This window comes from Oryza sativa, chromosome 12, assembly GCF_034140825.1.
Source record: "Oryza sativa Japonica Group chromosome 12, ASM3414082v1".
NCBI classification, from domain to species: Eukaryota; Viridiplantae; Streptophyta; class Magnoliopsida; order Poales; family Poaceae; genus Oryza; species Oryza sativa.
In genome coordinates this window covers 15,739,056-15,811,144 of record NC_089046.1, presented here as the reverse complement: position 1 = coordinate 15,811,144, position 72,089 = coordinate 15,739,056, and the positions used below count along the sequence as shown (strand labels likewise).

The 72,089-nt window shown below is 40.2% G+C and overlaps 1 protein-coding gene and 1 long non-coding RNA gene across 3 annotated transcripts; both read left to right on the top strand.

Moving 5' to 3' along the window:
- Positions 1–11,293: 11,293 nt before the first annotated feature.
- LOC107279730 (uncharacterized) lies at positions 11,294–19,401 on the top strand. The gene is made up of 4 exons (XR_001542036.3): positions 11,294–11,450; positions 11,585–11,671; positions 12,255–12,307; positions 19,163–19,401. It is a non-coding gene; the product is annotated as an uncharacterized lncRNA (long non-coding RNA).
- A 21,914-nt stretch (positions 19,402–41,315) lies between these two features.
- On the top strand, positions 41,316–51,684 carry LOC4352160 (alpha-dioxygenase PIOX-like). Of its 2 annotated transcripts, XM_015764900.3 has the most exons (11): positions 41,319–41,454; positions 45,088–45,179; positions 45,986–46,249; positions 47,006–47,155; positions 47,598–47,731; positions 47,908–48,121; positions 48,322–48,467; positions 48,639–48,866; positions 49,904–50,106; positions 50,594–50,837; positions 51,144–51,684. In XM_015764900.3, the coding sequence occupies exons 2-11, from the start codon at positions 45,090–45,092 to the stop codon at positions 51,325–51,327; spliced, it is 1,857 nt and encodes a 618-aa protein (XP_015620386.1). In that variant the 5' UTR covers positions 41,319–41,454; positions 45,088–45,089; the 3' UTR covers positions 51,328–51,684. The 2 variants fall into 2 exon arrangements, with proteins under 2 accessions (XP_015620387.1, XP_015620386.1); XM_015764901.3 differs by lacking the exon at positions 45,088–45,179 and having other exon boundaries at positions 41,316–41,454.
- Positions 51,685–72,089: the final 20,405 nt, after the last annotated feature.

Genomic DNA, 72,089 nt, shown 5'->3' with positions numbered 1-72,089 from the left:
TCAGTAGGAAGTGGTGTAGCTGATTCACTATGACCGTGACCACTTTGGTTCTATAATAGGGTATAGAAAATGAGTTACAATAGTGATGACTAGGTTTGTATATCGTGAATATCCATTTAAGAGTTTGCAAATAGGTTGTGATGCTATTAATTAATTATAACGTACGCTATTGTGTGAAAAAAATGTAAACCAACAATACCAAATGCTATATTGCATTGTAAGGAACCAAAGTGCAACAGTCACAGAGGTTTTAAATTATAAACCTCTAAAATATTCTTTACGAAGAGATATAGTGAGCTTGTAGATAAAAAAAAGGGAAATAGGACTCAATTACCAATATGACACATTTTGATGGTCTTTTACACCAGTATGGATGGTTCAAAGCTCATTCTATATATAGAGGATTGACAAATAATGGACCGCTATATATGGAATATAAAAATTCCCCTCAAGATAAAGGTTCCAAATGTTACCGGAGAACTCCTAACAAAAGATAATTTAGCAAAAGGACAGTATAGACTTATAGTTCAAAATGTTGCATTTGTAATTATAACGAAAGAATACAACACATCTGTTCTGTATCATACTTTTGCTAAATGTTATTTGGCGTGCAATTCAAATACAAATAGCTATTGGTCTTCCAACATATGATAGTACTTCTACAATGTTGGCAAACTACAAGATAATTGTGCTATCGCCACCAATTTATTACAACGAAAAATAATTCATGGCAATATATTGTACTATCGCAATGATAATTTTTCTTGTGGCAAATATATTTTGTTGCAACGATTTACAATCGTTGTTTTATTTGGTATTTTTGTTGCAATAGAAAATGAGCTATCGCCACAAAAAAAAACTTTACTATTGCAAAAAAACATGTTCTATCGCTACAATTTTAATTTATGTGGCAATTTGCATAGTACATGGTACTTTTCACTATTTTCTATTGCCGCGATCAATAAATTCGTTGCAATAAAAAATTTATGATTTCATAATTTGACTTATTCTTTTTATATGGACACGGATTAGGATAAATTTTGTATGAAATTTAGAGCTCTACAACTTAACTTTTTCATTTGAAATCTTTTAAATACTCAAATTCACGATTTAAATCTCAGATAGGTACGCTCAAATGAAATGATATGCATTTTTTTTAAAAAAAATGATGCCTAGGTGAGTTGGTAATAAAGAGCGCGCGTGAGGGAAAGATCTTGGGTTCAAATCCTAACCATGACAAGATATAAAAAAAATAGTTAAGATGATAAATTAATATTAAAACATTTAATTTGGTACATAGAACTAATGCCACACATGGAGTGGTGGCAATAGTTATTTATTTTAACGATGTGAAGTGTTGCAATATATTTTTTTTGCCACATCCATTTTATGGCAATATCAAAATTTGTTACAACTAAATAAAAGTCGTTACAACAACCTATTACCATGCTATTTATTACCACGGCTAGCAACGATTTTAAGATTGTGACAACATGTACCTATTGCCACAATTTTAGCATTAATGCTACGATTTTTTTCGTGGCAATAAATTGTTTTTCTAATAGTAGCTATATGGGGTAAACAAAAAGCTAAGGTTGTGTTTAGATGCAGGGGTGAAAAGTTTTGACGTGTCATATCGGATATAAGGATACACATTTGAAGTATTAAACGTAGATTAATAACAAAACAAATTACAGATTCCGCCTGTAAACTGCGAGATTAATTTATTAAGCCTAATTAATCTATCATTAGCAAATGTTTACTGTAGAACTACATATTGTCAATCTATGTAATTAGTTTTTCTATTTGTCTATATTTAGTACTCCATGCATGTGTCCAAACATTCGATGTGACAGGGCGGAAAGTTTTTGAGTGGGAACTAAACATGGCCTAAATAAAGAATCAAATTTTGGTTTTGATAAGCGCTCAATTTTGAGTTATACGGCTAAGTCACAATAACATCTTTTTCGACAACACAAAACTGTAGCCAATATTAATGGTAATCTTCAGAGGCACCATGCGCACTGGATTAGTATGAGGCTTTGTTGCAAAAAGAGGAGGATGGGGCCATGTAAGAACAACATATTCTCTTTTTAGTCTACTTTGATAGAAAATAAACGCCAAGCATGCATGGATAGAAATTTACTAATAGAATATCTGCTTGATTTCTTTATTTCACATAGATTTGTTTCTTTTTGAACGACTCGCACAAGACGGTGCGAACTTCTATTGATAGAGCATGAAAAAACTATAAGATTACAACCCTGGAGGGTCGTAACCAGGAAAAAAGGAAAAAAATATACCACCACCCACACACCGACAGCGCCAACACACTGGTCCAGGAGAAGGCTAGAATTGGACCGGCCGCCGCTAGGCCAACAATGGAACATAGACGAGATCGCCTAAAAAACGCCCTTACAATCAACACAAAGCCCAACTCTATCCACGTCTTCCAGATTTAGGGAGAGAGGGTGAGAGAGAAGATGGAACACCTCTCCCCCTATGCCCTCCAATATGGCCAACTTGTAGAAACTAGGACGCTGCCACAAGAGGATGAGAATCTAGAGCGTGCTTGCACCAATTGCTCGTGTGGTTTTGGCAAGAGGATGCCTAATGTAACATACCCGAAATTCTAGGACTCAAAAAATATTCTTGTCAAAATAATTAGAGGTTAACTTCTCCAATTTTAAGACCCAAAAATTTCCGTTTTAACTTAGGTGATGACCAACTTAAACCATTGCATGATTAAAATTTGATAACAAAATAAAACCTTTTCATTCCCAACATTAGACTAGAAATGTCACCGAGCATATGAGCAGACATGTGCATAATGCATGCCTAGGCTCGAGTCCCTTATGCATTTGGATTTTGGTCTCGTATTTCATAAAAGGTTCCATGAGCATAACCTAAAGAGGTTAAAATTTACTAAACAGACTTATAGTGGATCTTGGGCGATAAAATATGGACTTAATATTAAACTCAAATATCATCTTCTCAGCCCAAAAGAAATTTAATGTAATCCCTGTAATAATATTAGGTGCAATTACAAAGTGGGAACACATATACAAAGAAAGGTCATTCTAATTCTCTAAAATAATCTAGATAAAATCATGGAAAAATTTATGTAAACTATGTTTAGCATAAGTAATTCACTGTAATATTGGTATAAATTAATAACTAAGTTTGACACCTCAAATTAATCAGTAAAAACAGACAACTAAAAGAAATCAAATTAAATTTTAATCGGCTAACGCCATACTTCATTCAAAAGTACATTTAACTGCTCATAAGTGAACATGGGAAATAATCTATTCAAATACTAGATTATTTATCATGAATAAATATAATTTTTCTAGAATTTTTATCTTCTGTTTAGGTCTCTTAAAAATTTGATCTAACTTTTAAATAGCCCATTTTTATCTAATTTATGTGAGCAGTCTACCCATTATTTTTTAGTCCAACTAAAGAAAATGGAATCTAGATATAAACATCTACCACCAGTAAAATCTGCACTAATTCTTCCGGTCCACATATTAAGATATTGAGTTGCAAAGTTAGGGAGAAGAAATAATTCCGAAAATTGTCCAAAAACTAAGTCTACCCAAACTCCTACCCATACCTCTCTCCCAAGCCTAGCTTCCATCGACTTGGCCCCACCTGGCAGCCTCTCCAGCTCGCCCTTCCTCTGTCCCTCACCCTCAGCCGACCAAGAAAAACTGAGAGGGAGAGAACGAGCGCCGGCCGGCTCTGGAGAACACATCTTTTCTTCCCCGGCGCCGATCTAGAATCGCCTCCGCCGTCATCATCGATTACCGCTGCCCCGGTGAGCCATTGTTCGATTCCTCGCGCAGACACCATCTCCTTGACCTCACCACCCTTGTGCATGCCTGCTTGTAGCAGCTCGTCGTCCCGTTCGAGCCGTCATCGTTCACCCGAGGAGGAGCGCCGTCGCCGAGCCATTCCGCAAGTCATCGCTTCTGCCAAGACCTCGACAACCTTAGCTTGACCCACGGTGAGCATCCTGAAGGCTAGAAGACCACATGCATGCATCCCTTTCGTTCGGGATCGACTTCCATGCACACATGCACCGTCACCCCGAGAACCACCGCCGCTCACACCACTGTCACCATCGATTCCGGTCACCTCCGACCATGAAACCACTACGAATAGATGCGCAAGAAGCTTAGGAATGTTTTCTCTTTTGGTCGCACCGCGAGAACGGCTGCCGTTCATCGCCGGCGCCGGCGAGAAACTCGCCGAGTCGCCGCTGCTCTGCTGCTGCCCTTGCTCTCTTGCTGAGACACTGACCAGCAGACCCCACGTCATTAGGCGCTGAAGATTCCGCTTAGAGAGAGCTTAAAACTTGCAAGGTCTAAATTATAAAATATGTTAGAATGACATGTGGGACCAAGGATCTATTAGTAAAAGCTGCAAAACTCAAGAATCTAAAGTAACGAAAGGAATAACCTTTCTTGAAACCTCATTTAGCCACATCATCAATTAAATATGAGCCGTAGGATGTAAAAGGGGTCCAATATCTGACGTTGGATGTAGAATGGTAAAAGAGGCTAGCCCAAGTCTTCAAGAACCTTCTAGAGACTATCACAAAATTAACATAGAGAGAGGGGGGAGACATAGCCAAGACCAATAGAAAGGAAACCCCTTTGTCAGTGGGCATGCGGCATGCCTAACCTTGTGGGCCCCACCTGGTTGATTTGCATTAAACCTCTAAGTAAGTATTAAACTGTAAAACAGTCCTAAAAATATTACAATGTTATCTATGTGGTTAGTAGTATATTTCAGATTAGGTGTAATATTATAAATTAGCATCTTAAACCCAATTAGCACTGGAAATATATAAATATCTAAACTAGACGTCCATATACATTTCTCAAAGACATTTAAATTTACATGATTCAAGGTTATTGTTTTCATACATTCAAAATAGTTCATTTTAATTAAGTTCTACTACAAGTTTAATTCATTTACAAGACGAAAATAATTCACCTAATTAAGTTCTAAAATCTTAAGAGCCAAAAGGCCAAATTTATAAGAACAAAAAGATTGTAAAATAAATTCTATTTTGGGAAAATGTAATTAAATTAGCAATATGTGAAGAAAATTGTATAAAATCATGGAGTAAAACATACCTCCATCCAAAATCCAACCAATCAATATTATGCAAATAAATTAATTCAAAATGGTTATATAAAAAGCTAGGGTTTTTTTCACTTGGCTTTGACTTATCTATGTATTATATACTAAAAGTCCATTAAACTTCCTATAAACGCTTCTACAAACGCTTCTAAGCCGCCACGTAGCACTGTCGAATCCGACCGTCGATTTTCACTTAAATCGGTGGACCCAATATTTTAAATCATTAGATTAGATATATTTTATTTTAAGAAACTAATTCATTAATCTCTATATGTATATGCGGGAGAACTATGATTGCAAGTACTCCAAACGTGCGTACAACTGAAAAAAACAATCAAGTACAGACGTACAGAAAAACTAAACCTACACATTGAAAAAAATTGATGATCTTTAATTCTATTATTTAAAGATAAAACATACTATTCTATAAATTTACGTAAATATCATTCATTAAACTTTCTATAAACGATCTCACCGTCAATTTTTATTTAATTAGTGGATATGTTATTTTAGACCATTAGATTAGATCTATATCTATAGTTAATTTTTATTTAAATTGGTGGACCAGTTACTTTAGAATCATTAGGTGTATATATTAATACCTCCCCTTATAAAAGGGAAAATATGTATCGTCGGCATAAACGAAAAATTGTAACTACAGTACATATGATTTGGAAGCTTAGGTTCCGTTCGTCGGAAGAAAAAGAATGCCTGTGTGATAAAGTCAAAAAAAAAGTACATAGTATAATTGGGAGAAAAATATAAACTATAATTTTCTACCATATAAGATAAAGAGAAAAACCATATGTACGTAGTACTATCTATCTATTATATACTAAAAGTCCATTAAACATCTACAAACACTCCCAAACCATCACATGGCACCATATAAATACTCTCAAGTCATCATGTAGCACCCTAATAAAATTGAGAAATCTAACCGTCAATTTTCATTTAAATTGGTGGACTATTATTCTAGATCGTTAGATCTATACTAGAAAACCAAAACATCCCACATCCCCGTACAGTGCACCACGCATAGAGTGATCAATTTGTAGGCTCCCTATCACAATTAAATTAAAATTATCTTTATAGAAAATAATCTCAAAAATAGGTGTTAAAGTCCATTAAACATCTTATAAATATTTCTAAATCATTGTATGACATTCTTAAAGTCCATTAAACATCTTATAAACATCTTATTAATCCATCCATTGGTTTCCACTTAAATCAATTCACACATTATTTTACATCGTTATTGTATCTAATTATTTAATAAAAAAACATCCCAAACCATCTTCCATTCCTCTCCATCCCTATGGATGTTTTGCTAAGTTGCTATTTATCCCACTTAAATTAGAAAAAAACCTAATAAATCTGAGAAAAAAATAACATCCAACCAACGGTTTTTTACTTAAACATCGACACATTATTTTAGGTCGTCGGATCAATCAATTTTTTTTCTTAAAAAAAATAAGTATCACAACCCTTCCTCCATCCCCGTTCCCATGCGGTGTGTGGAATTACATTTCTTTGTTTTTAATATCTCTATGATAATTAAAATTAAAATTATTTTTATGGGCAAAGAAAAGACCACAAACGAATCTCCACCTTTTAGGTCTAACCAGCTATTATTCTTTAAGAGAAAACAATAACTTAATGTCCATATTGACTATATTTAACTGCTAACAAAAAAATAACATTATGGACCCAGCCTCTACTCAATAAAGATAAAATTTGCTACAGGGCATCCAAAAAAAGTATAATTAGCTAAGAGACACTGCAAGAACGTATATCTGCTATGGACACCGCAAAAAAACTGGTAAATGAGCTGCTGGATACCCGTGGCATTATTTTGTTGTATCCAAAGGAAAAGGGGAGAGAAACAATCGCGAAAGTATGATTTTGCCTCTTCCTGTCATGTGTGGCTCGCATATCGCTCTGACGCCGTGGTAGTCATGACATGGGCGGTGGAGGTATGGCAGCGTGGCATGGCATGGCTGTGAGACCGACAACAATAGCCTGTGCTCTGCGGCGCCCTCCTCGTTAGGAATCTGGAGATGGTCCACGTTGTGCTCATCCCAAGCGCAGTGTGTGGCAGAGCATCAGTGCTGGCATGGCCCTCACGCTGCAGCGCGACGAGTGCGGGAATGACATGGAGCCAAAGGCCCAGGCGCACAGGCCCTCCTTGACCCCCCCCCCCTCTAGAGAGCCACCTCATCGGCGGCTAGTGCGGTTGCAGCGTCGAAGGTGTATGTGAGCCAGACTTGGTAGGAAGGGGAAAAGTCATACTTTTGTTATTCTTTCTCTCTGCATTTCCTTTGGATATTATAAATTAATGTCACGGGCCTCTAATAACTAATTACCAGTTTTTTTGTGTCCCACAACAGATACGCGTTCTTGCGGTGTCCTCCGGCCGATTACACCTTTTTTAATGTCCTATAGCAAATTTTACCCTAAATAAAAGAAAATACTAAAATTGTTCACTAAAAATCAAAATGTCCCAGCTTATTTTTTTTATAAAACTGGTAGACCCATTACTTATATATCCCGTTAGACATCTAACGTCTTTCTATCAACTTTTTTTCAGCTTGTATATAGGAGCTATTACCCATACATTTTGGTATTGATGCTTTTATCAATAAATTATCATTTTAGGAGATATATAAATAATCTTAAGATGATCATAGCATCTAAATTATATATATGATCTACGAAGTCACGTGGCCAGTTGAACAACATACTTATTGTCCTGAGCACGTTGGTTGCACCGAGGAATCTTAAGAGTAAAACAATCGTGATGTAGCCTCAGCAATATATAAGCCTAAAGATAGGAATTAAAAGACCATATCCTTTTTTTTTGGTAAAACTTGCTACAGGAACATCATGAATTTGTGACATATAGCATAGAACAATCTAGAAACATGTAATTATTACATGACGCTCCAGTTTAGTACTAATTTGCTAAGAAAATACTAAGGCAGCTATTTTAATTTTTCTTACTTAATTGGAGCGAGATAATTTAGAAATAATGCCTTTACCCCATGCCAGGTTGTAGGATCAACCCACTTATATTTTCATCCCGACTTACAGCGATCAAAGCATTTCAAAGATGCTTTATAAAGTGGATTTATCATAATATTATATATTGTAAGTAACCAACGTTCAAAGCACTTTAAGTAAGTTCAATTTTAGTTTATGATAAAGTGAAAGAATATTTTTGATAGAAAACCATCCACACAAGGACATTCGTAATAAAATTTTACGCACATGCCCGCGCATATGCGCGGGCTACCTTCCTAGTTATCATATTAACGATGCATGCATACATACATACATACATAGATACATATACATACATACGTATACATACATATATACATATATATGATTTCAAGACAGGCATCTAAAGTCGTGCAAAGCGTGACTACATGGCTACTAGTTCTTAATGAATTTGATAGTATACATGTATAAGGACTGCGGGTTCTATTTTTGAGAACTCTAGGGGCCTCTCTGCATATTTACAGCCAATGACATGTGGACCCCATCTTTTAAAGTCTGGAAAATAACTAAGGAAATGCACAAACAAATATATGTTTAGCAGAAAAATGCACAAACTTGTAAAATCCATATGAAATCAAATATAGCTTATTTTGAGGTGATTCCAGTTTCTAAAGATTCAAAAAGTTATGAACTTTATTCCAGGAATAGAAAACTTGACACTCACTGTACAAATATTGTCTCTAAAATTTATCTAAGATAGGTCATACATAAAGCATATACAAACTTATAAAATGCATAGAAAATTCAATTTAACTTATTTTGATACAAACTCAAATTCTACAGATTCATCATCATGCACTCTCTCTCTGATTAAGTGAAATAAAAGTAATTACTTACTTTGCATCAAATGCCTCAAACTATTATCTTTAAAATGACTAGTTATAAATGAGTTAAAGTTTAGAAATTCATATAAAATTCAACTTAGCTTCAATTTGAGTAAACTTAAGTTCTGTAGAATCACCAAAATGTGTATTCCCAGGTTATGAAATAAAATTTTATATTTACTGTGTAGTAAAAGCCTCTAAATAAATGTAAGGATTTACTAACTTATAGCAGACTTTAAATTGTAAAATTTGTAGAAAATTCATTTTTAGCCTAAATGAAATGAACCAAGTTTCTATAGAACCAGAAAATAGTGAGCTTCAACATAGTAAAATAAGATATGACACCTTTTATACAAATTATAGCTTTAATCTTTAAATAGATGACCTAGGAGTTAATTACCTAGTGATGGTTAAGCAAAATATAGGTGTAGAACTATTTATAATGCACTCTAGCTATGAATAAACCTAAATAAAACTTATAGACCAGTAGAACCATAATTCCATCCCTATCCACCAAAACATAGAAGAACTTGGCTCATATTGTAATTTCTAAGTTAATATAAGGTATTGCTAGTCTTAGACTAGAGCATCCCTAGTTTATAAAGTATGAACCATGGTAGTAAAAACTATAAACATGTGAACTAAAAATATTTTAGTTAACCAAATTACTTATTTTTTCAACTTAAACATGATGTAGCATGTTCTGAACCTACGACTTAAGAGTCATGCACATATAGAACACTATATGCCTAGAATAAGTTGTAACTTGTAAAATCTATAAGAAAATCATTACAACTCCAAAAATTGTGAAACCAAATGCGATAGTCTTACAAAACACATCTCTATGCCCCTGTATAGTCAAATCTAATAAAAACCACTTTGCAATAATATTTTGTAGCACTACCTAAGACTATACTACTATAAACCGATAAAACTTCTAAAATTCATAACTCCCAAATGGAATAAGATAAAATAGAAATTCTTTCACCTAAATTCATTTTAGACCAGTACCTAATCACTGTGTATAAATCATGCATTTTAGAGCATTTTGGATTTTCAGCTCTTTCGGTGTTTAATTGCATAACGTGTCCTTTATTTAGATAATTGCATATTCGGTGAAGGAGTGGATTAGGTGCTAACATTTCTCTGATCAAGGCAAGTTTTTCTCCTCCCATCCTTTGAACACATCGAATCCCATGATTTGAGGAATGAAAAATGTTTGTTTGCAAACTTGCATGTGAACTTAGACTATATCGGTATTTGAAACTGGGTTAAGGTAGTTATGACCTATTTGCTGCATTCCCTACCTTGCATAATTGTGATCCTTGATGTTTGACACAGAACGGATAGCAGAACTATGACAACACATGCTGGTAGCTCAAAGTAGGCAAAAGAGCGACGCCGATGTCAGAAGACGGGAATTGGAGTTTAAAGTGGGCGATCAAGTACTTCTAAAGGTTTCTCCTACCAAAGGCGTTGTGAGATTTGGAACGAAAGGTAAACTCAGCCCTAGGTATATTGTTCCATTCTCGATAGTGGAAAGAGTTGGAATCCTAGCCTATCACATCTAGTTACCAGAGTCCATGAAAGGTGTACACGATGTATTTCATATTTCCATGTTGAGAAAAATTTGAGAGACCCTGATCATCGTATTATCGTAGAGCCGGTGGCCATTGAGCAAGATTTGACATTTGAGTCCCGCCCTGTACGAATATTGGAGGAATCTTAGAGGGAACTGAGGCATAGAACTATCAAGTACGTCAAGATTCTCTGAACGCACCAGACAGAGCGAGAAGTAACCTAGGAACTTGAGTCACAAATGAGGGAGAAGTACCCGGAGTTGTTCACACCAAGTGAGTTATACAAGTCCTACCTATGAGTTCCTTTCTGTAGTTATTCGAGGTATAATTGGACAAATTCGAGGGTGAATTCGATTGAAGGAGGGAGGAATGTAATACCCCATGTTCTAGAGTATGGTTGGATGAATTCGAGGGCGAATTCGATTGAAGGGGGGAAGAATGTAATGCCCCGAATTTCGAATTAGTAAACACGTAAAAGTTCAACTTTTAAACCGTTATTCGAATAGGCGATCAAGAATCGTGGATGCGTAGAGCTCGCCGAGTTGTGCAAAATAGACTATAAATTTATAGTAATCGGAGTCCGAACGAAGTCCCGGGGATCGAATCGATATGGGCCGTTAGATCTCCTATTGTCTCTTTATATAACAAAAAAAAAAGAAAAAAGGGATCGCCAGCAAAACCCTAGCCGCCGCCGCTCATGCCGTCCTGCGCCCTTGCCGTCGCCGCGGTCGTTCTGGTTGCCCACGTCGCCTCTGCGCCGCCGCCGCTGCTTCGGCCGTCGTCGTCCATCAGGGCCACTTGATTCCTCCTGCTCGGCTCGTTCTTGGTGAGCTCCTGCCGCCGATCTTTGTGCTGCTGTCGTCTCCTTATTTGGTTGCTGGCTGCTGATTCATGCGATTGCTTGCTCCTGCTGCTGCTGCGGATGCATGCGATTGCTGCTGCCGCTGATCGCTGCTGCAGCCTGCAGGCTGCTGCTGCGTGGCCAGGGAGGAGGATAATAGGAGGAAGAAGGAATTTTGGAGATTTCGGTGATTTCGCGGCTTGCGGGTTTGTTCTCAAATTCTAGTATCCACGCTGCAACGGTACTTTTGGTTACCCCTTAGAAGTATAAGATTCAAATAGAAATTTATTCGATAGCCCTTTGTGCAATTTTTGAGGTTATTGATTATAGGCTGAAACCGTATTTTTAAATCTAGTAATAAACCGTCGGGATTCAGGTTAGTTGACCTAAATAAAGTTTGTAGTCATCGTCGATATCTTTCAAACGGCGCTGGTTTCACTCAATTCCGATAAACGGTTTGGGAGAAACAACAGAAACAGTACTGCTGACTGGGTCCGGAAATCAGGACAGCAATTTGTTTTCCTTAATCTGGGATTTGCAGAGGCATAATCGGAATTTTCGCCCAACATGAAAGTTGTAGACAATTTTGTACAGATATCCGAAGTTATATTATTTCTTAGATTTCATTAGACGGTTTGTGAGTTACGCATAAAACAGTAAGGGAACAGCTATAGGTTATTTAATATAAATCGGTAAAAAATTATATATTCTAGGTTTCGATTTTACTAAATGTCCCTTGTAACAATCATTAGTTGGATATAGTGGTTTATGCGTAGTTTTTCTCCACAGGTGTGGAGGGTTCCAACTTGGAGGAGTTGAGTTGGATTATCGAAGAAGTTAAGGCAAGTACAAGATGGGCTTGAGTGATGGATAAACTGTGTTGCTTTGTTGGTTTCATTTACCCAATTATTATTCGAAGCTTCCTATTATTAATTGTGTGGTTTTGGTATTATGCTACATATTCATATTTCACTTCATGTTCAAGTTAACGACGTTATTCATGTTTCATTCTTCCGGAAGTTTTTTGTTTACATTATACAAGTACCATGCGTAGTCATGGGAGTGCAATTTGGATTTTTATTCATGATCCTTGAGAAGCGCTGATCACGCTTGCTCGGCTTACCGGTAATGCTAAGAGGATATTCACACCTGCCCGGGAGGGAACTACAACTCTTTGCCTCCTTCGTTTTAAAATAAAGGAAATCAAATGTTTCATATTGGTTTCTTCTTGCATTAAACCTGTGTATGTTTTACTAGTTAAATATTGTACTTGCTGAGTATTCTTTACTCACTCTTGTGTTTAATTTGGTTTTTAGGTACCTAATAATATTGATCGGCATGGGACGGGAGTAGCACCCTTGGACTACACATTATTACTGCACACTATTGAAATTTAATTTTAGACTATGTTTCTGCTTAGCATAAGTTTTGCGTAGAACTTGTAAATGTCATTTAAAGTTTCGGTCCTTATTTTCACGGGGAATTCATGGAGCTAGGATGGTTTGGATTATGTGGATTATATCGTTATTGAGTTATCTTATAACTGCTTGTCGTGGATGTCCGTATTTTTAGGGGAGGCTTTGCTGAAATTTCTAATAATTTTGGGAGTTAGTGGTTTTGAATGTATTTTGGTGTGGCACTTTAGGTACGTGGTTACTTGGGGTGTTACAGTTGGTATCAGAGCAGGCGGTAGGTCCATGTGAAGTGACTGGGTTACATCAAATATAAATCGACATAAAATTTTGAACTAGATTTCCTATCCAATTAAAAATTTCTCTTAGGATAGAAAATAATAAAAAGTAAAACTTGGATTAGATGTAATCATCTAAAACTTGACACACTGGTGCACAATAGGATGGGGGTGCATGGGTCATTCCTAGCATTTATGTTTCTGCTGCATATATGTGTGTATGATTGTGTTTCTTTGCATGCTATTGTTTGATATAGCTATGCCGCCTAGTGAGTGCTCGGTTAGCCAACTGAGGCCGCAGGAGAGGCGGAGGTAGAGGTCGCGGTAGGGGCCACCATAATGAAGAAGTTGAAAATAATCAGGATGAAGAGGTAGGGAACAACTCGGTTGCAGAATCCCCTATTCCTAATCGTGGAGGTCGTGGTAGGGGCCATGCTAGAGGCCGTGGTAGAGGTTGCCATAATGAGGCGGCATCATCGAACCAGATGGAAGATGAGGACATGGACCGGCTGTTTGTATCTAATGATGCTGCTCGAGCTACTCGGGGAATGACACTCACTAGATGGACATCCGTGCGCTTAGACACATTTGATGGGTCTAGTACTCCCATTGATGCTGCAGACTGGTTGCGCAAGATGGAGAAGTACATGAGTGGATCTAGAATGACCCCTGAGAAGGTTGCTTTCACGCCTTTTCAGTTGACTAGTCAGGCGAACATTTGATGGGACGAAGTTGTTGAAGCGTGGAACCCTGACCGTGGTGCTATTACTCTGGAAGTTTTTCTTCAGCAGTTCAGAGCTAAGTATTATCCAGAATCATTTGGGGACATGATGAGTGATGAGCTAAACAATATCCAACATGGAAGCAAGACTGTGGATGAGTATGAGCGGGAGTTCAGCAATATTTTATGCTTTGTGCCTAGCGTGGCTAGTGATGAGCATGAGAAGGCTAGGAAGTTCTTTCGAGGGCTCAATGCCCGATATACAAAAGTGATGGGAAGAAACCCGCCTACTGTATACCTCAATACAGTTGAGGAGGCTCGGGGGATGGAGGTTGAGCCCCAAATTACTACTGCATAGAAGAATCGTCCTGGCAATGTCACTAGCAACGAACAGAGAGAGCCCATCAGGAAGGGGACGAGAACCCGTAACGACCACCATTCAAGAAGTACAAATAAAATCAGGCCACTCAATCATCATCCAAACCTAGGCAGTGGGTTTCTCAGTTTTATTCAGCTTCACGTCTTGCAGAGTCTCAGATAATTCGCCCTGTACCAGGGCAAGGGCTAATTTTCTTTAAGTGTGTAAAGAATCACCATTCTGCAGAGTGTGGGTTTACTGGGGAATGTCGTGGGTGTTGCAAGGCTGGACACATAGAGTTGGTATGTAAGCGTAAACCAAATTCTATCATCACGTGGCAAAGGTCTATCTCCTAATCAACAACCTCTTCGAGAACTAGTTACCCTCGAGGTTCAGGTTCATCCACTAGTAGTCCTCATGGTGCAATTCAGATGATGACAACTTATCCACTTCCTCACCAGCAGTTCACACATAATTACCCACCACTATCACTACCAGGCCAATATTGGTCCACGCCTCAATTTATTGCTCCACGTACACCACTCCAGTTGCCTGCACCGCCTATGGTGCATCCTTCTGCTTTAGCTCCACCTCAGCAGCAGGCCTCAGGCTCTATGGCTGGAGTCTACAACATGCCTGCAGCTTATTCTCTTGGTCGCCCGGATGTCTTTACAGGTACACTTTCAATTGATTCGCATGATGCTCTAGTTCTGTTTGATTCTGGTGCTACATTTTCCTTTGTTTCAATCAAGTTTGCGAAAAGAGCTAATCTATTTAGTCAAGAGGTCTCTCAATCTGTCCAAGTCAGCTCTCCAGGGGGTATAATCTCTAGTTCAGTAGTATGTCCAGGTTGTGCAATCTCTATTGATGGGGAAGAATTCGTGGCAAATCTAATTGTGATTCCATTACCGCTCTTTGACGTGATCTTGGGCATGCATTGGTTGAACCGATACCGTACTGTAATCTCTTGTTTCTAGAAGACTATTACCTTGGAAGCTCCATCAGGCGACGATATGGTTTTCCAAGGGAGCGCGCCTCCGCATTCTCTTTTCATGATGGCAAGGTTGTTTCCTAGACAGCTTGCTATAAAGACAGGGTTATTGTGGGCCTTAGCCGAGAAGGCATCCAAGCCTTTATTGATTGAAGATGTTCCTGTAGTGCGAGATTATCCTGATGTTTTTCCCGCAGAATTGCTAGGGATGCCACCTGAGCGTGATGTAGAGTTCCGTATTGATCTTGTTCCTGGTACACGACCTATCTCCAGAGCCCCATACCGGTTAGCTCGTCCTTTCCAAGAAGAGTTGAAGAAACAGTTAGATGATCTATTATCCAAGAAGTTAATCTGACGGAGTGTGTCGCCATGGGGTGCACCAGTTATTTTTACTGAGAAGAAGGATGGAAGTTGGCGTATGTGTGTGGACTATCGGGCCTTAAATGCTGCGACAATCAAGAACAAGTACCCATTGCCTTGTATTGAAGATTTGTTTGATCAGTTAAAGGGAGCAAAGGTGTTTTCTAAGATTGACTTGCAATCTGGTTATAACCAAATTCGAGTGCGAGAAGGGGATATTGAGAAGACTCCATTTTCCACGAGGTATGGGCATTATGAGTATAAAGTAATGTCTTTTGGGCTGACCAATGCTCTAGCCTATTTTATGGAGGCGATTAATTGCATGTTGCATAGCTTTCTAGATAATTTTGTGGTGGTGTTTATTGATGATATCCTCATTTACTCCAAGGATGTAGAGCAGCACGAGCGTCATTTGAGGATGGTGCTAGGGACTTTACGGGAAAACAAGTTCTATGCTAAATTAAAGAAGTGTGAATTTTGGCTTCCTGAAGTGGCTTTCCTAGGGCATGTAATCAATCAGCAAGGTATCTCAGTTGATCCTAGCAAAGTTTTAAGTGTTGTCGGATGGGAAAGGCCGACTAATGTTAAGGATGTGACGAGTTTTTTTTTTGGGGGTATGGTAGGGTACTATCGACGCTTCGTGAAGGATTTCTCAATTATTGCTAAACCTATGACGATGCTCACACATAAGGATGTGAAGTTTCAGTGGACGAACCTATGCGAGCGTAGTTTCCAACAATTGAAGCTGAGGCTGGTAACTGCTCTGGTGCTTACTTTGCCCCCAACCTGGTAAGCGTTTCACTGTCTATTCCGATGCTCCACGAGTAGGCCTTGGTTGTGTTCTTATGCAAGAGGGCAATGTTATAGCTTATGCGTCTAAGCAGTTAAAGAAGCATGAGCAGAATTACTCCACTCATGATCTTGTCTTTGCTCTCAAAATTTGGAGGCACTACCTGTATGGAGAATTTTGTGATATTTTCACTAATCATAAGAGTCTGAAATATATCTTCACTTAGAAGGATTTGAACTTAAGGCAGAGGAGGTGGCTAGAGTTGATTAAAGATTACGATCTCAATATTCAATATACACCGGGTAAGGCGAATGTGGTTGCAGATGCTCTAAGCCGTAAGGTCGTTCCTCTGACTGTGAGTTGTTTGATAACTAATTTTGAACGGATGAATATCTCCTATTGCTACGCCGGAGTGGCGAATACCGAGTCACGAGTCATTCTTGAGTCCGTCATACCACAATGAGTGCTAGAGGCCCAACAACACGTCGGTTGCTGCAAAAAGTTAAGAAACGTGTAAGGGAAGGAAAATCTGGAGATTTCACTTTGGATTCCTTGGGCGTTTATGTGTTCCACAGAAAGCTGAAGTCAAGGAAGAGATTTTGCGAGAAGCACGCCGAACACCTTATACTGTGCATCCTGGCAAGAACAAGATGTATCATGATCTGAAGAAGATCTATAGGTGGAAGAGGATGAAAGTGGATGTGGCAAAGTACGTGGCATCATGTGGAGTATGTCAGCGAGTGAAGGCTGAACATAAGAGTTATGCTGGAAAGTTACAATCAATGGAAGATCCTGTATGGTCTTGGGATGATATTGCTATGGACTTCATGGTTGGGCTACCTCGTAACCCACGAGGAAAGGATGCCATCTGGGTAGTTGTAGATCGTCTAAGTAAGGTGGCACATTTCATTCCTATCCGCACCACTTATTCATCGAGTAACTTAGCACCGATTTATACACGCGACGTAGTGAGGTTACATGGTGTGTGTCGCTCGATTGTTTCTGATAGGGATGTTAAATTTTCTTCTAAGTTCTGGGAGTCTGTGCAAGAGCCATTTGATAACTGAAATTCAATATGGCTTTTCACCCTTAGACTGATGGTCAATCTGAACGACTATTCAAACTCTAGAGGATATGCTGAGATCAGGTATTCTTTCTTAGAAAGGCAGTTGGGAGGATCATTTGCCGCTTGTAGAATTTTCTTACAACAATAGTTACCATGCAAGCATTCAAATGGCACCATATGAGGTACTTTATGGAAGAAAGTGTTGGTCCCTATTGTGTTGGGATTCCATAAGGGAGAGAGCTGTTTTAGGACCCGATTGGGTTCAACAGACCACAGAACGGATAGCAGAACTATGACAACACATGCTGGTAGCTGAAAGTAGGCAAAAGAGCGACGCCGATGTCAGAAGACGGGAATTGGAGTTTAAAGTGGGCGATCAAGTACTTCTAAAGGTTTCTCCTACCAAAGGCGTTGTGAGATTTGGAACGAAAGGTAAACTCAGCCCTAGGTTTATTGGTCCATTCTCGATAGTGGAAAGAGTTGGAATCCTAGCCTATCACCTCTAGTTACCAGAGTCCATGAAAGGTGTACACGATGTATTCCATATTTCCATGTTGAGAAAAAATTGAGAGACCCTGATCATCGTATTATCGTAGAGCCGGTGGCCATTGAGCAAGATTTGACATTTGAGTCCTGCCCTGTACGAATATTGGAGGAATCTTAGAGGGAACTGAGGCATAGAACTATCAAGTACGTCAAGATTCTCTGAACGCACCAAACAGAGCAAGAAGCAACCTAGGAACTTGAGTCACAGACGAGGGAGAAGTACCCGGAGTTGTTCACACCTAGTGAGTTATACAAGTCCTACCTATGAGTTCCTTTCTGTAGTTATTCGAGGTATAATTGGACGAATTCGAGGGCGAATTCGATTGAAGGAGGGAGGAATGTAATATCCCATGTTCTAGAGTATGGTTGGATGAATTCGAGGGCGAATTCGATTGAAGGGGGGCATAATCGGAATTTTCGCCCAACATGAAAGTTGTAGACAATTTTGTACAGATATCCGAAGTTATATTATTTCTTAGATTTCGTTAGACGGTTTGTGAGTTACGCATAAAACAGTAAGGGAACAGCTATAGGTTATTTAATATAAATCGGTAAAAAATTATATATTCTAGGTTTCGATTTTACTAAACGTCCCTTGTAACAATCATTAGTTGGATATAGTGGTTTATGCGTAGTTTTTCTCCACAGGTGTGGAGGGTTCCAACTTGGAGGAGTTGAGTTGGATTATCGAAGAAGTTATGGCAAGTACAAGATGGACTTGAGTGATGGATAAACTGTGTTGCTTTGTTGGTTTCATTTACCCAATTATTATTCGAAGCTTCCTATTATTAATTGTGTGGTTTTGGTATTATGCTACATATTCATATTTCACTTCATGTTCAAGTTAACGACGTTATTCATGTTTCATTCTTCCGGAAGTTTTTTGTTTACATTATTCAAGTACCATGCGTAGTCATAGGAGTGCAATTTGGATTTTTATTCATGATCCTTGAGAAGCACTGATCACGCTTGCTCGGCTTACCGGTAATGCTAAGAGGATATTCACACCTGCCCGGGAGGGAACTACAACTCTTTGCCTCCTTCGTTTTAAATTAAAGGAAATCAAATGTTTCATATTGGTTTCTTCTTGCATTAAACCAGTGTATGTTTTACTAGTTCAATATTGTACTTGCTGAGTATTCTTTGCTCACTCTTATGTTTAATTTGGTTTTTAGGTACCTAATGATATTGATCGGCATGGGACGGGAGTAGCACCCTTGGACTACACATTATTATTGCACACTATTGAAATTTAGTTTTAGATTATGTTTCTGCTTAGCATAAGTTTTGCGTAGTACTTGTAAAAGTCATTTAAAGTTTCGGTCCTTATTTTCACGGGGAATTCATGGAGCTAGGATGGTTTGGATTATGTGGATTATATCGTTATTGAGTTATCTTATAACTGCTTGTCGTGGATGTCCGTATTTTTAGGGGAGGCTCTGCTGAAATTTCTAATAATTTTAGGAGTTAGTGGTTTTGAATGTATTTTGGTGTGGCACTTTAGGTACGTGGTTACCTAGGGTGTTACAACTCATTCCATCTATAATTAAAATGTGATTTTGACACATGAACCCTTGATGGAATAAAATGAATATGATGGGTATTCGCGAACTAAAATATGTAAAATGTGATTTTATACTTGCGCGACAAGTGGTGTGCATATGGTGTTAGTTGCACACCAATAGGGGGGTGTTTGCCCAAGTCGTAAGGACCGAACTTGTGTGACCCATTTAAAGTTATCCGTACATCCACATGTGCTATTTTGAGTGGCCTAAGCTGAGTAATCTATTTAGGACTAAACTTGCATTCTGGTAGGCCGGTGTGTATGAGTTAGTCGATAATTCCGTGGAATTAGTCGATGATTCAGAGGAACTTCCTTTTTACCCTAACGTGATAGTTTAGGTGACTAAGTCTGTCCAATACAATGGTATTGTGCCATGTGGTGGGTTTCCGTCATGTCCGCCACCACGGCGTTAAGTTTAAGGCGTGGGCCTGGCACTTAGCGGTTATAGACATATTTCCAACGCTAGATTCTAAGTAGTGTAAAGGCTTCGTTGTGACCTCTAGTCCGCACTCATAATGTTGAGTGTGGGGTGCTTGGCCGGCACTTAACCAACTAGAGTGTAGCCTCCGGGCTTCTATCACATCATGTGGGTAAAGGTGTACAAACTCTGCAGTGTTCTTTAAACTAATCGATTAGCCGTGCTCGTGGTCAAGAGCAATTTGGTGAAGTGTCATAAGTACAGACAATGTTTTAAAATGTGAACATGTGACTGGTTTAAAATTGATAAATGTGTTGAGTTGTGTGTGTGTGGTGATATATTACGACTTGTTGTCAAAAGATGACAACAAGAGATTGATTATGTTGGAATTAAGATGAACTTAATATTGAAACTTAAAAATTTGTTTTGTTAGTTGAAGCATCAACTCCTTTACAAAAGAATTGCGAAACAAAACTTGCTTTATGCTGAAATTGAACTACATATTGTCTTCCTTTGAATATATGCCTTACATGTAGTATGTTAGGATTGACTTGTGCTGTTGATATAACCTTTGCTTGCAGGTTTAGACTTAGTCTTTGAGTGATGCGGGTTCCGATTGCTTCTTCTAAAGATGCACTTAAACCCCCTAGTGGGTTTTGGTGATTAATGACAAGGTGCTTAAAGGGGACTAACATGTTTATCAAGTTTATTCACAGCAGTTTAGTCCTAAAGCAAGTTGTGATGGCTAAGAATGCAAGGAGACCCCCCAATTTGAATGTTCCTAAGTGCGAAAAACACCGGAGGTGATTAGACTAGGTTTTTCACTTTCGAAATTGAGTTTAGGAAAAACCGTACTATTAAGAGGGGTTTCAAGTGTGGTTCTAGGGTATACAAAGTGATCTTAGTCATATCCATGAGTCAAAATATTTTTGGAATCATTTTTGAAAAATGATTTTTCTCCCCGGGACAGAGAGGGCTACCCGGAGGTTCTGGCCGGAACTTCCGGGCGCCATTTCAACACCAAAATTTTCCTAAGTGCTTCCCGGAAGTTCCTGGCACTTTTGCCCGGAACCTCCTGGCTGGCTTCCAGCTCAAACTTGTGAGTAACGGCTAGATGACGTCACCTAGCCGTTATATCTATGGATTTTGTCCCCAGGTCACCCTTTGGCCATTCCACTTCAGCTCTTTCATGTTCTAGGGTTTTCTAGCCACTCCCAAGCTTCCTTTGCTTCCTCCACTCAAATCTAGAGCCTATCTTGTGAGATTGAGAGATTAGATTAGAGTGTTGGAGTGTTTTGGAGATGGCTTGAAGATTAGGTTTGTTTGAGCACTTTGGATATCTTGTGGGCTGTCACTTGGGCTTATTACTCTTGGAGATCTTCTCCTAGACGGTTAGGTGTCGCCCGTGAGCTTCCAAAGATCTTGTGGACGTCCCAGGAAAGTTTGTGAAGGTTTTCCTCATCTCCGCAAGGAAACGAGGTAAGTGAGTAAAGATTCTTGTGCTGAGTTTTCAGAGGTTCTCCTAGGTAGAGCAACTTGCACTTGTGGTCTTTTCTAGAAGAAATTGTGAGTTGGATCTTGGTGGTCACTCGATTCTAGAAAATGACCTAGAAGTGTTGAGTTGAAGGCTGTGGACTCCTTCTGGGATCTTTCCACAAGTGAGGCAAGGGGTTAATCGAGACCCGGCTCTTTGAGCACCTCAACGGAGAGTAGGATCCGTGTGATCCGAACTTCGGGAAAAAATCGCCTTTGTCTCTCTTGTGCATGTTCTGTGTTTGAATCTGCTGGTATCTTGTGATTTACATCTTGTGCAACTCTGTGGCTGATCATCTCTGGCTAGGACCTGTTTTGCTTCCCCAAATTTCGATTTTCTCTGTTGCCCGGAAGTTTCTGGCTCAAGAACTCCGGAAGTTCCGGGCTGCTCATCACTGCCAGAAGTTCCGGTGTTCTTCACCAGGAGGTTCCGGGCCCTGTTATTATAACCACTGCGATTGTCGAGAAAATTTCAGGAAAGCCTATTCACCCCCCTCTAGGCTATATCTCTGCGCGTTCAATTGGTATCAGAACGAGGTGCTCTTGATTCAAGCTTCACCGCTTTGAGTGATCCACGATGTCGGACTTAGGGGGAAAGGACGGGAAAATTGGAAATGAAGATGGAGCGAGCAGCAAAGGAACTCCATCACCCAAGGTTGCCACTATACCTTTTGATTACAGCAAACTTACCATTCCCTCTCACAACTTCGTCTCCGTGCCTTCCGGGCGTGCTCCTCAATTTGATGGGACACATTACGCTGCTTGGAAGCACAAGATGAAGTTGCATATAATCTCTTTGCATCCAAGTATTTGGAAAGTTGTGTGTACAGGTATTGACGTACCTTATGAGGACATGGAGCTCACTTCGGAGCAAGAACAACTCATCCACCACAATGCTCAAGCTTCCAATGCAATTCTCTCCGCCTTGAGTCCGGAGGAGTTCAACAAGGTTGATGGACTAGAGGAGGCCAAAGAGATATGGGATACTTTGCAATTGGCTCATGAGGGATCACCCGCCGTTCGTGAGGCCAAGATTGAATTATTGGAAGGAAGGCTAGGAAGATTTGTGATGGATGACAAGGAGACGCCACAAGAGATGTATGATAGGATGATGATCCTTGTCAACAAGATTAAAGAACTTGGGAGTGAGGACATGACAAATCACTTTGTTGTCAAGAGATTTCTCCGTGCTTTTGGTCTAAGAAATCCCACTCTTGTATCAATGATATGGGAAAGGAAAGACTTCAAGAGGCTCACCCCAAGTGACATTCTTGGAAGAATTGTGTCTCATGAGATGCAAGAAGAGGAAGCTCGTGAAGTGAGACAAATGGTGAAGAATGCCACCATGATCAAAAATTAAGAAGTTGCTTTGAAGGCAAAACAAGAAGAAGAGTCAAGTGGAGAAGAAAGTGAAGATGAAGAAATGGCTTTTATTGTCAAGAGATTCAAGCACTTTCTTCGCAAGAGTGGCTATGGCAAAGGGAGGAAGGATGATGACAAGGGAAAGAGGCAATCAAAGATAGCGTGCTTCAATTGTGGCGAATTTGGCCATTTCATTGCCGATTGTCCCAAGTCAAATGAAGCTAAGGCTAAGGGAGGCAAGAAGAAGCCGGAGCGTGCTCATGTGGCGGAGGCACACATGGCAGAAGTGTGGTCCTCCGGAGATGAAGAAGATCCCGAAGTCAAGCCCAAGCCCAAGTCAAAAGACAAGGTTGAAGGAGAAGGTGGTGTTGCTACCGTCGCCTTCAAGTCATCCTCTTCAAGCAAGGAGCGTCTTTTCAACAACTTGAGTGATGACGACAACGACTCCTACCACTACTCTTGCTTCATGGCCCAAGGCCGCAAGGTGATGACTCAAAAGCCCTCTCACACTTCTCTTGATGTTTATTCTAGTAATGAGGAAAGTGATAATGAATTAGATGATGTGCTTAAGAGTTTTAGCAAACCCGCTATGCAACATTTGGCTAAGTTAATGAGAGCTTTAGATAGTAAAGAACAATTACTCGAAAGGCAAGAAGAATTGCTTATTCTGGAGAAGAAAAGAAACCTTGCCTTAGAGGAGAGCTTAGCTAAAGAATGTGCTAAAAATGAACAACTAGCTAATGAGCTTAATTTGGCTAATGGTTCTTTAGCTAGCCTTAGAGATGTCAATGAGACTCTTCAAGAGAAATTTGCTTGTTTGGACAAAAGTCATAAAGATCTTGAAGTTCAATTTGACACTCTTTGGAATAGTACCTCTCAACCAAATGTGGTTATGTTAGGTGTTACAATATTGATTTGAACTCTTATGCTACTAATATTGATGCTATGCAAGCTCTTAAGAAAGAGAATGAAAGGTTGGGCACATTGGTGAAATATGGATGCATGAAGACATACCATTCTTTACAAGACCATCACCGCTCATCCTAACAAGGATGGACATGGGCTCGGGTTTTCTGATGGAAGTCCTGTGTCTAAGCGTGTGATGGTAAATGGGAAAGAATGCTTGATGTTTGTGAGAGAAGAAAAAGCACCACAAGCAAGTGAGGTGACTAGTCTTGTGAACAGCCAGGGACCCGGAACATCCGGACAAACCAGCCAAAACCTCTGGGTGGGAGTCTCTGTCTCTCAAAAATTCCCACCAGGAAGTTCCGGCCGGTTTGCCAGGAAGTTCCGGGCCAATGGCCGTGCACAAGATATGACCGGAAGTTCCGGGCATAATGCCAGGAGGTTCCGGCAAAATGGTCTTTACTATGATTCATATGTAATTTCCAAAAATTCAGAGGGCAAAGTGGTTGCTTATTTTAATGGGAATTACAATGATGAGTATCGCACTTGTGTGTGGGTGCCAAAGGCTTTGATAACTAACATCAAGGGACCCAAACTTAGACAAGTTTGGGTTCCTAAATCCCAAGCTTGATTTCTTTTGTAGGCATACTCCTCCGGTGGTTCAAGTTGGGTTGTGGACAGTGGTTGCACCAATCATATAACTGGAGAGAGGAGTATGTTTACAAGTCTTGATGAGGAGAACGGAACTCGTGAGAATATTGTGTTTGGAGATGATGGTAAAGGAAAGGTAATTGGTCTAGGTAAAATTGCCATCTCCAATAATCAATCTCTCTCTAATGTTCTTCTTGTCAATTCATTAAGCTATAATTTACTATCCGTTTCTCAATTATGTAAGTTGGGTTACAATTACTTGTTTACCGATGAGGATGTGACCGTCTTTAGAAGGGATGACTCCTCCGTAGCATTCATAGGCAAGTTAAAGGGTGATCTCTATCTTGTCGATTTCGATGTAAATAGAGTGAATCCGGAAGCTTGTTTGATTGCTAAATCCTCCATGGGTTGGCTATGGCATCGTAGACTAGCCCATGTTGGAATGCGGAATTTGGCAACTCTTCTAAAGGGGGAACACATCCTCGGGCTCACTAATGTCACATTTGAGAAAGATCGTGTGTGTAGTGCTTGCCAAGCCGGGAAACAAGTTGGGAATCCACATCCTATCAAGAACATCATGACTACAACATGCCCTCTTGAGCTTCTACATATGGATTTATTCGGACCCGTGGCCTACATAAGTATTGGAGGTAACAAGTATGGTTTTGTCATTGTTGATGATTTTTCCCGCTTCACTTGGGTGTATTTTCTCCATGACAAGAGTGAGGCTCAAGATGTCTTCAAGCGCTTCGCCAAGCAAGCCCAAAACGTCTATGATCTCACCATCAAGAGGGTGCGAAGCGACAATGGAGGAGAATTCAAGAACACTCAAGTGGAGGAATTCCTTGATGAAGTGGAAATCAAGCATGAGTTCTCCGCCCCATATGATCCTCCTCAAAATGGCATTGTTGAGAGGAAGAACCGAACTCTTATTGAAGCCGCAAGATCAATGCTTGATGAGTACAAGACTTCAGATATCTTTTGGGCGGAGGTCGGGAGTACCGCATGTCATGCCATCAACCGCTTGTACCTCCACAAGATCTTAAAGAAAACTTCATATGAGCTCTTGAGTGGTAAGAAACCTAATGTTTCATATTTTCGTGTCTTTGGGAGCAAATGCTTTATTTTGAGTAAGAGGCCTCGCTCATCTAAGTTCTCACTTAAGGTGGATGAGTGATTCTTACTTGGCTATGAATCAAATGCACATGCCTATCGTGTCTTCAACAAAACCTCCGATATTGTTGAAGTCACTAGGGATGTGACATTTGATGAATCTAATGGCTCCCAAGGAGAGCAAGTTGTTGTACATGTTGTAGGTGATGTGGATCCAAGTCAAGCTATAGGTACTAAGGCATTGGAGACATACGACCAGTCAAGACGCAAGATGACCAAGAAGATAGGGATCAACCTTCGTCATCGACATCCAATAGCCCTACGTTGAGTCAAGTGTCAGTTGACCCGAAAGTTCCGGGACCAGATGGTCGGAACCTCCGGACCTCTCTAGGCCAGGAAGTTCCGGGTCCATCTGCCAGGAAGTTCCGGGCAGAGGACAGTCGAGGCGTGCCTACGGCACAAGTGGATGGGATTGATGCCGAGGGCACTGTAGAGCATCCTGATCAGGCTCAGGTCCCCTCGGTGCACCATCCAAGAATACATCACACTGTCCAAAGAGATCATCCCGTCGACAACATACTTGGTGACATAAGAAAGGGGGTAACTACTCGTTCTCGTGTCGCTAACTTTTGTCAACACTATTCGTTTGTCTCTTCTTTGGAACCAACCAGGGTTGAAGATGCACTTGGTGATCCGGATTGGGTGATGGCTATGCAAGAGGAGTTGAATAACTTCACTCACAACCAAGTATGGACATTTGTGGAAAGACCCGACCAAAATATCATCGACACCAAGTGGATCTTCCGCAACAAGCAAGATGAACATGGAGTGGTTGTAAGGAACAAAGCCCGGTTAGTTGCGCAAGGGTTCACCCAAATCGAGGGTCTCGATTTTGATGAAACCTTCGCACCCGTTGCTCGCCTTGAGTCAATCCGAATCCTTTTAGCCTATGCCGCTCACCATGATTTCAGGTTATTACAAATGGATGTCAAGAGTGCATTTCTCAATAGACCTATCTCGGAGTTGGTCTATGTGGAGCAACCACCGGGGTTCGAGGATCCAATGTTGCCAAACCATGTGTACAAGCTCCACAAGGCGCTCTACGGGCTCAAACAAGCTCCTAGAGCTTGGTATGAATGTCTCCAAGATTTTCTTTTGAAAAATGGTTTTGAAATTGGAAAGGCGGATACTACTCTCTTCACTAAAAAATCTAAGAGTGATTTATTCATATGCCAAATTTATGTCGATGACATAATATTTGGTTCTACTAATGCCTCTTTTTGTGAAGAATTTAGTTCGAGATGTCTATGATGGGCGAGTTGACCTTCTTCCTCGGGCTACAAGTGAAGCAAGCACAAGAGGGCACTTTCATCTCTCAAACCAAGTACGTGAAGGACATTCTCAAGAAGTTTGGGATGGAAGATGCCAAACCCATCAAGACTCCTATGCCTACTAATGGCCACCTAGACCTCGACGATAATGGTAAATGTGTGGACCAAAAGGTATATCGCTCCATGATAGGATCCTTACTTTACTTATGTGCATCTCGTCCCGATAACATGCTTAGTGTTTGCATGTGCGCTCGCTTTCAAGCGGAGCCTAAAGAGTGCCATTTGATTGCCGTCAAGAGAATTCTAACATATTTAGTCCATACTCCTAATCTTGGCTTGTGGTATCCTAAGGGTTGTGATTTTGAGCTTTTAGGCTATTCCGATTCGGATTACGCCGGGTGTAAGGTTGATAGAAAAAGCACAACCGGGACTTGCCAATTTCTTGGTCGGTCCCTTGTTTCTTGGTCCTCCAAGAAGCAAAATTCTATTGCATTATCCACCGCCGAAGCCAAATATGTCGCGGCAGGTTCTTGTTGTGCCCAACTCCTTTGGATGAAACAAACCCTAAAAGACTTTGGCTATAACTTCACCAAGATCCCACTCCTTTGTGACAATGAGAGTGCCATCAAAATAGCCAATAATCCCGTTCAACATTCTCGAACCAAACACATAGATATTCGCCATCACTTTTTGAGAGATCATGAGACCAAAGGAGACATTTGCCTTACACATGTGAGAAACCGAGAGCCAATTGGCCGACATTTTCACCAAGCCCTTAGACGAGAAAAGATTTTGCGAGCTTAGGAGTGAGCTCAATATCTTAGATTCTCGCAACATTAGGTGATGGGTAGTTGGCTAATTTATAGCCAAATATATGTCACTAAAATGTAAATTAAAAAAAAATTGATTGAGCTTTTGTGTCTTGAGATCACTTCTTGTGTAGAAGATGGTCTTGATATCAGGAATGAAGCTCAAACATTCCAAAAACCCCTTTTGTGAAAATTTTTGCAAAATCCTTTGTGTGCCTTTTATTGTGAAAAGTTGGTTTTTATTTCCTTCTTGTGATGTATTGTGACCATAGTTATATAATGTTGTTTGTTGGCTGGTCATATACATCATAAGTCTCTTCTTGTCCATAGTTCCTAATTTCCCTTCGTTGAATTCTCTTCTCCTCCTTGTTTTTGGGCCTGACTGCCCCTTTTTTTTCTGTCAGGCCGGAAGTTCCGGGCCTCCCTGTCCGGAACCTCCGGGTGTCGGGGAGTATATATACTCAGGGGGAGTTAGAAACCCTAGTCTCTCTCCTCACTTCTTCTCCCACCCTGACACCAGCCCTAGTCGCCGCTACAGTACCCCTTTGTGGCGATTTTCAATTCCAACCGTGAAAGTTTGATTCCTCTCCATGGAATCAGCCACATTGGTGGCTAGGAGGTTCTTCCCGCGATCGATCTGCGATTTCCTCTCTCAAGGTAGCACTTTTGATCTTCTCTTTTGGTTCATCATGTTTTTGCCCCGATCTCTAAATATGTGAACCTAGGGAGAAAACCACTTGTATAGTCTTGTTTCTGCTACCTTGTAGATCACCGATCTATATGATTTGTTCACATGCACTGGCTATTTTTGAGACCTCTGTTCTTCATTTTCGCCGGCCGGAAGTTCCGGTGTTCTTGCACCCGGAACCTCCAGGCGCTGTCCAGCCAGCTAGCTACTTGTGATTCTCTCGTTTTTGCCTAACTACTGCACTCCTATTTGTTGACTCCTGTTGCAGTAAGCACTATGCCTCGTGAGAAAAGACAGAAAGCCTCTCAGGATGTGTCCGGTGATGAGAGTCCTCCTATTCGTTTTCCTCGTGGCCGTTTGGGTAAACAGAAAGTGGTTGAAGGTGGCAGTGGCAGCGGCACTCGTACCTCTCCCAGGTTTACCAGGCAAACCAGCAATCGCCCAGTTCAGATTCGAGATGTTGAAAGTGGTCAGGGTAGTGATGCTTCTTCTTCAAGAGGTCGTGGGAGAGGTGGTGGTCGCTCTTCTGGGGCTGGAAGGGCCTCTCATGATTTCCCTGTTGGATCTTGTGAGAATCCCGTTCGGCTCTACAAGACTATTGGTTTTGACACCACTCCTATGCACCATATTGGAAGACCCAAGTCCAACTACCTTCATTAGCTTGCCAAGTGCAGAAGGGACCGATTGATTGATCCAGAGACACAGCCCGAGGAGTCACAGGATCCTCGTTTCAGAACTTTAACTCAGTTGGATTGGTACAACTCAGTGATTATGGCTAGAGACAATCCAGTGGTTGAGATGAAGTGGATTGATTGGACTTACATGAGGAAGAAAAACAATGAAGTGTTCAATCAAGCAATGCAAGTTTGCCACAACAAGAATCTTGGGGATATTCTTGCCTTGGAGTATGATTGGAATGAGGAGGTCATTGCACAGTTCTATGCGACAGCATTCTTTGGTACTACTAGGAAGGGAACTCCTTATGTAAAGTGGATGACTGAGGGTGTTAGGCACAAGATTTCTAAGAATGCTCCTAGGACTTGTATGGGAACTACTCATGGTTTGCATCCAAACTACAAGGTGTTGTACTCAATATTTCGTTGGTCCTTGCTTCCGAAGGTTGGAGATGCCACTGCTTTGCCTTCCAAACATGCTCATCTTCTCAGTCGCATGCGCTACAATCAGCCTCCTTTCAGTGTATTGAAGTTGATTTGGTATGAGATTGCCAACACCATTCTTGAGCCTAAGCGAGGTTGCATCTATGCTCCATTCATTATGAAGATGATTGAGTCAGTCACCGGGGTGTTCTACATCAAAGATGGGCGCCACAATCCTTTTTGTCCTCGTGTTCCACCATTCTCTTCTCCAGTAGCACCCAGATCCATCCCTTCTACCTCAGGTGGTCCTTCTTCTAGTGCTCCACCGCCATCCTCGAGTTCTTCTCCCATCAAGAAGGCTCTTCAGGCAATCTTTTGTATGTGTGCTAAGACTGCAAAGAAAGTGAAGAAGATAGAAAGGCGACAGAAGGAAGATAGAAGAGAGGCTGGGAAAGAAGTGTCAGATGATTCTGAAGATGAGGTCTATGTGGATCCTTTTGAGGCTTATGAGGCAGCCCGCAATGTTGCCGGTGGAGGTCCATCCACCTATTTCAATGAAGAGTCTTCCTAATCAGATGATGATGAGGATGACGTTGAGGCAGCTGCTGAGGATGTTCATACTGATGTTGACACCGCTGCACAGTCCGATGAGTCTCATCTCTCCGGCGATACCGAGATTGTTCCCTCCGATGGAGATGGAGATGAGTGATCCTCTTCTTCTCTTCATGGTTTCCTGCTTTTTGGTGCCTTGATGCCAAAGGGGAAGAAATTGTGAATTGAAGGGGGTCATTTAAAACCTTTTTGCTGCCTTGACTTGTTGTCTGGTCATTTGGCCAGAAGTTTCGGGTCCTGTGATCCGGAAGTTCTGGCCAGGCAGATCCCCTCCTATTTTTCTATCTCTCTATGGACATGTAATCGTATTCTATTATGGTTGGATGTAATGACTGTTAGATGCTTTATTATCCTTTATGTCAGTAAGTTAGACCATATGAACGTTGCATTTTGATGTGATGTAGTGTTCTTTTCATCTTTTTGAGTGATTGCCATGTCATCTAGTCCTTCTTCTAGCATATCACTCATCATTTAAGCACTCTCATCTGCATCCTATTTGATTGGGTATAGTGTTAAGTTACCTTTGAGCTTTCCATCGTTTTTATGCATATTGTTTTCATCTCATTTCCTTATATGCATATCTTTAGGGGGAGCTTCACACTTCTCTCATTGTTCCAAATTCAAATTCTATTTTTTTTTGTGCTTTAAACATGTTGTCATCAATCACCAAAAAGGGGGAGATTGAAGATGCACTTAAACCCCCTAGTGGGTTTTGGTGATTAATGACAAGGTGGTTAAAGGGGACTAACGTGTTTATCAAGTTTATTCATAGGAGTTTAATCCTAAAGCAAGTTGTGATGGCTAAGAATGCAAGGAGACCCCCCAATTTGAATGTTCCTAAGTGCGAAAAACACCGGAGGTGATTAGACTAGGTTTTTCACTTTCGAAATTGAGTTTAGGAAAAACCGTACTATTAAGAGGGGTTTCAAGTGTGGTTCTAGGGTATACAAAGTGATCTTAGTCATATCCATGAGTCAAAATATTTTTGGAATCATTTTTGAAAAATGATTTTTCTCCCCGGGACAGAGAGGGCTACCCGGAGGTTCTGGCCGGAACTTCCGGGCGCCATTTCAACACCAAAATTTTCCTAAGTGCTGCCTAGAAGTTCCTGGCACTTTTGCCTGGAACCTCCTGGCTGGCTTCCAGCTCAAACTTGTGAGTAACAGCTAGATGACGTCACCTAGCCGTTATATATATGGATTTCGTCCCCAGGTCACCCTTTGGCCATTCCACATCAGCTCTTTCATGTTCTAGGGTTTTCTAGCCACTCCCAAGCTTCATTTGCTTCCTCCACTCAAATCTAGAGCCTATCTTGTGAGATTAAGAGATTAGATTAGAGTGTTGGAGTGTTTTGGAGATGGCTTGAAGATTAGGTTTGTTTGAGCACTTTGGATATCTTGTGGGCTGTCATTTGGGCCTATTACTCTTGGAGATCTTCTCCTAGACGGTTAGGTGTCGCCCGTGAGCTTCCAAAGATCTTGTGGATGTCCCGGGAAAGTTTGTGAAGGTTTTCCTCACCTCCGCAAGGAAACGAGGTAAGTGAGTAAAGATTCTTGTGCTGAGTTTTCAGAGGTTGTCCTAGGTAGAGCAACTTGCACTTGTGGTCTTTTCTAGAAGAAATTGTGAGTTGGATCTTGGTGGTCACTCGATTCTAGAAAATGACCTAGAAGTGTTGAGTTGAAGGCTGTGGACTCCTTCTTGGATCTTTGCATAAGTAAGGCAAGGGGTTAATCGAGACCCGGCACTTTGAGCACCTCAACGGAGAGTAGGATCCGTGTGATCCGAACTTCGGGAAAAATCGCCTTTGTCTCTCTTGTGCATGTTCTGTGTTTGAATCTGCTGGTATCTTGTGATTTACATCTTGTGCAACTCTGTGGCTGATCATCTCTGGCTAGGACCTATTTTGCTTCCCCAAATTTCGATTTTCTCTGTTGCCCGGAAGTTCCTGGCTCAAGAACTCCGGAAGTTCCAGGCTGCTCATCACTGACAGGAAGTTCCGATGTTCTTCACCAGGAGGTTCCGGGCCATGTTAATTTAACCGCTGCGATTGTCGAGAAAATTTCAGGAAAGCCTATTCACCCCCCCTCTAGGCTACATCTCTACGCGTTCATCTTCTAGGATGAGAACTTAAATGGGGTAAACCCCTAGTCGGTGTGCTTATGATTTGGTAGTCAAGCTTCCGCTGTTCTCTAATAAGTCTATTTGGCCGGTCCGGCTATGCAATTATTAAGTTGTTGTAAGTCTTCAGTTTCTTTCATCTTAGTTGTGGTTTGCTATGTAAATTCATGTTTAAGATGAAAGTGTGAATCTAGTGCACATCCTGGGAACTAGATTAGCATCAGTATGAGTTAAGAATATTTGAGATGTTGTAGATCTTTAGCCATTTTTGTCAAGCCTCCTAAATGTGTAACATATCTGGTCGCTGCCTTCGAGTGATTTGATGAGCACATCTCAGGCTAAAGTTGACTGGCAGGCTAAAGGCCCAGCAATGTCTCCAATATTCCTCTCTCGAGGCGTCGGATGTTTCATTATGCTTGTTTGATGACTTGAATTATTCACTTCATCTCTCAATTATAATGGAATTATAATGGAAGGTCCGGAGAGCCTACGACACCTAAACCGCCGCCGTCCGTCAAGGTCTCAAAAGACCCAAGACTGGGCTTTCGCCCGGCAGCCACCCTTGAGGGGTGAGACAGCGCGACAACTCCCTCAGGAGAGGGAATGACACTCGAGCGCCATCATTGTCGGTCCGGCCAAGACCGGGCTGGGTTTTAACCCGCCTCTCACCACCTGCGAGCCTACAGCTGATGCACCAACCCTCCACCATCGCTCAACCTCTGCCGATATGTGGGACCACTGCACCGGCGCCCCCTGCCTGCTAGCCTTCGTTTGCCGTAGACCACGCCACACCCACCGGCAGCTCCTCCTCGCACCAAGGTCGCCTCCTCCACCACCGGCCGCGTCTCATCGCGCCGCGCCACACCGGCCTCCTCCAGCGCTGGACGCGCCTCTCGCACCAATCCGGTCTCCTGCCACCGGCCGCGCCTCTCGTGCCAAGCCGGCCTCCACCGCCGTCGACCACGCCTCCTCGCTCCATGCCGGTCTCCGCTACCATTAGCCGCCCCTCTTTGCGCCGAGCCAGCCTCCAACCCCTCCTCCAAACATTGCCGTGCCGGCCAGATGCGGCCGTCTGCCACGCCCCAGGCTAGCCATCCGAGACCGCCGTGCCTCCTCACACCGCAGTAACGACCCCGGTCGCCACAGCCACCACCGCCATAGCCACAGCAACCACAGCCACGGCGCCACAGCCAGCCGCTAGTCACGCCTCTGCCACGCCGCACAGCGCCAGCCGTCTACCATCGCCATCGCTGGCTGCACGCCAGCCGCGCCACACCGGACATCCTCCCGCCGGCACTACTCCACACGCGTTGATGCCGGCCTCCACTCCGCACCCGTCGCCGTCGGCCCGACAGTGCCCCGCCCAGATCCAGGCTAGGGAGGCCGGATCCTGCTGCTTGGGGGCGGATCCACGGCCGCCCTCACGGGGGCGCGCTGCCGCTGTCCCCGCTGTCTCCTTCCCCGCCGAGCCGTCGCGCCGCCCCATGCCTCCTCCGTCCGCTGTCGCCGCAAGCTCCACCACCATCGGGGTGGCTAGATCCGCTGCCAGGGGGGATGGATCCGTCCCTGCCGTGGTCGGAGCCGCCGCGCCGACCGTCGCCTCCCTCTTCTTGCTGCCGCCGAGCAGCCCCCCGGTGTCCCGTCGCTGGGCTTCCTCGCGGGGAGAACACCCCGCCGCCGCCGTCCTTGCGGCCGTCCGGCTTTGCCGATGAGCCGCTCGGGCAGCAGCGAGGCGAAGGGGGGAGGGTGGGGAGGGGGTGGCGGCGAGGTTGTTTCCATGACGCCCTAGGACGGGAAGCGACGCGGACGGGAGGAGCCTGTACTTTACATAGGTTTGTTTCCATATTGGCTATACACACAATTTTGTTGTGGTAGCTAAAAACTACAACCATGTAATAAGACGTTGGTTATCTGCATGTCACCGTGCGGATGCTGAGATGTTCATCTTTCATTATCTAGAATATTTGTCGACTGATCTATATGACCAAAGAGTCCGTGTTGAACACGATTAGTATATATAGGTAATTTCGGAAATAAAAATTAAGGAAAAGTGGGACAAGTGCAAATTCGATTAGTAAAACTAAATTTGGAACTAGGAAAGAAATATATAGCATTAAGAGTGATCAAGAACTACTAGGCAATTGAAACAAGCGTACAACTAAACAAATAATTTGGAGTCCATGTATGCATGAAAGCTAACATGTGCACAAGATCACATCATCAGCTAACCAGGAAAAAAAGTAGTTTGATTCCAACTTCCAAGACGGAAATCGATTAACAACCGACTAATCCTGTCAAAGCAAACGTTTAGTTACTTACTGGTATGCTCCAAATGGATCCATTGCCCTTGACCAATACTGAATCCACAAAGCATGCATATTACGCATGGACTTTTTTTGTTTTTACTGAAAGTACTGCCAGGTCTTTGCCCAGCAGTGTGATTTTCATTTATTGAAAAAACAATTACAGTAAAATTTACAAGATGTAACAAAAGAAAAAGAAAAAGATCCTATAAAGTTTATAACCAATTAGAAACAGATTGCTTCAGTGGATCTTTCATTCTGCAAAGATGCAGAAGAATCTCATTTGTGAAGAGAGCTTTCCAAGAATTAAAGGAAGGCTGAATATTTCTGAAGATAAATCCATTACGCTGTTTCTAGATATGTCATGCAGCCACGAAGAAAATTTCCAGAAAATCAGGCTGGTTGGACTGCCATCTTGCAAAAGCTATTCTTTGGTAAAATTGTAGATTATCATTCCATGAGATTTCCAAAAACTGCCAACAAGCTTTGCTAAATGGACAATTAAAAAAGAGATGATCCCTAGTTTCCCTGTGGTTGTTGCTGCACAGAACACATGATAGATCATCATCTTGTTTGGCACAGTGTCTTCTATCCAACATATTTCTTGTATTCAATCTGTCCTAGAAGAATAGCCAAGCAAAGACTTTTATTTTCATTACGTACTTGGTCTTCCAAATCCAGATGAGAGGTCTGGGTGCTTGAATAGCAGCAAAATTGAGCTTATAAAATCTTTTGCGGGTAAAACAGTTGTTATTCCAGAAGAAGCACCATAGATCTCCCCTTCCTTGTTCCAGTTGAAGATGTATCAGTTCCTCTTGGAGATTGATGTATTCACAATAAGCTTGATAAGAGAGAGGCAGCATGAAAGAATCCTCCAAAGGTCTGGCACACATAGCCTGGACTGAATCATCTTTGTACAGAGAGGAGGCAAAAAGATGTTGATATTGCTGACATTTGAATTGATCATTCCACAGATCTGTCCAAAAAAAAGCTGTAGTACCTGTCTTTATGTTGCATTTGGCAATTCCTCTAAAAATCTCAACCAGAGCAATAACATCTTTTAACCAAAAAGATCCTTTGTTTAGAAGATGAGGGACTTTAGCTGTCAGGTAAGAATTTGTCATAAGATTGACCCAGGAGATGTCAGCTGCAGTATAGATTTTAACAAGATGTTTCATGAGCAGGGCAGCATTTTGGATTTTTAGGTTCACCACACCTAACCCCCCCCCCCCTCTTTTCTTTTTGGACTTTTACGCATGGACTTTTGAAACAGGCATATTGCATCGGTTTCTCTCTGAGGCCATTCCCAACCCAATGACTAGGATGGTGTCCATAGCATTAAATAAGCTGCCACCTAGAATGAAAAATAACGTGGCAAGTGAATAAATGAGTAAAGAGAAGGAAACCAAGACATGGTTTCTACATAATATCCAAGACATCATGTGAGATAAGTAGCATTAAATTTAATTATGGAATAGTGGTGTTTGTATTGGAAGAGTAGTGTCTAGTCCTAGTTTATTGATGATGTGTAGTATATGGAAACTATGTCTAGTGTCTTGGGTTAGGAATGGCATGATAAAGGCATGCATGCCAGTAGCTTGTAATAAAAAAAAGTACGGATATACTTACATAATACTATAGTACAAATAGATACTAGCAAAGTAATAATAAATTAACACACAATTGCTTAATTAGGGAGTACTACTAGGTGGCAACAAGTTATAATTAATTAAATCAGCTCCGTGGGTGCAACCTTTGACGCCGTCCATACAATTGACAGACATCCATAGAAGCAGATCCTTTGAACTAATCCAAAGTAGCTAGTCCATGTTGCGTATGATCACCAGAAACCCATGTGGATCACCGATCCATTCTTTGACTTTGAACCATGCATCTATTAGTTCTCTCTCTTTAAAGTTGAAGCAGGGGACGACAAAAAACATTCAGGCTAGCTGACTCTACGAGCACGTGATTGGATAAGCACGTGACATATACCGGAGCAGCAGGTTCGCGGTGTGTGAACGCATGCTGCTCGATCGATCAACTTCTTTTGCATTTGCATGAATTGAAGGATGAGGAAGAGAAATTGGATGTTAACATTCACGTTCTTTCTCTGCAGCAATGTGATAGACGTCTGAAGAGAAGAGTAACCTAGTGCAGAATTTGCATTTTAGCACCTAAAGTTGTACTCCCTCCGTTTCTTTAATTAAGGCCTTGTTTAGTTCCACCTCAAAAACTTTACATCCCATCGCATAGAACGTTTAGACACATATATGTAGTATTAAATATATACTTAAAAAATAACTAATTACACAGATTAAAAGTGCTTTGCGAGATGAATATTTTAAACCTAATTAGTCCATGATTTAACAATGTAGTGCTACAGTAAACATCTGCTATTGACGGATTGATTAGGCTTAATAAATTCGATTGTCTCGCGCTATACTGACTGATTGTGTAATTGGTTTATTTACTAGTGTCCGAAAACTCTATATGGCACCCTATATAATACTCGACGTGACACCCTAAACTTTTACACCCAGAAACTAAACAGACCCTAAATGTCGTATTTGGTTTTGGGAGAAAGTCACAAAAAAGTATCGTATTTTCGTCCGCATGCCTCGGTTCCTTCCAAACAATTAAAACCTTGTTTAGTTTACAAAAGAAAATTTTTGGGTGTCACATCGGGTTGGACCGGATGTTAGAAGTGGTTTTCGGACATGAATGAAAAAATTAATTTCATAACTCGCTTGGAAACCGCTAGATAAATTTATTAAACCTAATTAATCTGCTATTAGCACATGTCAGTTATTGTAGCACTTATAGCTACTCATGGACTAATTAGGCTCAAAAGATTCGTCTCGCGAATTTCATGCATACTGTGCAATTAGTTTTTTTATCTATATATTTAATGCTCCATACATGTATCTAAATATTAGATGTGACGTTTTTAGGAAAAATATTTTGGGAACTAGACATGGCCTAATTCCGCATCCATGCAGCCAATGAATTAGTACCGCAGCTGGTGAATTAGGGTGTGCTTAGATACAGGCTGTAAAGTTTTGGGGCATTTGCATGCATCATTGTGCTTGTGCACATGCAGGGATGTAGGTATATCCACAGTTGAGAGGGTATGGCCAATCGCAGGCGGATGCACAAGAGACGTGTAATACTGTCCAGCTGCAACGACCACAGCCCACGATTTTGCTGTCAGGCGTCGCCGTCGATTTTGGTGAATTTCTTCCTTGTCCACATGGCGCGCAGCTGGAGGGAAAGTTCTTCAGGCCTTCCTTTCCTTGCGCCACGAGTTTTCTCATCACCTTGTCCTTCCGCCCGTATTTATTCCTGCTGAATGCGATGTGAGGTTTTTGGTAGGGATGTTTAATTAGTGTTAGGTGTATAAAATTTTAGGGTGTCAAATCGGATGTTTCATAGAGATTTCGGATACTAATAAAAAAACTAATTGCAGATTGCATCTATAAATCGCGAGATGAATTTATTAAGCCTAATTAATCCATTGACGATTCACGGTTAGACTCCACCTTCGACTTGCTGACTAGACGAGACTAACGACGACACGGCTGTCGCCGTCGCTGATCAGATCGACTCTTCGATCCGAGAAAGAAAAACGACCATGTCGTGTAAATCATTTTCACTTCCGCAGTCCTCCTTTACGCCCTGTAACATCTGACCAATATCATCTGCACCCAGGGGCAGACCCAGGGGGTGTGCCGGGTATGCACCGGCACACCCAAAAAAACGAAAAACTTATAGTATATAGCATGTATTAGTTTGGGGCAAAAGTTTGAATGAGTATGAACGCATGAGCCAGCCCATCATAGATGCCTGTGTGATGTGTTGTGCGCTTTGCATCGTGCAAGTTCCCCGCTTCACCTCGCATTCGCGTATCCACTTGGCATCGTGTGAAAGGTAGCTAGGGTCAGGGCATCAGGCGTTGTTCCACATTCAGCGAGCGGCGGCGGTGACACCGAAGAGCACGACAGTCAACAGGCCAGAGCACCGATATTGGCTGGACGGCGAGTGTGGAGCGTCGACGGTGGAGACGAGAGCCGCAGCCACTAGCATTTAGAGACATGGCGAAGCAACGTCGATGCACGCCCGGTGAGTCTGTGAGCAACGCAAGGAATGCAGCCAACAGCAACCACATTGACCAAGGCAAGCAAGCAAGTCCAGCTTCGCATCATCTATCTAAAACTTCAGATATAGATATACTCTTTGGGACTTTTAGTCTCTCACTATTTTTAGTTTCTTTGTCTCCCTGAATTTTCTTTTAAAGGAGAGCTAGAGATTGGTTGAAAAATTGAAAATTCTGAAATCAGTTAATACGAAGAGGAACAAGGGCATTGTCTTCTTTTAGCAAGGCATTAGAAAATTCAGATTATGCTTTGTCTAGGTCATGTACAGGGCTCCATATTTTGGTGTATAAAATGTTCGGTTTGCATATATTTTTGTGTATATGCTCTAGACCAATGTGTAGGGCTTGTATTTGTAGGCACACCCAGGGTATAAATCCTGGGTCCGCCACTGTCTGCACCGTCGTAATCTTCAACAGCACCGTCCACCTCGTCTATTGTATTTTCTTCAAATTCGTTGTACTTCGCCCAGTCCTGAATGTTCGCCCAGTCCTGAATGTTCGCGTCCTCTACTTCAAACATACTACCCGCAGATGATTGTGCAATGTTAGGATCAAGATGCAACGTCCGATGCTATGTACAATTTATTTTTCTCTCCAAACATACTACCCGCAGATATCATTTGGAGTAGTTATCTTTCAAATTAACCAGACTCAATTACTGCCCACAAATAGGATTATTATCAATGATTAATTTGGTGCTGAATGAATCAGCGTCTGCGTGTTGCATGCTCCTATAATTTATCCTCTGCGTGTTGCATATGCTCCTATAATTTATGATGAAGTGTCTATGTCGCGGAGGTAGTCGTACATGTGCAAAATTATTTGCTTGAAAATTAATTTTCACAAGAGTGAGTTATTTTGCTTTGGTCAGGCAAAGGAGTGTTATGAGCAATATTCTAATATCTTTAGTTGTAAGTTAGGGTCTTTTTCAGTTAAATATCTCGGTATTCCAATGCATTTTAGAAAGCTGTGTAATAATGATTGGAAAGTTATCGAACAAAGAATAGAGAAAAAACTTAGCAGCTGGAAAGGAAAACATATGTCTATTGGGGGTAGACTAGTTTTGATTAATTCTGTCCTTTCAAGTTTAGCTATATTTATGATATCTTTCTTTGAGATTTCGAAAGGGGTTCTTCAAAAGATTGATTATTATAGATCTCGTTTCTTTTGGCAAGGAGATGACCAAAAGAAAAAGTATAGACTTACTAGATGGGATATTATTTGCCAACCCAAAGAACAGGGGGGTTTGGGGGTTCATAATTTAGAGATTCAAAATAGATGTCTTTTGAGTAAATGGTTGTTCAAATTAATAAATGAAAATGGTGTTTGGCAAGACTTATTGAAGAGAAAGTATCTTTATAATAAGTCTATAACCCAAGTTGATAGGAAACAAGGTGACTCCCATTTTTGGTCAGGACTCATGAAAGTCAAAAAAAACTTTCTTAACTATGGGTTCTTGGATTGTAAATAATGGGGAACAAATAAGATTTTGGGAAGATAGATGGTTAGGAAATATGGCCTTTAGAGAAAAGTATCCATCTTTATATGCTATTGTCAGAAGGAGAAGTTCTTCTGTTGCTAGTGTGATGGCTTCTGTTCCGCTCAATGTTTCTTTTAGGAGAGCTTTAGTTGGTCAGAATTTAACACTTTGGCATGAATTGTGTGCATCTATTGTTTATATTCAATTGAATAATACTTCTGATTGTTTTAGATGGAACTATCATCAGAATGGCCAATTCTCAGTTAGATCAATGTACTTAGCTTTAATTAATAATGGTTACATTGATAGAAATAAGTTAATTTGGAAACTCAAGATGCCGCTTAAGATCAAGATCTTTATGTGGTATTTGCTTAAGGGAGTTGCGTTAACCAAGGATAATTTTGCAAGACGGAATTGGAATGGTAATTTAAGATGTTGCTTTTGTACGAAAAATGAGTCTATCCAACATTTGTTCATTGATTGTGATTTTGCAAAGTTTATTTGGAGGGCAGTTCAGTTTTCTTTTGGTTTATATATTCCTACTAGCATATCTCATATTTTTTATGATTGGCTTCAGGGAGTCATAAACAAAAAGAGCAAACTGATACTTGTTGGAGCTTCTGCCTTGTGTTGGGCACTGTGATAATGTTATTTTGTGTAGTTTGGTTGGTCTGTTTGCTTCTATTTGAACTTCACTCTTACAGAGTGCTAGTTTGTAATAATTGGCTGTAGCTCTTTTGAGTAAAGGCCGGTATGCTATTTCATTCCATTATCTTAAAAAAAATCGTACACATGCAGAGAGGTTTGCCTCCTTCCTAATCTATTCTTTTATATATATGATGCCACTATGAACCTCAGGGGGAAACCAATCGGTCACCTCAGCCTCTAAAAGGATTTCATTCACAACTCACGAAAGAGATAGATAAATAAGATATATTTTTAAATTTTATTATTAGATCTTATACAAAATTAGATCCTACAAATCTTATGAATATATATATATATATATATTGTTAGGTTTTCATTATAATTTTGGACAGGATATATGTTAGAAAATCACTGCGTGTCCATTAAGCCTCCGTTTAGTAAAGATAAAGATTGGTCAAGCCGTCACATTTATGCCACATCATTTTTTTTTCTTTTTTTATCAGTAGTAGGTGTACGTCTATTTATAGCGGCGTGCACCCACCATCAGAGGCAGAGCGTGCGGGCTTCTTCTCCTAGCATGAGTTGAGCCTCTTAATAATTTTCTCCGAAAAGGCGTGCTTTAATTTCCTCTGAGATTGAGCTCAGCAGTACATCTCCAGGTTTTTCTTCTGCCAGCAGGTAATTAAGCATTGTTTCTTGAATTCTTGTTGAGTGCTTTCATTTAATTTGCTTGTTCCGATCTGGTACCTGCATGGGTTGCCGCAGATGACACAGAGAGCGTGAAGAAATTTCTCATAACATGTGCAGACTCAAACACACACACACACACACACACACACATATATATATATATATATATATATATATATATATATATATATATATACATATACATATATATACATATGTATACATATATATACATATACATATATATACAGGGCTTAGACGTTCTCCTTTTGATTTCACTCGTGTGTTACCTTGTGGTTGGTGTGTTATTAACCAGGATTAAAGGTTAGAGAACCTTTATTATATGTTCGTAATACTGACCGACACTAATAAGAGGGTTCGATGCACGTAAAATTTAGACCCGAGACCTGGTCCTCAATAAACTGCTGCAGCGGGATAATTCTTCTTGTGATTTTTGCAACTTCTGATCGACCAACTGTTATGTGGTTCTTCCTTGGCCTCCCAATGGCCAGTGTGGGTTGCCTCTTGGTATGGCAACCACGTATGACGCCGGACTGTACTCCTGATGGAGTCAGGCCTCCTTCTTCCAAAGCCTTTACACATAGGCAGTGTTTAGTTCCCTTCAAACTTCTAACATCAAACTGTGCAATTCGTTATTTTTTATCTACATTTAATGTTTTATACATATGTACAAATGTTTGTACATATGTATAAAACATTAAATGTAGATAAAAAATAACGAATTGCACAGTTTGCATGTAAATTGCGAGACGAATCTTTTGAGCCTAATTATACCATAATTTGACAATGTGATGCTACAGTAAATATTTGCTAATGACGGATTAATTAGACTTAATAAATTCGTCTCGCACTTTACATGCGGAATCTGTAATTTGTTTTGTTATTAGTCTACGTTTAATATTTTAAATATGTGTCCTTATATAAAAAATTTTTTGGCACACGACGGCCATAGACTGACATAGGTTGACATAGGTGACCTATTTTTAAGGAAAGGGCAATTAAATTTGTTAATCAATGGAAAAACAACGTTTTGTTCCATCGATCACCTGAATCGATCATGCAGTGTTTGTTATGAATCGATCATGCAGTGTTTGTTATTCTTCTTCCTCGGTTCCTCTTAGTCTCCATTGTCTGCCATAACGAGAATATTCGCATCTCAATCCAGGAGCGGTAGATCAAACTTCAAACTCATCTTGGAAATAAAATCCTGAATCTATTGTTATAAGCTGTAGAATCCTAGTAGAAACACACGAAATACTCTGGATGTATAAAATAAAGTTGATCTCCGTATAAACCTCCTCCTCGTAAACATGGGTTGCAATTGAACATGAATTTGCATTCACATAATTAAACAGAACCAAATCAATGCACCGGAATTGATTTCCTGGTACGAAGGGCATGTGCACGCAAATGCACAAGCAAAATGATGCATGCAGGGATGCAGCTATATATCCACAGTTGAGAGGTCTCGCCAATCGCAGGCGGATGCATGCACAAGAGACGTGTAATCATAATCCTGTCCAGCTGCAACGACCACAACCCACGATTTTGCTGTCAGTGTCGCCGTCGATGTCTGAAATTTCTTCCTTGTCCACCTGGCGCGTACTATGCAGCTGCGTGCGTCGTACTCCATCACTGTCCTACGAATAGTACTCTCTCCATCACTATAAAGTTCAACAGTAACTTTTACTCTCTCCATATTATTTAAAAAATTTATAAAAAATATATAAAAATTAAGTCAAGTATAAAAGTATTATTCATATTTTATCATCTAATTACAATAAAAATACCAATCATAAAAATATTTCAAATAAAACGAGTGGTTAAAGTTGAGCACTGAAACCATAACTGTATTAATTATTATGGGAGGAAGGGTACACCATCTTATTCGAATTGAGGGTACCCACAACCCACAATTGTACTTATGTATCAAAGCCTCCTCCATATTATTTGAGCTGCAGCTGGATTTATTCGTATTTATTCAGGCCTTCCTTTGGCCACGAGTTTTCTCGTCACCTTGTCCTTCCGACCGTATTTATTCGTGCTGAATGCGATGTGAGGTTTTTGGTTGGGCTGTTTAATTAGGTCTTGTTTAGTTCGCGAAAAGAAAATTTTTGGGTGTCACATCGGACGTTTGGTCGGATGTCGGAAGGGGTTATAGGTCACGTATGAAAAATCTAATTTGATAACTCGCCTGAAAACCGCGAGGCGGATATTTTGAGCTTAATTAATCTGTCACTAGCACATGTTGGTTACTGTAGCACTTATGGCTAATTATAGACTAATTAGGCTCAAAAGATTCGTTTCACGATTTCTATGCATACTGTGCAATTAGTTTTTTTAAATCTATATTTAATACTCCATGCATATATCCAAAGATCCGATGTGACTTTCTGGGAAAAAAAATTTGGGAACTAAGCTAGGCCTTAGTTACATCGAATGTTTTATGGAGTTTTCGCATACTAATAAAAAAACTAATTGCAGATTCCGTCTGTAAACCGCGAGACGAATTTATTAAGCCTAATTAATCTGTGCCCAGCATTAACGCCTCACAGATAGACTCCACCTTTGACTTGCTGACTAGATGAGACTAACGACGACATAGCTACCGCCGTCGCTAATCAGATCGACTCTTCGATCCGAGAAATCGCACCGATGGCAGGGATTGCAGAAAGAAAAACGACCACGTCGTGTAGATCGAATCTCCAATGCTCTGATACCACTCGTTAAGAAAATAGATACATAACGCAGACACGGAATTTTACGTCGGGAAAAAACCACGAACGCCAACTGGCAATGATCACTATTTAGGAGTCAGATACAAACGCAGGGATACATTGCACTATCGCACCTCTTCCTGTGCGGCTTACAAAGGATACATATAAGAGAATCTAGGAGTCCTAATAGGCAAAGACTCGAAGTCCTAGTAGGAAACTAATCCTATAATACAAAATACTAGTAGAAAACTAATCCGGTCATATTGATTGCTTAAATTCCGATCACATATTTAACAATTTGGCTCAACAAATTGGTTTTACATGCATAATAAGAAATTTTCGCTGCATAATAAACAAATTTACATGCCGTATCAACGATTGGAACTACAACACATATAAAACAAGTTTGACCGGTCCGTGGGTGTGTTTAGTTTACACCAAACTTTCCCCAACTCCCAACTTTTCATCACATCACATCACATCCAAAACTTTCCTACATACATAAACTCTCAACTTTTTTTCCAAACTACCAACTTTTCACAAACTTCTCCTCAATTTCAGAAACTAAACACAGCCACGGTATCACTGTATCAGCCCCCATAAAATTATCGGTCCTGAGCAGCTACACCTACACATCATATCTTTTTTATTTATTTAAACGCCTATATAGTACGCAACTTACCAACAAATCAATCATGCACATGTCTTTGAGTATGAGAACATACTGAGAACCGGTTGATCTGCATGTCTTTTCTATTAATTATAAACATAGTACTACACCTTATTGATTGTTATACCTTCCAAAGAATAATACATTGTTAGTTACTTCTTTGTAAGCCCTGATATTCAAGATCATTCATTCATTTAATTTGTTTGCATGTAGCCATGGGTTCAGGACTCTTCAAGCCTCGTGTTCATCCGGACCTCCGTGATGTTTTCTCTAAGATGTCTTTCTTTGACAAGATTGGCTTTCTAGTACGTTTTTAATTAATTTTTAAGAGTAATTTATATATCAAGTATTTATTTGATGTACATACTGCATACAATATACACATACATACCTATTCCTTAAGAATATCAGGTAATGATTATATATTAATGTCTGATCATATATAGGAATTATGTGTTATGTATGAAAATTAATCAGTATGCATGTAATTGATGTGGTCATCTTTTTATTTTATAGCAAGATAAGGGTGTTAATTAGAGAGGATGCATACATATATAGGTGAGCACTTCAGTTAATTACATCTTGGCATTAATGAAGTGTTATTTTTATAATAAAATAATTGATCACATATAATATATATAACAATTCTAATGCAACAAAAAATAAATTATATTTTGAGCTAGCGATGCAGGATTTTAATTGTTTGATCTGTTTTAATTAATATCTCAGGTGTGTGTGTGTGTTGTCTATATATATATATCTCAAAAAATACGCCAAATTAAGTTTGATGCACCATTTAATTAGGGCAATCCGTTATAATTAAGTATATTTTCAAATGAGTATGTGTGTCAATATGTAATATTTTTTCCCCTGCATATCCTGGTAATTAACAAATTATGTTCGTATAAATATGGCCATTATAGAAGCACGCATATATACATAAGCTTGATCATGCTTGTGCACCACCTTATTAACTACTCAAGTTATTTGAAGCTTTCCAATTGATATTCCTCATTAGTACGTTGAAGTATTTAATTTTACATATGCACATATACCTAATTAAATTCCCAATGTATTAACTAATTAACTCTTGTTAATTTCGTTCATGTAGTTCATTCATGCATTTGACAAGAGAAACCTGTGGCACAAGGTGCCTGTTCCGATCGGTTTGCTCTACCTGAACACCCGCCGGACCCTGCTCGAAAAATACAACCTGCTAGCTGTTGGGAGGAGTTCTCACGGTGCTCTGTTTGATCCCAAGGAGTTCCTGTACCGCACCGAGGATGGCAAGTACAACGACCCCCATAATGCTGAGGCTGGTAGCCAAAACACCTTTTTTGGGAGAAACATGGAGCCGGTTGATCAACAGGATGAGGTACTACTTCTATTTTACAAATTTTCTTACAGAATTCTAAATTTCTAAGTTCTAACAGTACAAGTTAATAGCTTAATTAAGCACTTGTTTCCCTAAAGTCCAGCCTGTATCTAAGCATGTAATAGGGATAGTACTGCTAGGGTGTCAGCTAGCCTTACCTAGCTAACATGTTTTACTTACCTGTTTTATACTTGCTTTTACTACATGTTCTGCCATCAACTTTTTTATGGGATGGAGGGGGTATATGGTACGATCGACCAGGACAAATATGCTAAGCCTGATCTAATCTCGGCCGGACCTGATCTATATTTACCAGCTGATTTCAATTTTCATCCCTATTATCTTGTTCAATAGAAAATTAGATACCATATATATTGAATTTAGTTAATGAAAAATAAAGGAGTAAAGATCACCAAAAAAGTGGTTGATTTTTATTTCTAATTTAATATCTAGTTTGACAGTTTGACTTTAAGACTTTATAATAACACTCTTTTTTATGAAACTTTTGTTTGGTAGTTCGTTCTGCATGCTTCAAATAAGTAAATGAATGAATTAACATTGAAACTCAAAAAAATAAGACGCGAGTTTTGTCAGTATATATTAAGATAAGAGCTAATTAATGTGCTTGTTAATTTAAAAATAGAACCATTTTCTTTTTAATTAGATCATACTGTTAACAGATGGAAATTTGAGGTACACTTTTAAATCATCAGGTTAATTATGCTTAACATAATTAGCTGTTATTTATCGGCGCAGTTGATGAGCCCAGATCCATTTGTTGTGGCGACAAAGCTGTTAGCCAGGAGAGAATACAAGGACACAGGGAAACAGTTCAATATACTAGCAGCTGCATGGATACAGTTCATGGTTCATGACTGGATGGATCATATGGAGGATACCGGACAGGTGCATGCTTGATTTAATTCCTTAATTTGAGAGCCTTAAGTTGTTGAAGTCTTAAAATTAAATCTTCATCTTCCATTGAGATTTTGAAATATATATTGTAGTTACATGTGGCAAATCGGGCGGGCGGGTCAGGTTCGGGTTGGACGGGTTGGGTTAGTTTGACCTTCTAGAATATCTCGGGTCGGGTCGGGTCGGGCCGATTTCAATATCAACATTTTTTTTATCGTATGTTGATTTGAGTTGGATTGGATGCTATTTGATATCGGATCGGGTCAGTTTTGGATCATATCGCGAGTCAGGTCAGGTCAATTTGATTTTGGAAAACGTCATGTCTGGTCGGGTCAGATTCGAGTCGAGTCGAGCAGATTTCTTGGGTCGGGTTGGGTTCTACCACCTCTAATTGCTAGTTGATATATAATTCAATTTTCTTGGTTTCTTCTAGATTGGAATCACAGCTCCAAAAGAAGTGGCCAATGAGTGCCCACTCAAATCGTTCAAGTTCCACCCCACAAAAGAACTGCCTACGAATTCTGATGGAATAAAGATTGGTCACTACAATATCCGCACAGCTTGGTGGTGAGTAATGCTTAAGATTTTCTCGAGTTAAGATCTTTATCAGAAATTTATCTTAAGCACAAAGAATGAACTTAAAAAATAGAGACAATCGATGTATATATATAAATCAATGCATATTTGCCCATAAAAAATGTCGTAATTTTTTTTTTGCAATTTCTATAATTATATATACCAAGGGATGGGAGTGCAGTATATGGTAATAATGAGGAAAGGGCAGAAAAGCTCAGGACTTATGTTGATGGAAAACTAGTGATCGGAGATGACGGTCTTCTTTTGCATAAGGAGAACGGTGTGGCATTATCCGGCGACATTCGCAACAGTTGGGCTGGTGTTTCGATCTTACAAGCTCTTTTTGTTAAGGAACACAATGCAGTTTGTGATGCAATAAAGGTAAGCGAATATATCATCACTATTTTCTATTTGTTTAGTTTTAGGAAGAATATAATTTGCTGTTCTTGACTAGCTTGCCACTGATTGTCTATTTGTTTAGTTTTAGGAAGAATATAAACTGTTATTTACCAAAACATTAATTTGTTTTCTTTATGCTATAAATATGAAGAAAAGATTACAAATGTTTTTTTTAATCTCAGGAAGAACATCCCAACCTATCAGACGAAGAATTATATCGGTATGCCAAATTGGTCACTTCTGCTGTTATTGCAAAGGTTCACACTATTGATTGGACTGTCGAGCTTCTCAAGACAAAAACCATGAGAGCTGCAATGCGCGCAAATTGGTGAGGATGCATTTATCTCATTTTCTCATATTTGCCGAAAGAAAAAAAATATAACCATTGATGCGGGTATTACTTTTCCAAGTGGAAATTTTATTTACATCTGCAAATTCAAATTAATTAAATTAGTGAGAATGTGTACAATTTACCTGATATTCTGATTCTTTTGTGAAGGTATGGATTATTGGGTAAGAAAATAAAAGACACATTTGGTCACATAGGAGGACCGATATTAGGTGGGCTTGTGGGACTGAAGAAGCCGAACAACCATGGCGTACCTTATTCTTTGACTGAAGAGTTTACCAGTGTTTACAGAATGCACTCCCTAATACCAAGCACTCTCAAGCTCAGGGATCCGACAGGGCAACCCGATGCAAATAATTCCCCACCATGCCTGGAAGAGTGAGTAAACAATTTAGGCCTCGTTTGGTTGGGGAAAATTTTTAGTTTTGATTGTCACATCGGATATACGGATATACATTTAAAGTATTAAACGTAGTCTAATAACAAAACAAATTACATATTTCGCTAGGAAACTGCGAGACGAATTTATTAAGCCTATAATTAATCCGTCATTAACAAATGTTTACTGTAGCACCACATTATCAAATCATAGCACAATTAGGCTTAAAAGATTCGTCTCGCAATTTACACGCAATCTGTGTAATTTGTTTTTTCTACATTTAATACTTCATGCATGAGTCCAAAAATTCGATGTGACAGCGTGAAAATTTTTGTTTTGGGAACTAAACAGGGCCTTATGTTTGGCATCCATCCCTCTCATTTTTTTAATGTGGAAGATGAAATGCAAACTAACAACTTCTATTTATTAAATCAGATAGAAAAATAGTAGATTATAAAAAAATAACGAAAAAAAAAAGTTAAGGCCCTGTTTAGATCCTCCAAAATGGCAAAAGTTTTGCCATTTTGTAGCACTTTTTGTTATTTTGGATCTAAACACTAGTAGCAAAAGTTAGCAATTTAGCATTTGGCATTTGCTAGTCCATAGTAGCAAATTGTGCCAAAAAGTGCTTTGGGACCACTTCCTCTCTCTTTCTCTCTCTCACTTTAGTGCTAGAATGGCAAAACTTTAACATGCATCTAAACACTAACTAGTACTTTTGCAATGCCAAAACTTTTGCCACCAAAACTTTTGTCATTTGCCATTTGCCATTCCAAATGGATCTAAACATGCCCTAGGACGTTCTCCTATTACATATCGACTCTTAATTACATCATTGATTACTGAACCTGACTTTAGACACTGAACTCGACACAAACGGCTAGATTTGTTATTATTTTTTTTAGCTTCTTGGCTACACAATAAAAAGTAGTAGAATGTATAATCTTGGTCACAATAAGTTTTCTGCTCGGTTAGCACATTTTTAGTATAACTGACATAAACACTGACACCATTTCTTTCTTGTGTCAAAATGTAGCATCGATATTGGAGAGATGATTGGTCTCAAGGGGGAAGAACAGCTATCAAAAATAGGGTTTGAAAAACAAGCATTATCAATGGGATATCAAGCTTGTGGTGCACTTGAACTATGGAACTATCCAAGTTTCTTCAGGAACCTCATTCCACAAAATTTGGATGGTACCAATCGATCTGACAGAATCGACCTTGCTGCCCTAGAAGGTATAATTAAAATTTAGACTCAATTTATACCACTACCAGTAGAGGATCATGATTTTGCACCATGTCAAGTTGGTACAAGCTAGGGTCCACCAAGAATAATCCAATGCATAAAAATATTGAAAATAACTCACACTGGCAACAAATGAAGTGCTAGAACAAGTATTGTGACCTTAATTAAACTACTATGTTGAAATTTATCACAACATACTTTTCAATTTTCAAGAATTCTCGAACTATTATTGTACTAACCAGATTGAAAATACAAGATTCTCTTACCGAGACATATATCATGTTTGTATATGTTGTAACCTTAACTAGCATTTATTTAAAAAACAAGGACATTGCTGCGTACTAGTATAAATAAAAATGTTAAGCAAAAACTGTACTATCCAAGTTAAGTAAAGAGGACATTGTACTGCTGTGTCTAATGCCTTTTGACAATGATTACACTGAGATTAATATCATTTTCTTTTCCTCTAAATTAAAGTATACCGAGACAGGGAGAGAAGTGTACCAAGGTACAATGAGTTCAGGAGGAGACTATTTCTGATTCCAATAAAAAGCTGGGAGGATCTGACAAGTGACAAGGATGCAATTGAAACCATAAGAGCAATATACGGAGATGATGTAGAGAAATTGGATCTTCTTGTTGGTCTTATGGCAGAGAAAAAAATCAAGGGATTTGCCATAAGCGAAACAGCATTCAACATTTTCATTTTAATGGCATCAAGGTAACATTTAGTTCTAACTAATATTGAATGCTAGACAAAGTACCAATTTTTGTTTAAGCCCTTGCTAAACGTATTAGGCAACAACCGAGAATGTGGCTTAAGCTTATTTTGAGTGATTCAAAATTTACCCAAACCAAAGTTTATTAAGGCAAGAAAATATAACGATGTGACCATTATATATGGGTACATTACTGGTAGATCCAGAATGTTACCAGAAAAAAAAAGAAGTCAAATGTGGAAGTACTAATTATAGATGATAACCACTCAGTTAAGATATGAATATTAATTTAACATCTCTAAAAACAGGAGGCTCGAAGCAGATCGATTTTTTACAAGCAATTTCAATGAGGAAACATACACCAAGAAGGGGATGCAATGGGTCAAAACAACAGAAGGCCTACGAGATGTGATCAACCGGCACTACCCTGAAATCACTGCCAAGTGGATGAAGTCCTCTAGTGCTTTCTCTGTGTGGGATGCAGACTACTAGTGCAAAAATTAAAGGCCCCCTGCCATATTATTTGGCAAGTTCTATGAAATATTATTTGTTTACAGAATTATGGTGTTTGTTCAGTGTAAATATAGTTAAATATGTCAGTGTAATATATGTAATAGGATTCATCGCACGACACAAGTTGTATGCTCATTTGTTTACAATTTATTGCACATTATTATTTGTTCATTGTAATTAAATATGGCTGGGAAAATAAGTAGGAGGAGACCATATAACATCTTCCTACAATCTTCTGTTTGATTACATCTTTCTTTTCTTTCTTTTGGTTTTGGTTACAGTGTATACTTGTACATCTACTTATACCAATTAAAGAAATCTTGGGCTTGATCGTCATCTTTTTCTTTAAAATAATCAAATCGATCTCAAATGTATGACTAAAAAAATGATGATATATTGTCTATTTGGCCCAATCCATTTACACCCATAATTCATCCTCTCTAACAAAAAAAAATGCCCTAATACACCATTAATCATACCTTTTCTTAATTTTATACGCGATATCTTCCTGTTATCTCAATGTGCAAATGATTAAATAAAGTGATACTTCTAAGAGGGAACAATTCATGAAGATGATTTGACAAAATCACAAAATATCGATCTAACGCGAATTAGTGGTGAACAGTTCAAGTAATACGCCAGTCCGAAAATGGAATTTCCTCTCTGTTTTTATTTATTTTATTTTCTTTTGTAGTAGGCGATTTCCTTTGTTTTTATTAAAAAGTAAAAAAAACTTATCTGTTGTGTATCAGCTCTGCTATGCCTTTTTAGTATAGCAAGTGGTAGCACCTTATTTCGGATGTGTACACACCGTTCCATCAATCTGAAATGTGTAGTTCTTCAGGAGCTGATCAAAGGTAGGTTTCTGTTTTGCAAATCTCCCCTGCACCTCTGAGGTTCTGACTCATTACCCTTCCAATTACCAACTTCCGGGTGCTTGGGCTTGATGATCCGAGGCCAACGCTGACTAGGACCGGCCTGATCGGGTAGGGTGACCGGTCTGACTAGTAGCACCTGAGCAGTAGGGTGACCAGAGCCTCACGGGGAACTTCTTGCCCCCGAGTCTAGAAGCTTTCACAGTAATTTTTAGTGACTCCTTCCCATCAGGAGTCTTCTCAACCACCACTTTCCTGGCCAGAATCTTATCTTCTGAGGTTTTCAACCTCTCCTCACAAATGATCACATTCTTCCCTTTAGCTCCTTCGGCTTGTTCCGGCCGAATGAGCATCTTGGCGTTGTTCAGATCAATGGTATGAACTGGGAATGGTATCTTGTCAACTTGCATCTCATACAAAACCAACCGTCCTTCATTACTTGCATGAGAAGAAGAATTATGCCATTTGCAATATGCACGCTTTAACTCCTCAAGCAACGGTATTGTATCAGATAGCTTGATGTTCTCCTTTTTAACCAACTCATCAAATATGCGATCACACTTAGAAACATCAAAGGTAAAACGGACTTCTTCTTTCCGATTCTTTTGAGTCGGCTTAAGTGATGAACAAGAATATGATTTAGCTTCCTGTTAACAGCAGAATTTTGCATCAGACTCGGTCTGTGATTGATAAACTTAAAGAAAATTTACTAAGGATATCAACCCCGAGTCAGGTTCATTGTGCATATCAGCTGTGCTTATATCGGCTACTGCAAAGGATGAGGCCGATTCAGCCAATGAAGTATTCCAGCCGATATGGGTTGGATCAGGCCCAAGTGAAGTCCGGATTTTGGAGAATCGTGCGTTGCCAACTAGAGATAAAGCTCATTCATGGCAACTGTATCTATTAATAAGGATATGTAAGTCATATTAATTAAGTGTGATCGTGTATGGCAAGAACCTGCTGTTGGTATTTCTTAATGACATTACTAGAAATAGAATTCCAAGCAATGGTGTAGAAACACTCGTGGTATATCATGGTTACAGATTTCATCCGCAAGCGCACGATTATACCATTGTAATATTTCACCCCGAGAGTATTCCAAGGGTATCGTATTTGTTTAATCCCGTGGGAAGATTATAATAAGGAAAACCATACTAATAATTTGTATGTTACTTGTAATAATCAAAGTCTAAGCAGGGGTTAAGATAATAAATAGGGTATGTAGAGTGACACACAACAAGAGAATTGTGTACTCTCATAATAAATCTTCTAAGCTAAGTGGAAAGAAAATAGAGAGAATCTAGTCCTATACTTCTAATATACATACATATTATATATATATCCTAGTTGTATGATTACTTAGCTAATAACTTATTTCCAATGCCCTCCTGATACTTCAAGAGGCCACCCTTGATTGCCGAGTTCCTTACAACAATCCATTATGACTATCCAACAGGGGCTAAATACGGAGGAGTACCCTCCCCAGGAAAGTAACTTAGGACTATATACACGCGCGGAGGAATACACGTACTGAGCTGTCACCATCAGCGGCCTACCTCGACTTATTCACAACATATAACCTCAAATAATGATATCCAGTAATCTAAGCACCATGCTTAAATACCAAATACTATTCTAATATGATCGTCATAACATAGAGCAAACATATATACGACCATTATACCCACACCATTGCATTTCCCAGATAAGCTAGCATCATAATCAGTTTAACTTGGATATATAATAAAGTTGGTATTCATATACTCGGAAAGTAATACAATACCAGAGTAGTATAAAGAAGAATATTCTAATAAAAGTATAAGTCTTACAAAAGAGAGTAGAGCTACTAGAACCAAACCCGAATCCTTCTGAAGACTTCTCGGACTAAGATTTCTATTCTATTCCTACTCCATTAGCTTGAGAACACTACTAAACTAAAGAGAGAGCTTGATTCTTCTTGCTTGAGGTGTGCGTTGGAATGGAGGCAGTGATGGCCTTTTATAGGCTGGTAATGACGGTTATGGCGGTTGGAAAGGTCGGTAATACCCTCCAACTGCCATAGGGGAGCAATCCAAACCGTCCAGCACCAACCTTGGATCCATCGGCTGCATGGCGGGTTTGGCCGAACCATGGGCCGGCTCAACCAGCCTAGGTTTTGGCTGGTGGCCCCATCATGTGTTCCTCATTGTAGCATTTCACTCTAAAGTATTCCAAGGTATTGTATTTTTAATCCCAAGGGAAGATAATAAGAGTGGACTATGCTAATACACTTTATACATATATTACTTGTATTTGTCTAAGTCTAAGTCGGGGTTAAATTTAATATAAGGGTAGAGTGACACGAAGTAAAGCTGATCAAATCCTCATAATAAATTAATTCTAACTAAGTGGAAGAAGAAATAGAAAGCACTCACTTCCTATACTTCTAGTATACACTCAATTCCTAATTTGCATCTGCTAGTATACAATCATGTGACCAATACCCCCTAAAAGTACCCTCCTGGTACTTCGAGAGACCACACCCGGTTGCCGAGTTCCTTACGACAACCTGTCATGGCCGTCCAACCGGGGCTAAATATGGAGGAGTACCCTCCCCAGGAATTTGTGTTAGGAATATATACTAACGTGGAGGAATACCCATACTAAGCTGTCACCATCAGCGGCCCACCTCTACTGTCCCGTAGCATATATGCCCAATTAATGATATTTAGTAATCTAATCACTGCGCTTACATTACTAAATACTATTCTACATCCATGCACACGATATAGAGCAACTGATAACTCAGACATTAAACCCGCACCATTGCACCTCTCTGATAGGCTACCCACACAATCGGTACGACACATATAAATAGTAAGAACAGTGCTAAGACTAAACAAAGTACCGAAGATGTATAAAGAAGAATATTTCATTAATACCGAAAATATTACAGGAGAGAATACAAGAGCAGCTAGAGCCATACTGAAACTCTTCCAAAGACTCCGAGGACTCCGAATACTATTCTATTCTACTCCACTTAGCACTAAAATACTAATACTAAGGGCCTGTTTGGTATAGCTCTAACTCCTAAATTTAGCTCCAAGAGTTGGGTCTGGAGTGGAGTTGTGGAGCTGCCTAAACCTAGCTCCACAACTCTAGTTCATTTTGTGAGAGAGCTCCACCCAGCTCCACTCCCAGTTTTGGTGGAGCTGAAACTGTTTGGCTGAGCTCCAGCTCCAGGAGGGGTAGAGCTGGAGCTGGAGCTGTGCCAAACAGGCCCTAAAGTATGAAGAGGAATTTGAGCATGCTTGAGTGTGTTGAGAGAGTGAATGAGCTCCTCCTTTTATAGGGCAGTTATGAGGGTTGTAGCCATGCGAGATATTCATTTTGCCCCTACAACCGTCATTGAAGAGTGATCTGGAGCGTCCACGTGGAGGGCCAGCCGGAGCCGACGCCACTAGGGTTCAGCCGAACCCTCAAACCTCGGCCGGCCCAACAGGCCTCCAGCTCCGGGCAGGGCACTGACTGGTGGGTCCCAATTGCGGTTGTGGCAGTTAAGGCGGTTTTCGGACGGTTACACCTGACAGGTGGGCCCTCCTTATCCATTTGCTTGCTTAGGAGTGAGGTTTCTTAACTTTATCATTATTTTATTTGATAAACTCATGCAACATATTATTCTCCAAATACAAGTGGAACTATATTAATTGAAAACAAATATGCATGTAAGCATAGCTAATTCTCCATTATCTTAGTTATATTGACAGTCGAAATTTGTCTGTAACGACCGTTACCATACATGATCTTTGCATGTGTGGTATATATGATTCAAACATGCACATGATCGTGTGTTTTCATTAGCATCTCACATACGAAGCACTTCCGTATACTATTCTTTTAACTCCTCTTATTCAAAGCTTCCAGTTCATATTTCACACTCTAGGTCATTTTAAATGTGAAAATCATCAATTACAAAGTTCTTGATCTCATTGAACTTTATAACTTTCATTCAGAGTTTGTCTCCATCTGAAGTGGATTCAGAATTTTAAAATTTATTTTATCAAAATAAATATAAGAAATTCTATCACTTGTTCCACTATATAAACGGCCTCAAAATGGAAAATTAGTGAACTATAAAGTTGTCAGTCTCATGAAGTTGTAAAATTTTAATATAGAGTTTGCCTTTATAAGATACATCTTGAAAAAGTTTTGCAACAAGGCACAAAAATATATATATATATATATATATATATATATATATATATATATATATATATATATATATATATATATATATATATATATATATATATATATATATATATATATATCTCTGTTCTTCATTTTCACGACCTGCATGTGCATGGCTTGAGCTAGATGGGAAATGGCTCATATGTGTCCGTGTTTGGCCAAGGATTTCTAGACCAGTGTGCATATATATGTTGCACCTCCTCGTGTCATTTCTACCAACACCAGAGAAATGATCATTTGTGGATCGGTCAAAAATCACATTAGTCCCGGTTTCAATGGGAACTGGAACTAAACATCCTTTTTTCCCAGTTGAAAAGCCCAACGCCACTTATGATCTTCAGTCCCAGTCGGTATTACCAATCGGGACTAAAGATCATTTTTAGTCTGGATCAAAAGCGTCTGGCTCCCTACTATCTACCAACCGGGATTAAACATCAATGTGTCGTATATAATCCCTCGCACTTATCCTCTACTCCTCGATCTCAAACTCCTCCTCCCTGTCTTTAACTTCCTCTCCTCTCTTTGCTCCTCTCTCCTCTCTCTCTCTCTTTGCTCTCTCTTATCCTCTCCTTTTCTTGCAGCAGCAGCAGCAAGGAGCAAGTGAAGGCGGCGGCGGCAGCCTGGCCCGGGGGCGGCGGCAGCCCGCGTGGCCATGCTGACGGTGCTGGCGCAGGTTGCAGAGCGGGAGGGGAGGTACCTGGCGCAGGTGATACCTTTGTTGATTATTTGTGAATTATCTGTGAATTTATTGATTTGTGATGTCTTTGGATCTGTAAATTTGTGATGTGAATTGTGAATTTGTGATGTCAATTTGAGTATGTTTATTCGATATGTGAATTTGTGGATGATTCTGTGATGTTTCTGTGAATGTGGATGATTTTGTTGTTAAGTTTAGTTCGAAATCAATATACAAACAACAAAAAACAATTGAAAAAAAAGAAAAAAAATCTTTAGTGGTAGTGCCAGCCACGTATCGCTTCTATTTTAGTACCAGGTATTTCAATCGGAAATAAAGATTGGCATCTTTAGTCCCGGATTCATGGTTCTGGTTTGCAACTCAGGACTAAATGGGTTTGCAAACGTGGACTAGTGTGGGTTTCTCCAGTGCAATATCCATTCACCATATATATATATATATATATATATATATATATATATATATATATATATATATATATATATATATATATATATATATATATATATATATATATATATATATATATATATATGCAAGTACCTTCTCTGGTTCCAATCCTACGAGGGACAACTTCTCGTCCTTCTCTCTGCATCTGCTATCTTCAGATCAAAATACAGCAGCACGCCAAGCCATCCATTGGAACCAGAGGCATCAGGAAACTACATACAGGAATGGGTATTCCTATATCGGAGGGAAGCCATTACTGTTGCAGCCATGTGAGAATTGCTGGCACATTCAGGGATTCAGATTCTCATGTTGGTAGCTCAGTTGAACGTGTGGGTCTGTATTTCTTGATTGAGCTACAGGATCTGCAATGCCAACCTCGTGTCCTCGTCAGAGAGTGTTTCTGAATACTGATAGCACTCAGCTTTTACACTATTTCCGGATAATATTCATCTACCTGTTCTATGCCTCCATCAGCGCATGGCTTATCGGTTAGCATCGTACACGACAAGGATGCAAGTATTGAGGAGGCTACTATATATGGCCACTTCCAGTATTTAGCTCGATTCGATCACTTAAATAGATATAAGAAGAAGGCAGAAAAGTTTCATTGTTTTGCTTAAGATGGGGAGCTGACAATATCGTCACATCAATAAATAAGTGGGCTGCTGTTAAATATGAGAAGCATACGCCTATCTAGCTGAGCTGCCAGTAGTGTTTACATGGGTAATGGAAGATATTTCCTGAGGTTTCCCGAAACAAGATAGATTCGTTAATACACAGAGAAGAATTATTACCACATAAGGGATTAAGGGAATATTTATTCGTTTATATTGACTGTCCATATAAAATCAATTCTATCAACTTTCATACTCTATAACTGTCTAACACGTAGGTTCCAGAATTTTGTGAGCCATTATTTTTATCTTCTACACGATAGGATGAATCTCGGCCCAGAATTCTCACATAACAAGTGAAATAGGAAGTACTACTTTCACAATATATCAAAATTATTGGCAATCTTCAATAGTGTTTGTAGATGTTTGGATAGGTGTCAAATTTTACCAACACCATCTCTTTGATAGTAGAAATTTTGCCCATTTAAATTTGGTTGTAGCAAAAGTTACCCAAACTTTGGCACTACCACCAAGATTTTGGTACTGCACCAAACCAAGCTAGCACGTTATGCAAAATCTCCTAAAGAAATTGAAGATGGATATATGAAATCATGTGATTATTTAATCTATCTGATGAACAATTTTCGAAGATAAGTGTATGTAAAAATACGGTGAATATTGTTTTTAGTTGTTGGCTCTGTGAGACCGGTCAGACCAGGAAGGTTCCACTTGTCAGACCAATGGTGATTGGGCGGTCTGACTAGGTTGCCCAACGGTCAGCCCGGAAGACTCTAGGTGGGAGTCGGTTTTGGGTTGTTTTCTTGTAATTTCTAGATTGCTTCATGTTTGTAACTTCTAGATGGTTTCTATTCGTATGTGATAGTACTGTGTGCTGATGTAAGTCAAGTGGGTGTGAGCTTGTACTCGGATCTAGAGTTTCTTTGTTGTTCATATGTAGGTGTTGTTTGAGGCCATGGGAATATAACCGGTGATGGATCAGGACTAGATTTGGGAGAAGTAGAGGTCTAGATGGTCAAGGATGCTTAGACTAGAGAACAATGCAAAGAAGGTAAAGATTTTCAAATGGCATACACGTGTTGTTGCGTTCGTATGGAATGAAAAGTCAAATTTGGAAAGATTGGAGTGTGGAGTTGTATGGGGATATTGTTTCCCTGATTTGATAGATTTCCTACGTAATTATGAGTCCTAGTTCTAATTGGATTTATGGTTAGGCATGGCCACGTTCTGGGTATAAATAGATGAGGGGAGAGAAAAGTTACGGTTTGCTTCGAGATTTGCAAGCAGTTAGATCGGCAGCGGCGAGCAATAGCAAGCAGACAGGGAGGCGGATGTTCTACTGACCGGACAACACTGGCCGCTCAGACCGGTGTGTAAAGCGTCAGACCGGCTACGCCAAGGTCTTCATCTGGTTAGAGGGTAATCTTTTAGTTCCGTAAAAAGATTTTTGTTTCGGTACCTACCATTCACCCCCCCTCTGGTAGTGTTGGTTATTTTATTGGATCCTACAATCTTAATAGGTGAAAGCAACAAGCTTTCTGGATGGAGGATGAGCAACATCATCCAGAATAGTAGAACTGTTGGATGCATCTAGCAAAAGAAAATACACCATTGGATCTCTACATGTAAAATATATGTTGAACCTATCAAGACTCTCATTTATGAGAATAGAAAACCATTGGACCATTTAAGAAGCTTGTAGAAAAAAAAGTTAACACTACGTTTGGTTAATTAATCTCCAGATTAAATAAAGAAAAAAAAAAGAAGGCTCGGCTATAAGTTCATATTGAATTTATTAACCTCTATGGTTATCCTCAATAAGTGATTTGCAGCAAATTATCGTTAGATCATGTTCCATTTCTCTATATATAATGACTGAGCATCAAACCTTGAATATATCACTGGTGGAGAAAGCCTTTTTACCCCCGGTTGGTAACCCCTATATAGTCCCGGTTTTTCAACCGGGAGTACAAATCCGGGACTAAAGATCGCTATCTTTAGTCCCGGTTCAAATACCCGGAACTAAAGATCGATCTTTAGTCCCGGTTAGTGTTACCAAGCGGGAAAAAAGAGAGGAATCTTTAATCTCGGTTGATAACACGAACCGGGACTAAAGAGAGAGTAGCGTTTTTTTTTTCTTTTGCCAGATTTAATCTCTATATTTTCTCCCGAATCTAGTGCCATGTATATCCCTAAATCAATCCCCACAACCCCAATTCAAAGTAACATCCCAAATCTTAAGTTACTTACAAACATAAATCAAATACATCACAAATCCTAAAAAAATACACTCAAATCAAATACATCACAAATCCTCAAAAATACACACAAATTAAATACATCACAGATTATACATCTCATATACATGCAATGAATCACAAAATTACACATCTCAATCAGTCACAAATTATCAAAAAAAAAGAAAAAAAAAGAAAAGAGGCTGGCCGGCAGTCGAGAGGGCACGGCTGCCGCCGGGCGCGCCCCCGCCGGCCGCCGCCGCGCACGGCACCTCCGGCCGCCCGCCATGGCCGCCGCCGGGAGCGCCCCCGCCGGGCGCGGCCCCGCCGAACGCCACCGCGCGCGGTACCGCCGCCCGCCATGGCCGCCGCCCGCCACGGCCGCCGCCACCGGCCACCGGATGGGAAGTGAGGAGATGGGAAGCGAGGAGGGGGAGGAGGAAGGGGAGGAGGAAGGGGAGGAGGGGGAGGAGTTAAATATGTGGAGAGGAAGGGGAACGGATCTGTGAAGTGTAGGAGAGGATAAGGGATAGAGATTATATACTACGTATTAAATTTTAGTCTCGGTTGGTAATACTAACCGGGACTAAAGATCAATATAATTTTTAGTCCCGGTTAGTATTATCAACCTGGACTATAAAGATGATCTTTAGTCCCAGTTGGTGTCACCAACCGGGACTAAAGATCCTCGACCCCCTAACAAACTACTGACACGGGATGAACCGGGAGTAAAGATGATTTTTAGTCCCGGTTGGTGTTACCAACCGGAACTAAAGATCATAAAATAGCTGTGGTGTTTTTAACCGAGACTAATGATCATTTTTAGTCCCGGTTTTTATTGCAACCGGGACTATTGTGGATTTTGGCCGACTGACCAAAGATGGTTTCTCCACCAGTGTATATACGTTAACGTTTATCTGCAAATTTCATTTTTTTTTTCCAATTCATTCTATAGGATGGCACCATATAGGCTTTTCATATATGCAGGTTTATATCTATAATGTAGGATAGAGTGCGTATATAAATACTATGTAACAATTTCGCTTGGTATTAGAGCACACAGCAGCTAAGTGGCATGATCAGCATCCACAGTATACCATTTTTTCTAAACACATGACAAATATATGCGCTCATATACAAACGAGTACACTCGTCCCTGTAAACAAACACATGCATACCATACCCCTATACCTATAGTAACTTAATGATATTCCTCCCTCCATATTAAAAATAGCAATATTTAACATTCAAAATTTATCATAAAACATAGCTACTTCTGCATATACTCCCTCATCTCAACAAACCGCAATAATATCATATTTAATTCCTTCGCCTACTTTCTATTTTACCCTCTTATTAATCACTAAGAAGCGTCTAAAGATAGCTACTAACTCCATTCCAAAAAAAAAAAGCATTTCTATGACATTGATTCTGATTCACGGAAATCCATACATTTGTACTCAATCAGATGTTTAATTAGATGAGGAATACAATATAAGCAATTCAAATTTTGATAATAAGATGATTGAAAGCAAACATTTTTCCTCATTAATCTTAATCTTTACTAAACAAATTAAAAATGCTCATATATTGGAGTGAACAGAGTATATTTTAGAATGAATGAAGTAACTTACTTACAAAACCGAGCTGTCAATATCATGATAAATGATCCATTCATACAAGCAAGTTGTGCTGACGATCAGAGTCACGCGCAGTGCGACTGAGTGGCTGGTAGAATATCTGAGAACACTATCTATGTTAATGGAGATCTTTTGGTGCGCTGGTTGGAATCGGTTGAAAGTAAAGCTCTGATCAAAATCACTGGATCATCAGCAAATTCAGAATCAGTCACCATATATACCATGCCATTTTGGCGGACCTGGACGATGGCAGATTGAACACATAGAGGTCACAGCATCCAGGATTTCTCAAGCCAGTAACTTCGTGTCCTCCCGGGTAGCAAGACAACTTCCATGCCCTAACTAGCTGTTTCGAAGTATGTAGCGCAATCTGGAGTCTCGTGCTGTTGTTGACCACTCGGAAGTCCATTCGGTGGAGCTCCTCCCAGCGTCCATGAACATGGCTACCATGTCCAAATTTTGAAGTTCTGGTCTGATGTCTGTGATGTATTCTTGCTCATGTTGTTTGCTTCCCATGGGGCGGGAAGCAACTGGATAACGCAGAAGATGGGTCAGTGACGATGGGATCAGCTGTTGATCAAACAGCAGCTAATGTGGGTCCTAATCCAAAATTTTGGTTGAAAACTGTATTAAAAGAATCCATTAACTTCTCGATTGGTATTTCGTATCCTAGCAGTGATCAGTGTATAGGATCAATGGCATTCACTTCCTTTGTGAAATCTTTAATCGAAAAAATCATAATATATTGCAATCTATATATCTTCTTTAATAACATACAAACTTGCTGTAAAAAACTAAGATGACGTGCTGTTGAACACTTTTTTGATATTGGAAAGATTCCATTAAGAAAGGTGACATGCTTTTAAAGATTGGTTAAGATATAGTTAGATCACGAGCTAATAATAAAACTTCATTGGACGGGAGACACAGAGCTAATGAATTATTACTGTTACAACTGCATTCATAGTTTCAGGCCTTACAACAATCAACCCAGCCTTTTCCCAACAGACCTTTCATTACACATCGACTCCTGCACATGTAGAGCTGCAGAAAATCAGGTGCAGGAGAAATGCTTCTTGAATTTATATTTGCCAGCTACCACTTTCTTCCAATTCTTAGTGCTATGGGGCTTCTGCAGCAGTAAGGTTCATGGCAGTCCATGCTGCACTATGCAAAGCGTTGATTATGTTTTTAGACAATGGATATAGGAATCTGACCTCTAAGTCACAATCATCACATTATCCCAATTAATATTTGTGTCAGTATTTTGCTTTCCAAACAGAATATTATCCAAAGAGTTCTTACCAGAACTACTGAATCAGAGTTATAGAAACACTGGTGCTCTATTTACTTCCAGACATTGGTAATCAATATCTCAAGCTGAAGGAAGATATAAGTCACCTACACATAATCCTGAAATACCCATACCACATGACATGATAGAAAACTTCTACAAACTGGCATTAGCTTCGACCTGAATTTCACCAAGTGATTCTGCACGTACAATTCAAACAAAGAACATGTAATCCAATTCGCTGGGCCTTGTGTACCAAGACCCATCAGAAACATAGGCGTGGGAAACATCCGGAATCGAGTAGTTAGCACGGCGTGAAATTTGTGCTGTGAATTTCTGAATTTCTAGAAATTTCGGTGAACCGGTGGGTATTGGTCGAAAGCCAACTCTAGTCAAAATTTCTGGAGCATGATAAAATTCAGTATCAGCCATCCTATCTGATCCACTTGACAAAACCTCGAGCCAGAGCATTTGGTTAGCGATGGTAGAGGCTGCTGCGACTTTGCAGAAGACTGTCTGGAGTTAAGAATGTGAAGAGTTTGCGCAGGCAGGCACTTGTGCTCCTTTTCATAAGCGGATCCAGTTGTGCTGCTCCTTACTCTGGAGTCTGGATGAACAACTCTGCCTGGTTAGTTCCTTGTTGAAGTGTTGATCGAGCCAACATCTCTGATCTGCTTATGTTGATTGGTTGTCACTGACTAGGGACGTAACGGCAATGAGCTAGCAAGCCATGAAAAAAAAATGGGGTTGATCTCTAGCAGATTGATCAGGACACTAAAATATCATGTACGATCAGACAGCAGCAAGATTAAGTTGTCATAATCCATTGTTTTCCCAAAAAAATCATTAGAAGTACAAGTACTGCGAGAAATTCTATGTCGGTAGTTTGTACCCTGAAAATGAGTCACTGTATAACTTCAATGGCATTCATTTGTTGTATCTTGATGTCAGTGTCCATAAATAATTTATGTTGACTAGCAAAAAAGCCTTGCGTAGCAACACGTGATGACATTTTTCACGATTGATAAATTCAAACTCTATCATCTTAAACGACAAACCGGAACAAGACAAAAAAATTAGTAACACAAAGTCGGAAATCATATGCATCATTGAAGCCGGTTAAGCTTGCATCACACATCATCACACAAAGAACTCCTTATGTACAGCCTCATGAGACAATCGGGTGACCATTCCATAATTTGACGCATGTGCATTTTGCTATACCTCATTAACCAGAGATAGAAATTTTGATTATTGTAGATGGAAAGCATTTTTAAAGTAATAAACTAACCACATACAAACCTTAACTAATGATAGATTCAAAGGAAAAATATTTATGAGGAGAGAAATTTGGAAAAGAAAAAAAGAAGGAGAAATGAGAAAAGGAGGACAAAAGAGAGGAGAAGTAGAAGGCCAGGATTATCGGTAGAAAATAAATGGAGAAAAAGAAAAAGGGGAGAGAAAAAAAGACGACGATCGGGCCGGTTGGATCGAGCTGGGAGGGAGAGGGGTTGGGTTGGGATGAGTATGTATATTAGTTATTCTAGACTCAAGTCGAATTGGATACGGGCGACATATAACCAGCTCAAAAACTATCACAAACATGGATGATGTACCAAAATTCCGATAGAAACATATTTAATTTTTATAATAGTACACACTAGTAAAATACCAAACTACTGTTTAAAGTAATTTATGTTAGGACATCGCGACTTTGTGATTTTAGCCTACGGACACCGCACGAAGTGGCTTTTGAGTAATATACTCTCAAAAGTTGGATATTTGCTGGTGGACACCGCACCCATTAAAATAATTATTTTCGGATAAGGAGAAGAGAGAAATCGTGAGAAATATCAAAAATGCCCTTGGGCCCACATGCCAGCTCTGCTATTCCTCTCACTATCAGGCGGCAGCAACAGCAAACGGCGGCGGCATCCCGGCCCGCACGCGTTCCTCATCGCTGCGTGTGTTCCTCCTCCCCGCACGTGTTCCTCCTCGCCGCAACCTCTGCTTGGGCGACACGGCGGGCGTCCCTGCACGCGTTCGTCCTTGCCGCGTGCGCTCCTCCTCCCCGACGCTGCACTAGACCTACGACGACAAGGCGTCGACGCTGTCCTTGGCGTTCATGGCCAAGCCACCAGCGAGCGGCGGCAGCGGCGGCCGGTGGGTGTCGTGGGCGATCAACCCCACCGGCGACGACATGAAGGGCGCCGGGCGCGCAGGCGCTCGTCACCGGGTATAAGCCGTTCCCCGGCCGCCGCGTCGACGCCCATCGCGTTCAACGCCACCGACCTCGCCGCCGACGAGAGCACCTCCACCGGGAAGGTGTGGCTCTACGGCAAGCTGCAGCTGCCTCACGGGATGGAGACGGTGAACCACATCTGGCAGGTCGGGTCCACGGTCACCGGCGGCCTTCATGTCTATCATGTTATAGTAATTGCAATCCGCCTGCCCATCTCAGGCGATCAATGCAATAGAACGTTCTTAAACTATCTTCTAATGGTAAGTTCAATAGTAGACAATAAACCAGCTAGAAACACATGTAGAGGAGATAATTGCAGAGAGAGAAGAGAATTGGGTTAAAAATTTTTAGCCAGCTGCAGCATGGACATCAAGATGCTTTGTGTATGAGAGATCGGACTAGGTATTAATGATGCCCTATATATTTTTATAGGTAATTGGCTACTAGATTGGCTATATATGATTTGAAGCTGGTAGTTAGCGATACTATTAAACTTGCTCGAAGATGAGGGTTGGAAATCATTACCTCTTGGCACAAAAAGTGGAGCAACGGATTAGCGCATGTTTAAATAAAAACTAGTTTAAAAAACTTGAAAAATGAGTTAATATGATTTTTTTTAAAGTAACTCTCCAATAGAAAGTTTTCTTAAAAAATATGATGTTTAGTAGGTTGGGATGCGCGTGTGAGAAAAACTACGGGGAGAAGTTCGGAATATGGAAAAAAAAAACTAAGCCTTAGTGGAATCGAGAGGCGCGAGGAAATTGCATCCAACAGCGGGTACTTGATCAGCTATCGGTTTGACCTGTTTTGGCTTAACGAGGAGTTAGATCTTCTTTGATGGCAACTTGGCCAAAAAGATTAACATTAGTGGGTGTACTTCTGGTTGAATTTTCCATTAATCTTATACTGTTTTTATGTTCACCTTAGTAGTTACTGCTCACTATCCCATGTGCTAATATATAAAGTTCCCGTGTGCTAATATAATTCTCATGTTTTTTTCGCACACTCGGGAACTTGGCAATGCCCTGGTTGTGGGCAACAGTAGAAAGCAAACTCCGGTCAAAATCCGTTCAAATACAAAAGTCATGATTCATGATCGTCAATCTTAGCAAGCCTCGAGCAAAATGGTCTACAATATTGAGGTAGATGCTACAACTAGGGGTGAAAACGGTACGGAAACGGATGGAAACCATCTTTATTGTTTTTGTTTTTATATTTTTTTCGGAATCGGAAACCCCGGATACGAAAACGGAATCGAATATTATCAAAACCGAAAACGGAGCAAAAACGAACCGGCGCGAATACGGTAACGAAAATTTATCGGAATAAAAAACCCCTCAAACTGATAAATTCAATTGAATAAATTATCTATGTTTAAAAGAGTAATGTTGTTGATAAATCCTAATGTAGGACAAAAAAATATTCTTATGTAATTTTAGATTTGCATAACAAATATTTTTGAAAAAAATAACAGCCAAACACCATGGTATTCACTATTTAGTGCTTAAAAAAAGAATCCAGGGTATTTCAGTCACAAAATTTCTGGTAATTCCGAGAAAATTTCCGGAAATTCCGAGAAAATTTCCGGAAAGTTTCCGACCGATTTCGAGTTCCGACGGAAACTGCCCTTATCATTTTCGATTCCGTTTCCGAGAAAATATTTCTGAATTCGTTTCCGTTTCCGAAAAATTCCGAAAAAAATTCCGACCGACAGATTCCGTTTTCGAAAATAGGTCCGGAATCCGGAAAGTTTCCGTACCGTTTTCACCCCTATCTACAACATACTGATTGGTTCTGCACACGGCTTCGCTCCCGTCCTCACCGGTGGTGGTGTGGCGGTGGCCGTCCCCAATTGTGTGAAAAGTAGGCATGGTTGCATTCGGCAGCTCCCTTTAATTTCGCGAAGTGCTGGTCCGATAATAATCTCTACGTACCCCATTCACATTCAAAGTTGTTTGGTTGCTACAGAATGGGTATGGCAAAAGGGCAAGCAGTCTCCGTCAATGCAATGTTTATATAGAAGATGGGTTTGGGACGACTATATTGGAATCAGGTATGTTTTGGTCTAGGAAAAGTTAACTCTGTGTGACGACGTGATTCAACATTATTGAAGGTAGTTAGACATGTCATATCCCAAAATATAAAGCGCCCATATTTCTAGATAAGCAATACTTGTAACGATTGACTAATAATTAATCTAACTGACAATATATGTTCACTCGTTTATTGTCACTCGTTTATTGTCGAGCATACGTCACATCATTATGCTTTTGTTAATTTCACAATACTTTCTTGTAATTCTAATATTTTATTTATTGATATATATTATGAAAGAATTTTATGGTCAAACTTTTACATCGGAGATTGTGTAAAAACAACTTATTCATTTTATATTTCAAGATCGAGGGTCTGGAACATTTTTAGCTTGTGCATTGGCTTGTCAGTTATCGGTTTGATTATATAAACTGTGGTACGTGGAGACTGGAGACCAGTAGTTCGTGTCCATGCCAGCAGGTCTTTGATGGACTACTAGCATAGCATATTGGTTTTACGCTGCAACGAGATTTTAATTAATAAAAGAAAATTATCATTAACCTATTACTACCATATCCTAATTCTTGTACATTTTACTAACTGGACCTTTGGTCTCACACACTGTCCTTTTTTTCTTTCTAAAAATTTATAGAGTTAGAGAGAGTGGGGACTTGATGTGCGTCCTCTAGCCACACATGTTTTTTTCTCTCCAAAATAAAAACTTGGGAGTAGGGAGCTTGATGGTGGGGGTGGTGGCAGAACCACCAACACTACTCGTTTTTATAAGGGTAAAGATATAAATATGGCATATAGTGTAGCACTTTGATAAAGTATAGTGCCTGATATTAAATAATGTATGGCTAGTTATTTAATGAGTGGCACTTTTATATTTTTTTCTTATCGTTATTAAAATCTCTCATATTTGTGAATAGAGGGAGTACGTAGTATATATTTCATCATGATACGCCAATATTTGTGTCCATGTTTTGTTTTCTAAACAGAATCATATGTAAAGAATTTTCGTGCAAACAACTAAAATAGAAATGGCTATGACAGCCGTGAAGAGGAAGACATCACCACTGATTAATCTCTCGCACTGATCTTCTAAGGTGGAACATATGGGTCAGAAGACTCACGACCATCCCTATTTATTCAAGACAAAGGTACCAAAACCTTCTTTATATAGATTACCAAACACACAGGATATTACCTTTAGAAAAAGACCGACAGGAAATCAGAGCCTCCAGAAAATGTATCAGCTTCCACCTGAATTCCACCGATTCAAACAAATAACACGTAATACGAATTCCTGAGCATTGTTATCAAGAACCAGCAGAAAGATATATAGCCATGGGGGACATCTGGAATCAAGAGTGTCAAATTCTGGTTAAGAATTTTGGTATTTTGATCAGTTCCAGAGCAGGGACAGGTGCTTCTACGGTCCAACCTGACGGGAAAACAACTTCCTATCTTATCCCCTTGAGAGACCGCAAGGAAAGTCGTAGATAATACAACTTTCCAGATAGTTTCCTTACTCTCATTGACGATGAGGATGAACAAGTAGAGTATGCCTGTGGTGGCAGTGCTGCTCCTTGTTTAAAAGCGGATCATGGGTGGTCGTCCTTGAACAAGGCCTCTCTGTTCGGTCGGTCCATGTTGATCAGACGTCTCTCCTCAAGTTGATTGGTTGCTATTGAGTGAGGTGGCAACGGGCAAACCGGCCGTGAAAATAACTGGTTTATCTAGCAGATTGGTCAGGGTCTGTAGCATCAGGGTACTCCCAAACATCAGCAAGAGATTGTTGTAGTCCAAACACTTTCTGAAAAGTTCAAAATAAAATCCAAGAGATCCTACAGCGATAGTCGGTACCCTAACGTTGAGTGTATAACTCTTCGCAAGAGTTGAGTTCATCTAAGAAATTATTTACATCAGTGTTCTTAAATTTCCAGAAGTTGTGTTCACTAGTCAAATATCATCAATTTACTGTACATAATTTATTTATAGGGATGTTTAGATAAGTGGTGTAAAGTTTTAGCGTGTCATATCGGGTACATGGGGTGATCGGGCACTAAGAAAAAAACTAATTACATAATTTGTCAGTAAACCGTGAGGCAAATTTATTAAGCCTAATTAATACGTCATTAGCAAATGTTTACTATAGCACCACATTGTGAAATCATGGAGCAATTAGGCTTAAAAGATTCGTCTCGTAAATTAGTCGTGATCTGTGTAATTAGTTTTTTTTATCCTATATTTAATACTTTATGTAGGTGTTCAAACGTTCGATCTGACAAGGTGAAAAATTTTAGGATACCTATGTTGGTTTTCACTGGGATAAAATGCCTTTGAGAAACTTTCTGAAATTAGCTTTTGCCGGGAGGTGCTTATCGGAAAAGCAGGAAAAATTCTCTATAATTGAATTTTGATGTGCCGGATCCGATTGCATAAAAATTCCTGCCTCCACAGAAATGGACGAATTTTCACCAAATATACATGAAATGTGAGTTAAATGTTGTCTGGACCTGACCGAAATGGGACCAAATTTGCCTAATATTGGACCATTTAGTTTCAATCCCAGAACCGTACTTGATGCTGATGGGCAGATCGATACTGCAGTACAAACCCGACGTAAGTATAACCAATATTTACCTAGAAGAAGAGGTAAAATAAATTTTGAGGCAATTGCAATTTTATAACTGGTTTAAAACTGCCTTTAGAAAATTACATAAATGCCATTAGAACTGTCGTCATTCCAGTAACGTCCTTGAAAAATTGAAAAAAAACATTAGCAAATTTGAAAATGCCTGAATAATTTAACGTGTACAAACCACTTTAGGTTCACATCCTTATATTTACCTACATGTCTTTTTTCCCACTGTATCTTTTAAACATTAATAAATCTATTATATCCTACAAATATTTCTAAGGCGTTATGTGTCGCTCCTATAAACGTTACTAAGCCGTCAGGTAGTACTCTGGAATCTAACCGTTAATTTTCCATTAAATTGGTGTGTCCAATATTTCCTTTAAATCTAATGTTTCCCTCCTCCGGTTGGTATGTACCAATCCTTCCCTTCATCTCCTCTTCTATTTCCTAATCTCCAATTTCAATAGATAATTTAAGTCACATATGACTTATTCTTTTTATTGTTTCTTATTTATAATTAAATAAATAATTAAATGTCCATGTGGTTCTATGGGGCATATTCTTCACGTGGCAACCAAATATAACAATAAAATATTTTTTAATTATAGAAAAAGTTACTGGTAGCTGAAGGGAGCAAATGTAATATGCAGGGATAGCACATAGAACAGAATTAACCAAAGTCAACCTCCCCCCGTAAGGTAGAAACATTGAGCTAGCATTGAGACTTCTTTCGACTCTGTCCACTAGTGGGGCAAAGTCATCCACTCTAGGCCTAGTAGTTCCCATTGGCAACCCATTAAAAAGTTCAACGTGATAATTGTGTGGAAATTAAGAGACAAGTAAATTGAAATAATGGAGGGAGTACAATACATCAGATTTATTAATTGACGTCTCACATTGATTCTTCTTAAGCAGATTGTGTGGCTCACAATTGTGTATATATATTTCATGGCATTAGTTATTAATATCTTCCCAATCAATTACACACTCAAGAGTGGCCACATGAGAACACAAAATCCACTACTAGAAAAATCATTTTTCCAAGCAGCCAAAAATCATTTTTCTAGGCGGGAGAACGGTCTGCCTGTAGACAAACGCCTGCGAAAATCATCGATTTTAGCACGTGGCCCAGTGAACCGCCTGTGAAAATCTTCTAGACAAACAAAAAAATCAGCGCCACCCCCCACCCATGCTCCTACCCACGATCTAGGGTTAGGGTTTTGGGAGGGAGAGGAAGAGGTAGAGGAGATGAGGGGAACCACACCACCATCGCCGTCGTCGTTTGTGCCTCCGCCGCCACCGCCGTCTCCCTCCGTCCGGCTGGATCTAGGAGGGAGGGGAACCGCCGCCATCGCCACCGCCCTCCCCCGGCCTCCCTGCGGCCGGATCAGGGAGGGGAGGGGAGCCGCGTCGGGTGCCGCCGTCGCCGCCCCACGTGTCGTTGTTGCCGCCCCGCGCCTCGCCACCGCCATCCTCCCCTAGCCTTCCTCCGGCCAGATTTGGGAGGGGAGGGAAGGGGAGCCGCGTCGGGTGCCGCCACCGCTGCTCCACGCGTCGTGATCGTCGCCGCCGTCCTCCCCCGGCCCCCCTCCGGCCGAATTTGGGAGTGGAGGGGAGGAAAGTCGCGTCGGGTGCTGCCACCGCCGCCCCGCCCTCCCCCATCCGGATCTGGGAGGGGAGGGGAGCCGTGCCGAGAGCCGGGAGCCGCCACCGCCTCCAGCCGGCGGCCGGGGAGAGGAGGAGAGGTGAGGGAAGGGGAG

Excerpts from the sequence above, each read along its gene's own strand:
- LOC4352160 (XM_015764900.3), top strand. The coding sequence starts at position 45,090 with ATGGGTTCAGGACTCTTCAAGCCTCGTGTTCATCCGGACCTCCGTGAT. Across the intron at positions 48,867-49,903 it reads TCCCCACCATGCCTGGAAGA|CATCGATATTGGAGAGATGA; the intron begins GTGAGTAAACAA and ends GTCAAAATGTAG. Across the intron at positions 50,107-50,593 it reads CGACCTTGCTGCCCTAGAAG|TATACCGAGACAGGGAGAGA; the intron begins GTATAATTAAAA and ends TCTAAATTAAAG.